The sequence below is a fragment of the Ptychodera flava genome, chromosome 11, assembly GCF_041260155.1.
Source record: "Ptychodera flava strain L36383 chromosome 11, AS_Pfla_20210202, whole genome shotgun sequence".
In the NCBI taxonomy this organism is placed as follows: Eukaryota; Metazoa; Hemichordata; class Enteropneusta; family Ptychoderidae; genus Ptychodera; species Ptychodera flava.
In genome coordinates, this window is record NC_091938.1 from 34,424,329 (window position 1) to 34,496,417 (window position 72,089).

Sequence of the window (72,089 nt, forward strand, 5' to 3'; positions counted from 1 at the left end):
ACTGGGCAAAGTTTGTTTTAAGAGAAGCAAATCACCTACCATTTAGCAATATGTGAAATTCAGAAATTGGAGGACTGTGTTCATACAATCCACACCAGGGCAAGGAGTGCATGTATTGTTCATACTCATGGGGATTGGTGTATTTCATACGTAGAACGTCCAGCGGATTGCTAAACTTCCTCTTTGGCCTTGCTGGAATCAACTTCACATACTTCTCAAGCTCACCATTCCTCTTCAATGTTTGTAATTTCTGCTCTATATTTGCAATCTGTTGTTGTTTACTTTTAACACTCTTCTTGATTGTTCTCTGTGGCCTTCGTCTTCTTTGCAGCTCTGTGACAGAATCAAAGAAAAATTAAGGCATATTATTCACATGGATGATAAGAAATTTTAGGAAGTTGCAATATGGCTAAAAGTTGGTTTCAATAGGAACTGGATCAAGGTTAGGAAATTAAAGCAAAGCTACATTTGCATGTAAAAACAAAAATTGCCGATATGATGTTATTAATCAATTACAAAGTGCAATACAGGTTGTGACTGTAATAAGTTTATAAATGCTGTTGTGGAAAGTAAATAATGGAAAAAACTAAACTAACCTCTTTGTCTTTTCTGCCTTCGGGCTTCTATCATTTCAACAGGAGATGATTTTTTCACAGTCGAGTTAGGTGTGCTTTGCTCATTCAAAGTTGCTGCAATAAGATAAAGGAAAATGTGTTACAATTACAAAGTAAAGGGCCTATGATTTTTCAACATTTGAGGAGATTATCAATCGGAAACTTATCAGAATTTTGGTAACTCCAGTGAGAGTGAAATTATATTGTATGGTATTGCCTGCTTCAATATTTTTATACCACTCTTTGAAGTTAAGTACCATCATCTCAGTTTGAGTCTTGTTTGGGCTCAAAAATCAATAAACATAGTTTTGTCTTTGTGATTACCTTCTAAGTTTTGTTTGTTTATGAAATGGCAGCTATTTTAAGTACCTTTAATAGCCATTTTTATCAGCCACCTGCTGAGGTTTTCATCTAACATAGTGATATACAGTATGACAATGAATACTTGGCAATTTAGCTAACATAGTGATATACAGTATGACAATGAATACTTCTTGGCAATTTGAGCTACATGTGCTATGATTGCTGCTTTTGACAGATTTAAATGTAGATAAATATTTCCTCCCACTTACCAAATCAGTCATATTCATTGTTGATAAGTCTGATATTACTGGTATGCTCTAATCTGAAATTAAAGGCTTAGATAAACATGAAAGTAAACGAAAATTAAAATCACATTTATTATGCAATTATACCAACAACAGAATGTCAGACATGTATGTTTTAATGTTTATTCTATTCTAATAAAGCATGAAATATCATTAAATAACCATTGATATCACAGCAATTCTTTGACACGATTTTCAATGAATATCGGAAGTTTACTGTGTTTTCGTGTTATCCAGTGTATATAATACTGATTGTAGACCGCAGTGTATTATCTGTGATATTACTTCGTCTTTCAAGACGTCATGAATGAAGTGTAATATTTATATAGTCCATATAGCACTGATTGTCAGATCACAGTGCATTGTCTGGGATATTGACTTTGTCTTTCAAGACGTCGTGAATGAAGAGTAATATTCTATATAGTCTAGCACTGATTGTCAGATCACAGTGTATTGTCTGTGATACTCACTTTGTCTTTCAAGACGTTGTGAATGAAGTGTAATATTCTATATAGTCTATGTAGCACTGATTGTCAGACCACAGTGTATTATCTGTGATATTGACTTCGTCTTTCAAGACGTTGTGAATGAAGCGTAATATTCTATATAGCACTGATTGTCAGACCACAGTGTGTATCTGTGATATTGACTTCGTCTTTCAAGACGTCGTGAATGAAGCGTGATATTCTAAATTTGGAGTAGAAACACATTGAAAATAGTAAAACTTGCCCCTGAAGAATTCAAATTGCATTCTTGGTTTTCTTGTGTTCGTGAATTCTTTGTTGGACTCTGATGGCGTATATCCCAGTCTTGATAGATTGTAACAGATATATAGACCTGGTGTGTTTCAGGGTGTCAATAGTATAGTCAACAACAAATATCTGAACCATAGCGTTGTGCAATGGGAAATAAACAACAATTCTTTGTTTGTAATTGTTATTCTCTAGTTGTTTGGTTGATTTGAGCAATTAAAATAAAAATATGGGAGGTAGTGTACATTGGTTGTTAATATTCTTTCCTCTGTACATTGGAATATAGATGCGTATAAACTGTGGTCAAGGGTTAACCAGTTCAAAACAAAGAACAAAGCTCAGCCTGGTATACTGTATACCAGTGCAGTACTTAATTTGCCATGTGAACAACTTGCAGACTCTAATGACAGGTAAAGTGTACATATAAAAAAGTATAAATTCTGAATATTTAAAAATATAGCAAATAAAGACTGTTAGAACAGTCCACATTGCAATAGGAGATTACTGGGTCCTTAAAAGGACCCAGTTATCCTATTGCAAAGTGGACTGCTCTAACAACGATGGAACAGCATTTTAACAGCTACAAATTGACAGCCCCTGTGACAAGAAAAATTCAAATTTGTGTTTATTTGATTTAAGTGACTTGTATGTCAGTTTAATGATTTTTCCAGCTACCTGTTATCCCTTCGCTAAACTGCACTTTCCTGACTGCTACCGGCACCAAACACATGCTGACATACCCATTATTTAGCTTGTAAAGAGTTGCTGAAATAGCCACTCTTTACTACAAACTTTTTACTTCACTCTTTACTAACTCTTAACTCTCAACTCTTTAATAACTTGTCAATGATAAGTTTATGTCATAAATGAACCATTACTGTAGATAAAAGCTCAAAACTGGCAACCATCAGATCATGAAAAAGAAAGATTGGAGATATGCTTACTTCAAAAACATGATTGATGGCTGAAAGGGAGTCTAATGCTGATTGTACCTTGTATCAAAAGTTTGTTTTACCTCAGAGGAGTATGTTACTTCACAACATACTAAACTTTTGATATGATAGACTTTTACGTAACAAATATACTACTGTGCAACAGCCTCAATCACCTTGATATTTGTCATATATCCTTCAGGTAAAGACTCTGCCACTACTGCAATACATGTGCTACAGATGGTGTTTCTTGGGAATACAGGCTTCCGTTTTCCATTCGCCCATTGGCCAACCAAAGAAATTGATCCGGCTTCCTTGTATGTGCACTTTTGGGATGCTGTGAAATGGCTACATAAAGGTGGTTTCCACGTGTCCTTTAGCTGTACTGATGGAGGGCAAGCCAATCGCTCATTTGTTCTGGTGCATTTTAAAGGGAAGGATCCATTCTTGCATTCTTGGACATCGTCGTACACCACGCCCTCTTCGGCGAGTCTTGATTTTTGCGTAGGTCAGCGGAGCGGAAATTATTGCTCTGGCCTGCGAGAATGTTCTTGGAAAACTTCACGACAACAAACATCTTCACCCATGAACCCATGGTGTTTTACATGGATCCTTGAGTAAGTCATATTACCTTGCCAGTTAGTATGTACTTAGGTGGCCTTTCATGTTTAAGGCAATGTATAGCAGTGCACTTGCTTGGTGAGTGGCAATTTATAAACATGGCACTACCATGCATCTTGATCATGTTAGTTTACTTATGAATCTTTGTTATGGTTATTGACAAGCAACATCTCAACACAGTCAACAATTTACCTGGGTAATTAGTTTATTGCCTATCTAGATTTCGCTAGTTTTGGCAATAATCATATTAAATTTTGTACTTTCTTGACAATCATCACCTTTATATGCTTTCAGTGGTTTACCTTACTTTCAAAAAGAAAGTTTCCATCACTAAGGTCACAATTAAGTGATGTAAGTGACAAAATCTGTACTTTTCTTTGAGCACAACTTCAAGAAAATTCGTAATGGCCCGGAGAAAAGTTCAGAAGCTCCAAAAGCAACATGGATGCTACAAAATGGAGAGGGAAGGATTTTGTGGAAATATTGGAAACTGCATACCAGTTTGATCAGGAAAGTCATACCCTCCCTCTCCATCACAGATTGAAATATGGGCACTTTGACCTGACTCAGCATCTCGAATGCGCAATCATTTGGCAGAATTTGTTCTAAATAAAGACATGTTGTATATCATGAAGGTAACTAATGTTATTTGTTTGATCGCAAGCTTGCTATCATTCATGTGAAAGTATCTTCTCTGTACTACCATAGCAACAAAACAAGTAAATTTTTTTTTTTACAAATAAGGATTATTGTTTACTGCTATCTCTCCCCTGATTATCATTTTTATGTATTTATTTGTTTTTATTTGTTTTTGCAGGAATTCCAGAAACAAAGACAGAGTCAGGGAGCATCAGACAGTGAGCGTCTAGACATCAGTGCAGCAGTGCAATTGATTGAAAATACCAGTACGCTTATAACAAAATTTCACCGACATGCGGCCACACTCCCATCTTGAAGACCAACGTTTGGAGGAGAATGACAGGGTATTAGAGTTTTTTAAGACCTGGGAAGAAAGAGACAAGAAGAGCCTTTTTACAACAGTAAGCGAATGAAAGCAAAATATACACTCTTTCTCTTTTTTATTGCTGAATCAGTAGAAGGAAGTTTCGTTTTGTCATCTCTTCAGAAGACACAACGTATGAATCGTACCAAAATAACGTAAAGTACAATTTACAAGGACGTAAAGGCCTGTATTTTGTGAATTACCTAATTATTGTATTCCTTTTTCGTCCAAATTTACCTGGAAAAGTCACGAGCAAACTGTGAACGCGTTCTGAACGTCTGCAAAGCGTACAGAACGAAATTCTAACCAGCGCAGTGTATACGCGCTAGAAATTGTTCAGGAGCTTAATTTCACTCAAATTCACAGGTTTCGGTCTGACCATTATTCATTGAGTGAAGTACTGAATGGTTAGATGCATAGGTATTTTGATAAATGTAACATCTTCTCTTGTTTTTTCCCTTTGTTGACGTAAAGATGTTTTGAGGTCAAATGCCAAATATTGTCGTTATTGTACTCCATCTCCTTTGATACCGAAACTACACACATTTAAAGTTCATTCTTCTGTTAAATGTGTGTTTGTGTTTTCTATTTTAACGATTTGCTTGAGTTGTTTTCTTCCAGTGTAAGTTTTGCAAAATGGAAAAATGGTTGTTTGGGTTATGTGCAATTTGTTTTACTAATTTATGTCCACTTGTTATGTATGAATGATATTTTATTTTTACTGACCCTTGAACAGATGTACAGATGTACCAATGTTGTCAAAATCGCAACATACTACCCTGGTGCAATATCGAACTAAAAAATTTGTGGAGTTCATCTTACCGATAGGTACACATGCTGGAAATTCACTCCACTCTCCGTTTTCCTGACATCGTATGACACATTACTCTCACAGTGAAACCCCTCATTACATTTGTAGGCTACAACGTCGTCGTCGTAAAGGTATGAATTACCATGCTTTTCACTGTTCTCTACGTCATCGGGTTCATTACAGTCGATAACTTGTCAACAGGAAGACAAGATTTAATTAATAATTAAATAATGAAGGCAAATCTGTTGAGACGTTTCAAAGACATTCCATTAATTTTATATCGATTTATTCTGATCATCACATGCAATTTCAGTGTATATTAAATAGAAATATGATTGCAAAACATACGTAGGCAAACGGGTATATCATCATTCCATGTTCCGTCTGACTGGCATGTTATGATTTCTGACCCGTTCAGATAATAGCCCTCATTACAATGGTATATTACGTTACTTCCATAGGTGTAGCTATTGCCAATTTCTTCACCATTTTCTAGTGGTCCTGGACTTCCACACGACACATTTGCGTTCGCATCGTCCGCTCGCACAGGTGCGTTACTTCCGAATCGACTACAGCCTCCACTGATGTCGGGAAGCATCAAGCTGACTGGACAAGGTACCTTGACAACCGAAGATTATGCGTTCGCGCTTTGCTTCTTAGTAAATGTAGAACAGGAGAGTCTAGTGTCTGCACAACTTGTAAGTTGGATAAACAGTTTTAATATAACTCTATTCTGGCGAAATTCTCCATGTACATTCAATGGAAATCCTAAAAACTATTTAAAAAACTTAAAACAAGTTTTAGACCGAAAGTCTTCAACACATATACACGACTTTTAGCCAACAAATTGAAAATTTGGCGCTACTAATTTTTCCCGTGCTTACATTAATTTACTAGAGAATTTGCTATCATTGACTACGAAGGATCTTTGGGATGGGTCTCCATTCGAACATTGTTTCTCAGGGAACGGGTCATAAAATACTTTACGAATCCAGTCGTTTATCCTACAATTTGAAATGACTCTTGCAGACAATTAACCGGACTGATACGCACCAGAGAAGAAGAAGTCAGGGTGATACTATTCTCGCCGATGAACGGCGAGTTTGGTTGATTCTATAACCGGTGTATAATGAGTGTGATACATTCTCACTGTGAAAATTACAATTCTCACTGTGCTTGATGAGAATTATCAGTGTTAGTGGTGAGAATCTGTTATCATACTTGATTCTCACCAAGGAGTGCATTTCTCACTGCTTACCGATGAGAATTAATAAATTCTCACTGTCTGCGGAACAGATTCTCAAAAATTCAAAAAAGTGTTACTTTCTCGCTCAAGTCTGGCATTTTTGTGTTTATTTTTAGTGAAATCAAAATGAAATCTTTGTACACAGACGAGATTTCAAAGATTATTTATTATCCGATGAACTTTCAGTCTGCTGAGATCATAGTTTGTAAAGTGTGTTTGTCAATGGATCGTACAAAATATCATTCAAGTGCGCAGAGAGAGAGAGAGAGAGAGAGAGAGAGAGAGAGAGAGAGAGAGAGACTGCCTTGCTAGGTATAGAGAAATTGGCTAGTACAAACATTTTTTGTCATTGATAACACTATTTTTCCCATATGTACAGTAACGAAGTATCAATCATTCAAGATCAAATTTTCCAATTCACCTTCTTTCATCAGCTTTAGCTCCAGGCGTAACTGTTCTCTGAGAGATTCTTGCCAGTAGAATTCCTTCTAGGGACACTGATGATGTCACTGTATGATCATGCTCAACATTTTCTATATGGCTACAAATTTTGTCCGTGACGTGGCATGATTCCGGGAATTCAACAGTCGTTAATTTGCTTTTTCTTTCTGAGGAAAAGTGATTTCTGAATCTCGATCAGTTTATAATTTTTAGAGAATTCTGTATGCAATTGCCAATGTTAATCCCCTTGCACGCTTGTATAATCGATTTTTGATCTCAGGGTTAAAAGTCACGCCCCTTCGAAAATTCAAATTACAGAATGTCGTAGCAAAGGAAATAATGGTTTAAAGTTGGTGCAATGCGTTGTTAGTGGGCCATCCAGACGAAAAAATGCACAAGGAACTGTTGGCCGTCGACATGTAATTCAAAGTTTCGAAATTTCATGTTCGTTGCAAAGGTCGATTTTGATGTTTTAAAAAAATCTAGGGGGCGCTACCACAAGCTCTCGAACATAATAAATGTTCGGTGTCATATTGCTACCCAACAGAGCCATACCGAGTGTTGAACTACAGCACATATGAGTAGAGAGAAATTGTATTCAAAGTGTGGTTTAACGTGAAACAACATTACAGGTAAAGCAAAGAAAAGTAGGGTCTTATAAACATTATGAACCACAATATTGCAGTTAACAGCCTACCTTAAGGTACTTCTATATACCTTTAAGTAAATCCGCCAACGAGTGTCCCTCTTTGTGACCGCGTAGAGCGAGGTGATTCGTAGATACATAGAGAACAGAACGAACAAACGCGTGTTCAATTAACAACAGAGAAAAATCAACTCAGCTTCATTTCCGCCAAAGTCTCCAAAAACATGTGCCCGTTAAAGAGGGCGTGGTACAATACAAATATGGAAAGCCTAGGTGATTGACAGCAAGACAATGCGCAAATAGGCAAACGAGCGCATGCAACTGTTCTCAACACTTTCACTGTGTTATTAACAAGTTGAAGTGCAATAATAGATACTTTGTATTCTGCTTTACTGGATGCTCTGACAGCGTGTATCGTGTACGGTATGAGTTTTGTTCAGTGTCTGAAAACTCCATCGCGTTAGTCCTTGGAGTGTCGTTTTGGTGTATATTCTTGGAAAATGACCATTAATAGAGACAAGCGCCGAGATATTGACATTCTATCCTCATGGTTGTGGTACTAGAATGGAAGATTGTCAGTGAATTTATCGCCCTATGCAAAGAATACATCAGTACCGGTACATACAGGCGTACGTGCGGCGTGGAGGGGGAGGGGTGACGAGACGGTATGTTAGATTAGCTTTCACTGCCGTGTAGGTCAGAGAGGATACGGAATTATTAGTCATGGCAAGATTGAAAAAGTCAATAAATTTGTGATTATGATTACTGTTGATAAAAAGTTTAACATATTATTGAAAACGTACCATACTCCACTCAAATCCTGAATGATGATCAGTATTTTTACCAAATTCACGAGTTGTAGACTTAGCGCAAACCTTCAGAAATATGGCCAATGTAGCTACGGCTATCATTGCACAGCAAATTGATGCGCTGTCACTGCATTGTCAGTCTCTCTAAGCAACCTATCTGTCTAGAGAAACTGCAGTACTTTGAACGTGCATCACGTCACTGTGCAATGTTACAGCTATAACTATATTGACCATATTTCTGAGGGTCTACTTTACAACTGCACTAATTATCGCCAAGCGCATTGTCCTCTTAATCCTTGCTCGAAATAAAGAACATGAAACTTCGAAATCAGTCTCATTGGCAACGAACAGTAGTTTTCGAAATAACACTTTGTAACCAGCTAAGACAACTGTGGATCCTAACAGCCTCATTTCGGATACGTATTGTCATCTTTCCCACCAACGAAAATGAGTGGAAAATACATAAATGGTTCTTCTCTTTGCACCCTCGCGTCTTAAAGCCCCAGTACACGTGCTTACTGAAGGACATGCATGCAAGTACCTCTGCTCGCTGATGTGGACCATGACTTGGCGTTTAAAGATCCATTAGCTGTAACTTTGGTCATTTTTTAAATTTTGTTTGTTCTGTGTATCATCTGCAGTTTCTGGTTTGAATCCCTAAACCATGGAGAAATTCCTAATATTTAGCTCATAAATATACCCTATATAAGTGTAATCTGCATTGTTGTTGTTTAAATTTTGTATTCAGGTCCGGACTAGAATACATTTATCAACAATAACAATGGTCATTTCACATACACAGGCTGTGTTGGCAAGCAGGACAACGGGCATTGGTCATGATGATCGGGTTATAGTAAAATTCTGTAGTTGATACATTGAAACAGAGTGGTGAAAAATTAGTCAAAAGTTACAGCTAATGTCCCTTTAAACAGGTCAAGTAAGAAACGGGTGCCGCACTCATAAAATGGCGCCCCTACATAAAAGAACAAAAAATGCAGTATTTCCTGCACATACACATCGTGATCATACCAGAAACAAGCATGATGCCATTTACTTGAATGCAAAGCACACGATGGCCAACATTTCGTTGTTGTAATGTTTATTTGCTCTGTCATATGATTAGTTTTTGAAAATGGCGGGAAATCTAAAATGACGTTAAAATTAGCATGCCACTTTTGACACTTAGGTCAGTATACACTTTTTTAGTCTTTAATGGGTCCTACTCAAATGATACTCATGAAAAACAGGATATTTTAAGATCGGTTGATTACACATTCGCAGCTATTGGGGCTGTAACTTGGAATTCAAGCAGCCTAATGGATCTTATCAATCTATCTGCAAATCCTCGCCACTGAACTGCAAATGCTCGAAACCTGATTTCGGAAAGCCAACACTCAATAAACATAGGGCCAAAGTCCCTGAAGCTACTATAGACATGGATACAAAATTAAGTATTTCCTGACTGTATGAAATTATCTCACTAAGGTCATCCTACGGACAAGTAAACTAAATATTAAAGCTGTCTGACCAGCATTTTTGAAAGAACAAGCAACTCAACAGTTGACAGAGCTCTGTTGAGTTATGTAGAGAATAACCTTTTGTGACACATGTATTGATGAAGAAGGTGGATATCTTTGATTAACATTGTGAGTTCTGTTTAATAAGTTGAGACTGTACATACTCAGAGAAAGCACACTGAAGAGACAAAGGTTTGAAACTTAAGAAGTTCAAGTCATCAAAAGCATTATAAGGAATCATGTTCACTTTCATTGCACTGTTTACACAGATTGCATAATTGCTATAAATAGCACATGAGGAATCTTTATACAGCCCAGCTTTACCATAAAAACCCTATCACTTTGACCACTCTTTTAATTGACCACTCTATTTTTTTCCTCAAAAAGTAATTTTATTTTATCCTTACCAAGTCAACCATAAATGGAAATTAGAACTTTCTCTATCTCTATCTCTATCTCTATTGACTATTTTGAGCAATTTCTTTTAGATAACATACAGGGCACAATAAATGACGGTTCAGAATATGTCAAAGTTGGGATTCAGGAAAGTTGCCTTTACATGTTTTAATCCTCCAAGATGGTAAGCATTTCACTATGAACTGTCAAAAAAAGTTGAACTTTCTGATAATTCTACACTAAAATTATTTTGGCTTTGATGATTTCCTAATTAATTCAATTATTTAAAATCATGTTAATTATTTTTTTCTGGGTGAATTGATAGGGTTTATACAGTACAAGAATTACATACAATGTAAGTCAAATTTTGACCAAAAATGACAAAAAAATTCCTTAAAAATACACATTTGCATATTTCATCACAATTTGAACAATCTAAGTTGGGTTACCCCTAGGGACCTGTATACCAAATAACAAAGCTGTCTGACCAGCGGTTATGAAGAAGAAGATTTTTTACCAAAAACACCTTTTTTGGCATTAATTTGCCTATTTTCAACAATATCAAAAAATTCAAAAAAATAGTTTCTCAAAATCATATTTTTCATCTACACAACAAATATCAAATCAGTAAGTACTGCGGTTCTCAAGATATTTGAGTGGACGGACGCCTCACAAACGGACATACATACATACATACATACATACATACAGACTGACGACGGACGCCGGACGGATACCCATCCCAATAGCTTCTATAGACTATAGTCTATAATAGCTAAAAATCAAATGAAACTTCAAATAAGCTTATAGTTGTGTTCTTTTTCAAAAGAAATGCAAAATTTCAGTATATTCCAGGGTTTTCTCTCGACTGCGCGATTGCACAAATTGCACGTTTCGAGCCATTGTCTGCCCTGAAAAGGTTACTTACAAATAGCGCACAAATCACAGCAAGCAAAGACGTCCACATATACTGATGTATGAGGGTGACCCACACGCACGCGCATAGTGTAGTGAAATGTGTGTATCAATGATTGAATGTGGGAAAATTCCAGCTTTAGCATTGTGTAGGCACGCGCATCGCAATGCAACACAATCGTTTGATCGACGCACGGGGATCGGTGCATATTTCCATGAATTTAAACCCCAAATTCGGTGAAAATTTGCGGGTGGCAAATAGCCAGAAGATGGAGAGCAACCGAGCGCATCACAAGCTGACATACATCATGACGTCGATTATGGATGCTGCATGCGACAGAGACGACGCAACTGGACTGGGTGACGATCGTACCGATATCGTGGAAGCTCTTCCTATGAAGGCAAAATCAACATCAACAGTGACTGCCCCCTAAAATATCAAGTTGGCCCCTAATTTTGATGAATGAGGGCAGAAATTGCCCCTTTCGATAAACATGTAGAGAAAACACTGCTGTTCATTTCTTGAAACTATCTATAGATTAGTTGGTGCAAACACAGTTACCATGGTGTAAATTACATGCAAACAGTATATTTGACCGTATACTGTTTGTTATGTAAAATGAAATCTTAGAAATATGATTAAGCTCCATAAACAGGGTTAATTTTATTATTTCCTTGCCTAGACTATTCTGTCATTTTTCTTAAGCAGTGGGTTTTGAAAGTATGAAGCAGTAAGATGTCGTCACTTAAACTTTATTGTAAAGCGTCAGTGAGACGAAGCTGACAAATAGATTCCTCATAAAAATCGACGTTCCAACAACTACCAGTACTCCCCCGGTTCTTTCCTTCGCTGTTGCCTCACCTCTTCATAAGATGTTACCCTCCCCATCGACACATCCTGGACATGAAATCTAAAATAACACACTGCAAGGAGAAACTTCAGCTTTGTTCAGTATTGTCGTTCTGGTACTTACATGATTTCAGTGAAGAATGGAAATATTTTGTAGGTGCATTGATTTCATCAAATAATTACGAAGTTCTTTCCGTTAAAATGTCGTTTTAATCCCGCAATAGTATGGATAGAGCATCATTGCACAGAAGCGTCTGACGCTATGTTGAATGTAGACCGATTAAGTTTCAGGAGGGGAATTAAAATAGAGAGATATATTTCTATCTTTGAATGAACGTATGACGTCACCCCTTGTAGCCCATCCCAAGGACGTTCAGAAACACCATATATAAAACAAACTATCACACCCTGTCTTCAAAAATAAGACAATCTATTCCCTTAACTAACCATTTCAAGTGGTCTCATTAAACTATTTCAAGATGACCACAGATAATGGTAGACTGGAAGATCCGTCGCTCGAGGGCGCTCTCCACGCCCCCCTCCCTTACGGGAGCGTCTTCGTGCGACGGATCTTTCTGTCTAAGATAACGGTGACTCTATCAATAACGAACTGAACGGCAAGAGACGATGACACGGTGTCACATCAACCGCAAAAAAATCGATAAAAATGATAGAGCAAGCAAAACTCCTTTACAAGAGACGTCCAAGTTACAAGTCGTGCGCCGTTACTCCTGACGATCTAGAAACTAGCGAAAAGTCTATATGGATCACATAAACAGCTTATCACATCATTAAGCTTACCTTGACAGGAGCTGCTGGCGCGTTCCCTCGCTCTAAACGAACCTAAAAAAAGTCCTGTACGTACACATTATGGATGTACGGTTAGATAATGGAAACCATTGTCATTTTATATAAGGACAAAATCAGAATTAAAGTCTCCGTTCTTGATCTTTTACAAAACAACTTTTGAAAGTCGACGATTTTTTCGCGAACATCAATGTAACAAGTCATTCATTTAAGTTCAAACAATGAATCAATTTTTCCCATTCTAACGAAGAAAAGACAAAATTAAAACTTCGACTTAATTTCAAAGAAAATTTGTGTGAATACAAGGAACATTTTATAAAGTATTTATTTGCTATTATACACCCAAAATTACAAGAAACTAAAGTTTAAGTTGATGAAATATAAAAATCCTCTACTCAGCTTTGTTTATCTTGCATCGTTAGGTCTTGTCTTGTACTTCAGAGAAACATACTATTGTTAGGTTACAGTGTTCAATGTTTCACCATTGGTTTTGCTGTGCAATTCCACTCGATTTCGAGTATAACAATAGGGGCGCCATGGATATTAGCAAGGGATCAACAACACGGCGTTTCTCGTTCACACACTTAGTTAACATCATAGACAGTAGGCTGTTAAAATTCTCCTTGAAACTTAATAAATCTGAGTGTTACCTCCATGATTTTATTTGATTTCGACCACTTCTCATTTTGAACTGTTAAATATTGTTTTAAATTATTTGTGGCGAAGGTAAGAAACATTAGAATTGTACCAAACCTTGCAGGGAGAAGTGTAAAGTGATTAAGTTCATGATCGTGCTATTGTAACCTGGCGGTTTCCGTATCAACAAAACTATGTATCATATAAATAACTTAATAGTTTCACTATTTGAGATCACCCTTACTTTCACCTCTATTGTTGTCGATTCCTCACTCCATTTCTAGTAATGATATGCACGCCATGACCGCATTTTCGCTATATACAAGGTGATCCAAGTGCCGTCCCTCAAACTCCCTTACCTCTTCCAATCTCTCCTTCTTATTCATTTGTAGAGAAATGTGACAATTTGACAAAAAGTAGCAACTTTGAAGGAGTTAACAAAGTTCATACTCTATCTTGCTTGTCGTTTGAGGCGCTCTTCCACATCGTCCGTCGCTGTACCAGATTTGTATTAGCTCTCACTGGTGGGTTCAGACAAACTAATATTACCAAACATTCACCTAATACATCATTTGCAAATGACAATGTAAGGTTAGAACTAGACAGAAACATACGTGGAATCAATTTAAATAATTTGACAGGTGATCTACGGCTCTGCAAACTGCAGACGACATCTTCACAGCATTACCAAATATTATATGCGCGTCGTAAAACTGTAGAGTCGAACATCTGCACCTACTATAACCGATTAATAAACGTTTGTATTTTGTCTGGTTCATCGTTTAACCGTGCATGTTTGCCTCCTTGTACGGCTCAAACTTTAAAAAGAACTACTTCACAAAAAGAGGCATAAACTATCATGACACTATGGCAAATAACTTTGTCTAACTAGTCTCCAACTATCTGGTGTAATTTTTATTTTTGCTAATGACGTAACCTTTCTTTTTTCTGTAAGATGCTGTTCCCACGTATTCGTGAACCTTCAGTAACGAACAAACTTTTCAAAGGCATTTATTCATAATAGTGAATTCGTCCTCAGTATTTTGTTTTATGTAATACATTAGAACATGAAAAGTCCAAGATTTTATTACATGAAGCTTTCACAAAATCATGGAGGATAAACTTTGAAGAAGAACACACAGTACATATACATATGCACCTGGGTATCATGTGTCTCAAGAACATCCTTTTTTGTAGTCAAACCCTTGACAACACGCGTTCATTAAAGCGAAATTTTCCCTTGCGTGTTACCCTGACCCAACACGGACAATACATGTAACTTCTTCGAAAAGGACCCGAGCATGTCCAAGAGAGGCAGGGCTAGTCGGGTAACGGGGAATCTTTTGCTTGGCCCTAAATATATTTTATGAATGATACTGAAAGAGCAAAACGATGACTGTGAGTAAATTTCCCGGTGGTGATAAACAATATAAGAATTTCAAGGGAATTGCAGAGACAGCGGAACAATTAAGGTCACTGTGTACATGCAATGTAAGTATGTGACAAAGTGAAAATAAAACTACTGGAAGGTAGAATCCAAAGCTTATGTGTTTCATTTTTGCAATCGGGAGCCCAAGTAAGAATTAGAAGCAGCAAGTTGAACCACTTGAATAAGAAACTACAAAAGCCTTGTCTAGCGTTTATCAAAACTCATGGGACAGAATTTTCGAAGGCCTACTCAAGGGAAGCCTACCAGCCGATTTAGTGAAACATGTGATTTCTTACATTTAAACATTACAGTTTTATTTATTTTGAGATGTGAAACACTTGCTGTTCGCCACTGTCCTCCGTCTATTAATCCCACCCACCTACAGACAAACAACATCGACAGCTTGATATTGATCAGCTGAGTTAACCTAAAATTCCGATTATGAAATATTTGTTTTTTGATGTGGAGGCGATATTTGTGCACATGTTAATGATCTCATTCTCCAAGTAAAAGATTTTGATGGCAAGGAAATAATGTATCCTCATTTGCCAGCAGCTTTAGGCCCTATAAGATACACTATTAGATGAATGACCAGGAACTGATTCTGACGATGGTTACGTCTGTTGTCAATATCATGACAACGGTTTATCTGCACTACGAGATGTCAGCAAGTATATTAAGGTAGTACACACCTCGATAGTGAAAGACTTGAACTTTTGCTCAAACATTCCACAGTGAAACCTTCAACCATCCTCTAACTAAATCAAAAATAACAATCAGGAGTCACCGTGCAAAGTTTGGAACTAAGGAAACAACTTATTATCCAACATTTTGCGATATTTGAAATTCAAAATGGCCGCCATCCCTGTATTAACTTTGGAAAAAAATGAATTTGGGATTTTGAAAAACTTAGACGGTGAATAATTTTATTTCTCCAAGCGATTTAAAATGAGCCCCGAAAAGTGTAGATTAGAAAAGAATTGTAAAAATCTGAGATTCCGAGTATCTGTCCCCGAGGCACGTTAAGCGTGTTAGCGTTGTGGAAATTTAGTCCGCATAGTCATCATTAAGCCGCCATTTACGGTGGACTAAAACGACAATCGCCGCGCTGTGTTAAAAAAAGGACCGCGCTGTGTTAAAAAAATGTCCGCGCTGTGTTAAAATCGCCGCGCTGTGTTAAAAAAATGACCGCGCTGTGTTAAAAAAATGTCCGCGCTGTGTTAAAATCGCCGCGCTGTGTTAAAAAAATGTCCGCGCTGTGTAAAAATCGCCGCGCTGTGTTAGAAAAATGTCCGCGCTGTGTAAAAATCGCCGCGCTGTGTTAGAATAAGCTCTATAAATATATGTATTGTACTTCAGGAAGAGGTAAAAGGGGAGGGACTTTTTCCATTTTCCATTTAAAACTTCTACTAAAAGGGGCAGTCTTAAATCCTTGGTTGTAAAGAGTAAATTTGACTTAATATGCAAATGCTATTATGCAAATGCTATTACTTCAAAGAACCTATCTCTTTTTTGAGACCACTTAAGACATAGAAACACTAACAGACATGCATGTATCATAATTTTAGTCCCATATACAACTACTGAAAGTCCCATGACAAAAAAAGGGAAAGTAGCACTTATGATCCCACCTTCAGCAAGTTTTGTAAACACACTTTGGATGTTGCTTCGTTGGTTGCACTGAATATCATTTTCTTTTAAAAACTTTTCCAGTTCGTTTTTTTCAATCTTTACCAAGACGAAGGATGCCAAAAACCGTCAGAGAAGACAGACATTCGGGCTGACTACATCTTCTTTTGATTTCCTCAGCTGTAATGGTGTTCCTGGTACTAATTTTGGACCGAGTTGTGTTGACGTCCAACAAGGAAGGTACTTGGACTAAGTTCTGCTGAAGGTTGAACAGGTGTGTTTGCTTCTCTCCCTGGGAGCGGCATTTTCATTCTTTCTCTTTTCATTTGTTTTAGGTATGCACACATTTTCACTACCACTTTTATTTTCTCTTTCTTCATCATCCTTTGATGTTTTGTCTGATGTAAGAGTATATAATGCGAGATTATTTGGCCTATTACCTATAACGGTGAAGTACTGTCAAAGATCCTATGGAAAAGAATGTAACTTTTACGAATACCAAATAAAATAACTAATTCTTTTATCTCCCAAACTAAATTAAACTTTTCCTATCTCTACACACAGAAAACTCATCAGTCTGATAATAAGGAAGGGATTTTGTTACCTACACTTTTAATGCTTTTGTTCCTTACACAGCAGTAGGAATAAAAGTTGTACATGCATATTATGACACAAGGAAACTGTATACATGTGTGAAAATAATCTAGGTGTATACTTACTGTCATTAACAGCAGTGACTGTACAAATCTGACATTGTCCTTCAGCTAAACTGTGGCACTTGCTGTGAAATTTACGTTCACAATGCTGACAGGACATCTGTAGCACGTAACATAAAAAATAACGGTTAGTGTCAGACAATACTTTAGTATGTTTCATAAAGTGTCTCACCACAACTCAATGACATTTACAAATGCTCTTACCTTTGGTAAACCATTTCCACACTTGCTGCATTGTTCCTTGCAGATATCTATAGTAAAACAGAAATATGATTAGTATATGTGATATAGTGGCATAACCTTTACCATGCATATACAGGCATGTATTCACTTTGTTGTATGCACTTTTATATCAAACTAATTAAAGGGACAACGTCTCTCTTTTTTATCTTCTTTTCATGAATTTTGTTTGATATCAGAGCTGTTCCTATTGTTTGACCATTTGAAACATACTGAGATACCAGTGAACTGTACATGGTTTCTACTCTGCTAAGAGACAAACAAGATCTAAACATTGACTGTTGAATAAAAGGTCTCTACCACTTATTCAGTTGTGAATGAATTTTTCATCAATGTGGTACACTGGTATCCAGTGTTAAATAATGTTTAGACTACATGGGGCTTGTTATGAGATTTCAGAGTGTGGATTTCTTTCATGTAAATAAGATAATAGCTGTAATGTACACTGCCCTGGCAATTTTATTTGTCAAAGGAAACAGATTTTGGATGGAGAAGTTCATTTTATCAAGATGTCGCACTCAAAATCACCACACTTTATACAGCAGCCTAGATGAAACACTGGTATGTATGTATGTATGTATGTATGTATGTATGTATGTATGTATGTATGTACCCATATATGGTTGTGTGTATGCATGTATGTATGTATGTCAACTTCAAAAACTTGAAAATTACTGCTGTACATTTCAGCTTGATATTTGGTGGTGTTAAAGGTGCATTCTGTACCGTAGATGGAATTTCGTTCAAATGACATTGTTATTGCCAAAAATGTTAAAAATCTTATCCGTTAGAGAACTCACTGTAATATAAACACATCAATCTAAAAATGTCTATTTCGGACAACTAGCATTTTTCCAGTTTCAATTACAGCAGTGTAGGGAGCGAAAATATATAATTATTTCATCATTTTAAAGAATACTCAACCAAGTCAAACTAAACTGTCCTTTTCGTCGGATGAAAAACCTTTTTGTGTTAAAACCTCCCCACAGTACTGTAGATTTCCCATAATTCATTGCGATTTGTATCCTCGGAGATACCTGAGTGAAGTCTACTATGTCTCCCATGTGTAGACAAATTCACAGACTATTTATCAAAATTTTGAAAACGTACTTTTGTGCACGGCATTCTTTTCAATTGTCATTTTAAATAATTTGGAAAATTATGCATAATTGAGAGAGGAGATAGCATTTTTGTGAAATTTGCCAGAGATTGTGTCCTCAGCCATACAGAATAATGTGATGGAAAGTAGGGAGACTAGTTGCACCTGTTTTATGAAACAAAAGGATATTGATTTTTTGCAATGGAAGTGACAAAAGAAATTTGCATGCTAAGTTTTCTCAGAGAATGACCCCTTCAGTTCGTCATAACTTGCTGCCTAAAAAGTATGGCATTTGTAGTACCTGCAGAATGTGACTTTTATGGTTTCTTAGTGGTTATTTTCAAACTTTCACTGAAATATCTAAACGTACTTTTACTAGATATTATTTAAAAATTATTCTCATGCTGCACATTAGTGCTTACATGCAGAACTGAAAAAGTTTTTAGAAAAGTAACCTTGAAGGATACAAATCAAAGAGTATTGTGGGTATTTTATTGTACTGTGTCCCCATCCAAACTTTAGAAATTAGGTTTTTATCTAATATCGATCATTTGACGTTGTCCCTTACTGTACATATAATGTTCCAGCTAAGGCCCAACATGTGGCAATTAGAAATCTAGACTAACTATAATAAAACACACAACACAGTGTTGCAGTAAAACACTGGTCATCTGGGGTGCAGGGAATAAGATTCCCAACTCCAGACGCCGGGTAGGGTGGGTGGGTTTTATTGATAACGCATAAACTTCTAAAGCTGAACAAGACTCACGCCGTACAGGCAAACAGATACAAATCACGTGACCAACTATAAAACGTCATCATGAATAATCAGGCTCATTATAATATTATAAGCAGGCTTATACTACTCATAATGTTCCAGCTAAGGCCCAACATGTGGCAATTAGAAATCTAGACTAACTACAATAAAACACACAACACAGTGTTGCAGTAAAACACTGGTCATCTGGGGTGCAGGGAATAAGATTCCCAACTCCAGACGCCAAGGAAAAAACCCCGGGGAAAAAAGGGGGAGAAAAGGGAAGGAAAAATCAAACAAACAACTAACAACAACACCAACTACTACAATCAAAATCTCGGTAAAAGGGTCGCAGGTGGCTAACAGTTTTTGGCTACACTTCTGCAAAATTACTCAAGCCATGAGACACCATTTTGGCGACTTGTGTACGTTGACTAAAAGGTCTAGCAAGGTAAACTAGTGCTGCCATTGAAGACCAGTCACCTTGTAACTGAATCATTTCAAGAGAGGCTCCACACTGGTGAGCAAAGGTAGCCCCTCCACGGCGAAGACTGTGACCTGAATACTGTGATGCATTGTGACCTGTGAGGTTGACCAATCTTTAAGGGTCTTGGCAAACATAGCATGGCTGATGGGCTGTGTCTTTTGGCCCACTGTAGTAAGAAAGGCTGGGGAATGCACATCAGTTTGGAATTGCCTAAAATGATGCTCTACGGCTGCAACTGCACACAGGGGTGAACCTGGTGTACGAACTACAGGTACAAGCAAAGTACGTTCGCCAATTGAATAGTCTTGGTCCATTGGCTTTAATAACCATGCCCCACTCGAAAATGAAGACATCCCCCGTAGAGCATCCCCTGGATAGGTGACAATCAACACTGAATTTAGCCCCTGAAGGTGGTACGAGATTTGACTTTCTGAAAAAGGTTTGAAAGCCAGTTAAAATGGCGGCCCAATAACCGGAGTTGACTGGCAATAGAACATTCACTTTAGAAAACACCTGCATAAGCATGCTAGGGGTAATCGCTAGTTTTCTTGATGGCTCGTCGCCTAAAAGACGGCGAATACCCTTCAGTGTACATTTGACAATATAAGAATCATGAAAATGTGGATCTGGGTAACCAAGTTCAAGGTGCAGCTTGCGAACTGCACTCAAGTAATTAACTATAGATGAGTACTTCTTGTCCCTCGCAAGGTACACTAAATACAAACAAATAAGTTCTGTTGAAGCTGGGAGCGGGTCCTGTTTTAGTTTCATACAAAACAGCAAGAAGGACTTCCACTGGGACTTACGAGTCGAGGTAGTTGCAGTAGCATCAGTGTTCTGCCTGAAGACACTCCACTCCTGGTATAGCTCTTGCCGAAAACTCTCTGAAAGAAAAGTCATTATTGTGGCATGGTGAGTGTCTGAAAACGTTGCCACTGATTTGGTTCACACAGCCGAGATAGTGCATCAGCAATATTGTTGTCGGCACCTTTGATATGACGGGCAGGTAATATGAAAATTGTTAGTAGCTGACAACCAGAACAATTCACGTAGCCAGTCCATAGCAATGACATTGTGACATGTTCCCTTATTGATAAAGGCGATTGTTTGCGTATTGTCTGAATAAATAACAACATGTTGATTTTCCCACTCGCGAGACCATTTCCTTGCCGCAAGCAAAATGGGGAACAGCTCTAAATAATTGATATTACTTGAAACTTCAGTCGGAACATGAACTCGGTTCCACCAAGGCAATTCTCTGATCTCACTTGGTTGAGGGACAGCATCAGGATGCCACGCCCCTGCTACCCAGTTACCCTGGAAATATACCCCATAACCTGAAAATGAGGCATCAGTCTGTAAAACACACTGTGGTAATGGTTCATTACGGATGATTTTTGCTTTGCCATTGAAGTTTGTAGCAAAGTCTAACCACCACTGTAAGTCTTTGCGAGACTCTTTACTAATTCTAATCTTGTGATGAGGACGTTTGAGTTTGTTCATCAAATCAATAATACGTCTCGTAAATGTACGGCCACCTTTGACAACGGTAGCGGCAAATGACAAAATACCGACAAGCGATTGCAAATGTCTTTTAGTTAGCTTGCGCTTTGAAGACACAATAGTTAACTCTGACTTCAGTCTGGCTAGCTTATCTTGAGGTAGCCTAACTTCCATTGCAATTGAGTCTAGTTCGATACCTAAAAATGTAATAATCTGTGCAGGTCCGCGCACCTTGGACCAACTGATATAGAAACCCAGATAACGTAAAAGACGAATCAGTGTACGTTGTGCTTGTAAGCAATCATCGTACGATTTGCTGATGAGAAGGAAATCGTCTAAATAGTTCACAATAGTAAAACCACGTTTTCCTCATCATACGTGCGGTGGAGTTCGAGACGCGAGTGAAAATACTAGGTGCACAGGAGAGACCAAAGCAAAGACAATTGTCAATGTAATATAGGTATTGCTTAGCATCATGAGGTCCGAACATCCATTTGAAGCCTTGCAAGGTGCGGTGCTTGGGATGTACAGGTATAGACCTATACGCCTTTGAAATGTCCACGATAGCAAAATAACAATTTTTGGACATACTGTCCATCACATTGTCGATCGAGCTGTAGCTGGTTTTTGGCGGGGACATGTGATCGTTGATTGATTTGCCTAATGGTCGAGAGCAGTCTGTTATAGGCCTATAATCATCAGAGTCTTTTTTGGGGACAGCCCCATAGGCGTGCACACAATGGGGTTTCTGTGACCCCTGACATGTAATTTTCCCTTGTTCAAGTTCGGACAAAAAGAGTTTATCCAGCTTAGGTTTGACTTCTGCATTGATGGCTGATTTGTAATTGTCACACTCGTAGCTTTCAATGTGATTGGTATCATCCACTATCTTAAAGCCATGCCGAATGCCGTCAAGTAAAAAATCTTTGTCTGGGTCGTCGGCTAGTTCATTTTCCCAAGCGTGGGTATTCAGCTGAGACCATGGTAATGTATAGCGTTGAGAATCATCGACTACGTTAGCGTTCACCGTTGGCGGAACCTTAGTGTCAAAGTGTTCACACAAAGTAGCATTTTTTGTAACTCCAGACGGGATGTACAACACAGCGGTGTTGTCAAGGTCATCAAGACAGTGCTTTTGAAAAGTCATTTCCGTTCTGACAAGCAGACTTGACTTGGCTTGAATTATCACAGAGTGTTCACTTATCAGTCTTTTTCTTGCTCTCCGCCGTTTTCTTGGTATATGTGGTACAATCATCTTTTCGGTGACCGTGTTCGCTACATAGCAGGCAAACATGGGCATAACGACATTGTGATGAGTTGCAAATCCCGGTGTTGAAGCGTATACAAGCGTTTGTTTTGTCGTCTTTCTTCCCCGTGGAGGATTCTTTCCCTTTACGAGTACGAAATCGTGCGAGAGTGTCACTTGGGCCAAAAGCGACGTTGTTAGCATCTGAATTTGAAGGCCCCCATTTGGCACCTGTACACTCGAGGTCGTCACGGTACGTGTTGTCATATAACATGCAGGCACTGGCTTTGTATTTATTTGCTTTACTGGCGATGAAAGCAAGGTGCTGAACGTAGCCCCGAATTTCGTCTGATTTCTGGTCGACCAGAATACTTAAAATCTTCATATTTCCTTCCCAGAATTGAGCCCAAGTGATTTCATCAAACCCTTTCGCTGGTTTGCCGTTTTCAAGGCGAATGAATTCATGAGGCCGTGGTACAGATCGACGTTTTGGGCGCGAAAGTTGTACTAGCATTGCAAATGTTATTGAATTTTGAAAACTCACCAGCGTCGCTTTCGATGACGTTGGAAGGCGACTCAGTAACTGTTCTATATTATCCAGTTCCTGTAGTGAGGGCACATCACTTTGTGGCTGATTCTGACCTTTCTCCCGTTCGCTGGGGTTCATGTTCTCAACGTCGACACGGTTGGCCGACGCGCCAAATTTGTCATCGATGGCTGAAGTTTTGGCGGGCTGAGCTGCGGTCGAACCGACTGATGGTGGATGACCCGTTTTCTCCATCTTCCTGGTTCTAGGTGTACTCGCCTCATCGGTAGTCTGTAAGGAAGTAACCGCCTCACGTACTAGACAGCGCTGCCCAGGCAAAATATCCAAGTCACGAAGATCTTGTTCTTGTATCGCTCTCAAAGTTCGGAAGGTAGTGAAGCCATTCCGAACAAGGCATGCGATGGTATCTTCAGACAGACCAAATTCATCCTTTGCAAGTTTCTCCATTCGTGTCAGTTCTGATTCAATCGGTTGAACTGCCTCTGATGACGATGGCTTCGTTACTCGTCGACAACTTCTGGCAATTTTTGTCTTCATTATAAGACATAAACTCGTAACACTGAACAAGACTCACGCCGTACAGAAAAATAGATACAGATCACGTGGGCAACTATGAATCATCGACATGAATAATCAGGCTCATTATAATATTATAAGCAGGCTTATACTACTCATAAATTACCTAAAGATACATTTTTGTTGAAGGTCATTTTTGACTTATGAGGTTCTCTATGAATTAATACTTATGCTTGGGCAACACGTGTAATTCAAATAAAGAATGCAGTACGGCCAATGATGGATGTTGTTGAATCAATGATGAAGACCAATGCAAAAAAAGAGGTAACAAGAGTTAATTTTCATATGTTTAAAGCTATTTAAAGGGACACAGTCAGGTACAAAATTATTTGTGTTTATGAGATACAATGGTTTGGTTTATGCCAGTTGCTGAATAATTTGTAATTATAGTCAATCCATTTCAATGTTGGGTGATTTCATGGAACATTCTTTCATACATCCACATAAAGTGTACAATACAGTTACCTGTAGGTGTATTTACTCTGTACACTTTTACGTGCATTTTATATATTGATATAGTTTTGTCAGCTGTATTATAGGCTTCTATGCGCTCAAACTTTGTAGTGTTGGTGTCTGTAAACATATTAAACATTGACGTTATATATACATATCATCTTATTATATATAAACTAAAAGGAATTGAAAACTTCTGAGACACAATATTTTTCCTAAAATACTACTGTTGATTGCTGTTTACAGATCACCAATGGGCACACCCCCTCTAAACTTATACTCTATTAAGAGAAAAAACTAAAAATTGCGTATTTTTGACCAAAACAAACATTCACGCTGATATATTGGAAAATAAACACATTTTCCATAGTTTTCAGATATAGAGCTTTCAGAAAACATATACTATATCAAAATCATCACCTTCACTGAGAAATAATGGATTCAAATACGAAAAAATGTATCGTTTAACATATATCTCATCCTTAAATTATCCAGTTTGCTAAATAAACAAGTCACTGTCAGTCTCTGGTTGTACATTTAATTGACTCCTTTTTAGGTTTTTACTTCGAAAGCTGACAGTTTGAATCAAACACAGGGTAATTGGACAACCAGAGACTGAGAGTAAGTTGGTTATTTCAAATTGTGAATTAAATTGTCCAGTTTGTTAAATAAACAAGTCACAGTCAATCTCTGGTTGTACACTGACACCTATTTAGGCTTTTACTTCAAACGCTAGCATTTTGAATCCAACTTTGGTACTCTTTAGTATTGTGTCAAAAAGATTTTCCCCAAATATGTAGTATTTTCAATACTGGTAGGGGATACATGTAGATAATTAGTATCAGAGTTCAATATATCTATATGTAGATTTTCTCCATAACGGTTTCTTTGCAAGTCAAACATATGTAACTAGAGTTTATTTCAAAGTTTTGCTGATTTCCTGAAGTTGCATCCAATTTACTGCATATATTTATAAGGTTATTTATGCATTAACATCTCTGTCTTTCTATGGGATGTTCAAGATGAAGACGTAGACATTTCACTTCAGGCTAAAAAACTGGAATCACCCAATATAGTAATTTTTCTGGAGGATCAGAAGAAGCTTAAAGGCGTTTTCGCAAGAGCGGACAATCGTACCATTGACTGCAAAGTGGAGAGCGTGGAGCATGGTATTATAGTGCTCTTAGCTCTATATTACGTACTAAATCTGAATTATCCACGAATATATTCGCAAGCATTAGGTTTCATGCAGAGTACCATTTTTGGAGAAATGTACACTTTGGAAAAAAGTCAAAAGTTCAAGGTCTTTCTGAAAAGGTATACAGATTGTCAAAAGATCTAGAAATAATATGACACCCTTTTCATGACTGATGATTGTGGTCGTAAAAGTCATGCTGTAGAATTCACATCTCCAGTGGCCTGTGAAAATAAACACTTTCTTTTGGCTTCTGCCATGTAGACATTTGGCTCTCCGGCGACAGTACTATTGCAAAATTTCTGTCAAAATCACACAACATAGTACACACTTAACGCTAGATATCAACATATGACTTGTCAATGTGATCGTTACTTCGGGGAAAAAATTCCCGTTCAATTGGCTGAATTATTTTGGGTTTATGAGTTGAAGTGCCCAATCGACTTAAACCGTAACGTCTTTAGGTCGAAACGTCCAACACCCTTCACATCTCCTGCTTGACACCTGTCCACTGAAACATTATTCTGTTGTTGGTTTATTACTCATCATAACATTGCAATCATGCTTTTCGATTCTTTTATATTACAGCCACAACCTCAGTGACACTTCCAATCTTTAACTTAACTGGTATGATCTAACTTAACTGGTATGATCCACCCTCTTAAACTCATGGAATGGCTGCACAGTGAAAAAGACTCAAGCACAAACAACGATGGCCTGTTTGCACGATTTCTAGTGTGTTTACCAAGACCAGTGTTTGACTTGGCGAATGACACACCTGAGCTGAAGAGAGACCTCCCGTCCCTCTCTAAGATTCTGATGGCTGTCAAGGTACTACATGAGATTCCAGTCATCTATAGGTCAACCGAACAAGCATTGGTTCTGATAAAGGAAGAGTACAACAACTACGTGACATTCTTAAAGAACTATCACCATCAAGATAATTATATGAGTGGTAAGTACTTACTACTGCTTTCAGTGAAGGTTTGAGAATGGAAGGGAGGTACAGGAGAAAGTACCATTATGCACTATGTTTAATGTGTTAAAGACTACCTATGGAAGGGAGGTACAGGAGAAAGTTACCATTATGCACTATAGGCGAGCGGCGAATCCACAAAAAGGGCCTTATTTTAGGAGTTTAATGTACCCACCTTACATACGGCCACATCATACGTCATTTGGAAGCTTATTATCTGTACTACAAGAAAATTGCCGATGTGGAGCTGATAAGTAGGGCCATAACCTCCTAATTTGCATAATTAGCAAGGGTACCCAATTTGCATAAATGCGATATATATTTGAAATTTATTGTTACTTCTCTAACGATACGTTTAAACTGTCGAGTGATATATCAAATGAAAGGTCTTTACATGTAGAATAAAAAATGGATATTCAAAGAGATATTGAAATTGATTATACTGAAATATTTTCATGTTTATATGGAAACAATATTTTCCCCTTTTGAATAACAATATTTTAAAAATTTTAACACATACAGCCACAACACACAGCCACATCATACATCATTTGAAAGCTTATTATCTCTACTTCAAGAAAATTGACAATTTGGAGCTACCAAATCGGGCCATTACTCCCTAATTTGCATAATAAACACGCATACCCAATTTCATAAATGCGATATAGTATTATAAATTTATAGTTAACTTTTCTAAACATACGTTTAAACTATCGAGTGATATATCAAATGAAAGGTAGTTGCATGTAGAATACAAAATGAATATTCAAAGAGATATTGAAATTGATTTCACTGAAATATTTTCATATTTATATGGAAAAAATATTTTCCCCTTTAGAATAACAATATTTTAAAAATTTTAACACATACAGTCCTATCATACAGCCACATCATACGTCATTTGAAAGCTTATTATATCTACTTGAAGAAAATTGACAATGTGGAGCTATCAAGGAAGGCCGTACCCCTTTATGTCAATAAATTACACTGGCAAGCAATTTGCAGAAATGAGATATGAAATTTGAAAATTCATTGTTTACTATTCTAAACACACTTTTACACTATTGAGTGATATATGGTCTGTGGTAATGGTATTTGCATGTAAAACACAAAATTGATATCAAAAGTGATATTTACATTAATTTACGGAAATATTTTCATATTTCTGTTGAAATAAATATTTCCTCTTTTGAATAATGGTATTTAAAAAAATAAATAAAGTATTAATGCAACAAAAAGATCCACATGAACGAAACTATAGTAGTTGTTGAAATGTAGCTCTGTAGCTGGAACAATGTGTCAGAGTAAGCTGCAGTCAAAGTAATGGCATGATTCATGATCCAAATCATTCATGTCATTTCCAGTAAATCTAGTAATTGTAGAAATTCATCATCCTCTTCTTCACCAGCATTGTCATGAGTAAAAGGGTTGCCACAGTTATCGCTGCCTTGGCAGGAACTAAGGTCTGTGCAGGGAAGATTAATTTGACAGCAGACACAATTGGTGATATGTAATAAGGGAAAGCAGCTCCACACTCGTTCATATCTTATTTGTTTGAATTTTGTGTATGATATTGTGTATATTGTAAGTGTATATTATGTTATGTTTGGCCGTTTTATGTATAGTGTTGATTTGCCATGGCGAGACGTAACCCTAATCTGCGTGTCCTGCCCTATGGGGTAGCAAGACTAATGTGTCACTGCGATCCTTTGAGGCTACGTTTCGAGAATAGAGTTGTCTTCATCAGTCCTTCAACTTTGTTTTTGGTGAAACATGTGCATTGATTGAATGATTGTAGGTGTAACCGATCGAATTGTTCCACTGAAGTTCAGTTTGTTCAAATGTCTACTGTTCGTTCAGGCTGTATTTGTGTACGCTCATTTGAATCGGAGATCGGACTGTTGTAGGTTTTGTGAAATTAGGCATCATCGTAACGCTTATATGTCCGTTTCTTATATATGTGATTAGGCTACGCTCACAAAGAACGGTGAGAGGCAGAGGAATTCGGGTTGGATTCGAAAATTTTGGGATATTGTAGAGGGGTACTTGGAGTTTTTGATCTGCATATAGGGGACCTGAAAATGTTTTGGTTCCCTTTTACTTTTCATGATTCCAGGTTTTGAAATTAATTTAATGAAAATTTAATAACATTTAAATATCATCCTATTGTCCAAAGTTAGTAATAATTAAACAAGATTTAGAATCGTTTGGTCGCAATTCATTACTTTTTTGTCTCGAAAATATCTTGTATTCTCTATTGCCTTGTTGTTGCATGATTGTTCTAATGTATCCTAATGTTTCGCGTTAACAAGGCCCTTGAATGTTGCCGTTTGGTTTCTTGAACCGCAATGTATCTGTTGGTTTTGTGTGTGTTTTGCAGTCGAGAATGTTCTCTTTGTTCCACCGATGACCTTTATAGATAATAAGTTCTAACGATATGATTTCTTGAGAAGAGCTTTCGAAAATTTGAAAGTATGATGCATTTGTTCATGTTTGATATGAATTCATTAAGCTCGTGTTGAGTTCCAATGAGAATCATACATCGTTTCTGAATCTCAGTCAGAGCGATATTTGTTCAGTGTGTTGCTGAATTATTCTCATTTCGTCTTGTGAAATGTAATGTCGGGAATTTCTGGTAAAACTGGAGATCTCGTACCGCACCCAAATACATGACGGTAAAATTCACTGTTGACTTGAAAGTGTTGTTTTTCAAGATCATTTTCAGCATAGCTATCATGTATTTTGTTGTTGGTTGTTTGATTATATATTCATTTGATGATCTTTCCTGATTTAATGCTCTGTCGACTGATTCCATTGCTTCATTGTGCGTTGTATTAGTGTACATTGAAACAATGTCTAGTGTTACCAATGTCGCATTGGCCGGAACTTTTATTGTCTCAATTTTCCGTGTAAAATCTGTCGTATCTTTGATGTATGTTGTTTATTTCTTCACGATTTATTTGAGAAAATAGTCAATGAATTTGATCTGTGAAAGGTTGGACTGCATCATCCACTTATAATTGGGCGGCCCACGAACTTTCCTCGTGGGCGTCATTTTGTTCACTTGTATTTTTAGCATGAGGTACCAACTTGTAAGTGGTGCTAGTATTTTACTGTTAACTGGAATAATCGCCATGGCTAATTAACACTTTATATAAAACAGCCAAACATAATATACACTGACAATATACACAATATCATACACAAAATGCAAACAACGAAGATATGAACGGTGTGTTGAGTTGCTTTTCCTTCATTATATAACAATAAATACGATAAATGAAATATGGTGCCTTCCGTCTACATATTCCACATAACTGAACTGAAAATACAGATGTAACACAGATGTAGTAACCAATGATGTCTCCATCAAACAAGATTTCTAGAGAAATTGAAACAAAAATGACATCAATAATACAAAAGGGCCATTCAACACACAGCTATTTATAACAAGATTGGAACTAATTTGGGATAATTGGATGGTGAAGTAATGTCGGTTTAATTTGCAAATTTAAGCTCATCTGCTTTTCTTTTATTTGTTTTAAGAGTAACTTGTTATACTTCAACACTCAACTATAGAGCACAAAACACGTTTTAGAAAATTTGCAAAATATCAAGACCCAATTATCGCGAGTTAGTTCCAATCGGTTTTATGTATTCTTGTTGTTCAGCTATATGGGAATTAGACGGGAAAAGGTTCCAGTTTTGTGTATCCTTAATAAACAAAAATCAATTGCAAAACAAATTCAAATATTTATCCCCATAACGTAGCATTATTAGTATTTCGTACACAATATTTTGAATATTAAAAACTAGTCAAGATGTTTACGATTTAATTGAAAATATTCAATAAGAATATTTTGAATACACGTTTGGAGTTCATGATTCTATTGTACATGCAAATACCTATCATTTGATATATCACTTGATAGTTGAAAAGTAAGTTTAGAGTACTTAACAATGGATTTTGTAATTTTATATTGTAATTCATGCAAATTAGGTACCCGTGTGCATTATGCAAATTAAATCATTACAGCCCTATTAGTCAGCTGCATATCGTCATTTGTCATGAGGCAGAGATAATAGGCTTTCAAATAACGTTTGAGGTGGTTGTGTGATGCGGTTCTATGTGTAAAAATTATTAAATATCGTTATTCAAAAGGGGAAAGTATATTGTTCTACATTAGTACGAAAAAACTTTAGTAAAATCATTTTTAATATCTCTTTGGATATCCATTTTGTATTCCCCATACAAATATCTTTCATTTGATATATCACTCAATAGTTTAAAGTATGTATATAGTAGTTAATAAATTTCTAACTGTATATCGCATTTATGCAAATAGGGTACCTATGTAAATTATGCAAATTAAGGGCAACGTCCGTACTTGACGGCTCCACATTGTCAATTTTCTTGAAGAAGAGACAGTAAGCTTCCAAATAACGTATGATGATGCTGTACGATTTGGCTTTTTGTATTATTTTTTTTTAAATATTGTTTTTGAAAAGGGGAAAATATTTTTTTCAATATAAATATGACAATATTTCAGTAAAATGAATTTAAATATCTTTTTGGATGTCTTTTTAGTATTCTACATGCAAATACCTTTCATTTGATATATCACTCGATAGTTTAAAAGTATGTTTCGAGTAGTGACTAATAATATCTAATATTAATCGCATTTATGCAAATTGGGTACCAATGGGACTTATGCAAATTAGGGGCTACGGCCGTACTTGACAGCTAAATGTTGTCTATTTTCTTCAAGTTGAGACAGTAGGCTTTCAAATGATGTATAATGTGGCTGTACGATGTGGCTGTATGTGTTCAAATTTTTAAAATATTGTTATTCAAAAGGGTAAAATATTTTTTTCAGTATTAATATGAAAATATTTCAGTAAAACCATTGTAAATATCTTTTGGATATCAATGTTGTATTCTACATGCAAATACCTTATATTTGATATATCACTCGATAGTTTAAAAGTATGTTTAGAGTAGTTAACAATGAATTTCCTAATTTTATATGACATTTATGCAAATTGGGTACCCATGTGAATTATGCAAATTAGGGGTAATGGCCCTACTTGGCAGCTTCACATCGTCCATTTTCTTGAAGTAGAGATAATAAGCTTTCAAATGATGTATGATGTGGCTGTATGTGAGGTGGGTACATTAAGTGTGAAAAATAGGTGAGCCTGCTGCTCGCCTACTATGTTTAATGTGTTAAGACTACCTGAGTCTGAACACATTCTCGTCCACGAACGTACAGCGTTACTTTCCATTTATACAAGATCGTTTACTGCGAGTAAATGAATGTGTTCTAAACCCTGTTGTGACACATAAATCGCTGTATGAATTACCATTTTTCCTGTAATCTGTGACCATCTTCTCATTGGTATCGCATCGTCTACTCACTCACGTTCACGCCAGGCTGTGCGAATTCGCATAAGATATTAAAACGATAATTATGCTAATACACACAACCTGGTGTGTATTTGCATAACTATTGTTGCATCTGTTTAGATGTTTATTAAATATACCCTATCCGTTCACAGGTATCATTGGTAAAGCGAAAGGACAGTTAATGAGACTGAGTATGGTTATTCAGGCACTTGACGATGCGAATCAACTACTGCAAGAGTCAGACGAAGATAATAATGGCATTATCGCCGAAACAGTGGTGACTAAACTATGAAAATCGCGACGGGAGCAGAGTGAAACAGAGGAGGTAATTTCTCACAAAGGAACTGTCGAGCAGCACGCGGGTAAGGGCATTAGCGAGGACAATGCTGTGCGAGCCATCAATCTTATCAATCACTTCATTAAACAAAAGAAACTCCTTTCGCACTACAACATCACCGAAGAGGTAACACCAAGCTAAGATACTCCACCCGTCGTCAAAGAGTCGAACGATATCGCAAAGAAGATACTGCTCTTTAACGATTCTTGCGTATATCAAGCTTCCTTTAGTCAGAAATTCCGAAAATTGCCCACAGATGTCGTTCGCAGTACATTCAACATCCTTCAGAAAGAGGGTCTCGGTAGACATAACATTTCAAGAGTCGACGGTAGAAAGGTTGGCCGAATGCAGCATACATTCGTTAAGCGAAACACGAACGATATGTCGGGCGAGCAGTTAATTGAATTTACGGCAAAGTTGAGAAGATACGATGTTGGCATTACCGAATACGAATCGTCGCTGACAACTAACATCATAAGCTCCCGGCTCACAAAGGAAAAAAAACGAAAAATACCGCTCCATACTGAAAATTGCGCGACAACTGACGACGTGAGTCACCAATTTATTATTATTTTTTTTTTATTATTATTTATTTATTAAACTTTGCAACCAAAATACCATAACAAGTACAGACAGGTTGAATTGATACAATGATATAAAATAAATCATAAAATAAAAAAAAATACACTTTAAAACTGGAGTAAGAAAGTTAAAATATGTGAGCATTATAAAAATTGTAATACTAGAGAACCATAAGCATAAAAAATCACTTGTTGGTCAATCACTAGAGAAGCCATCTTTCACCACCAGAAAAAGACGAGAACGTGGCCGTAGAGGAAAGAACACGGGAAGACAAACCAAACAAAAGGCCCTGCTTCTCAGAGCGTGAAAAATGATCTAGGACAGTTGAGGCCAGTTTCGTAATGCTGCATTTGCAATTTCAGTTTTGAAGAGTCATTTTTATATTTGTCATTTCCTTACTAATTCTACCATTTTGTGCAAGTTTAGCATACAAATAAATAATACTAACATAAAACGTTTAATTGCCTGTAGTTTTATTTTAAATATACCTTTTGGCATCATATATTTCGTCCAGGCCTATCTAGACCTGGCGCCGACCTTAGAATGTATTTCGTGCAGACCTTTCGTGTAAAAAATGTATTAAATGTATTATACTTTTAGGTTCTCTATGAATTAATACTTATGCTTGGGCAACAACGTGTAATTCAAATAAAGAATGCAGTAGGGCCACTGATGGATGTTGTTGAATCAATGATGAAGACCAATGCAAAGAAAGAGGTTACAAGAGTTAATTTTCATAATGTTTAAAGCTATTTAAAGGGACACAGTCAGGTACCAAATTATTTCTGTTAATGAGATACAATGGTTTGGTTTATGCCAGTTGCTGAATAATTTTGTAATTACAGCTCAATCCATTTCAATGTTGGGTGATTTCATGGAACATTCTTTCATACATCCACATAAAGTGTACAATACAGTTACCTGTAGGTGTATTTACTCTGTACACTTTTACGTGCATTTTATATATTGATATAGTTTTGTCAGCTGTATTATAGGCTTCTATGCGCTCAAACTTTGTAGTGTTGGTGTCTGTAAACATATTAAACATTGACGTTATATATACATATCATCTTACTATATATAAACTAAAAGGAATTGAAAAATTCTGAGACAAAATATTTTTCCTAAAATACTACTGTTGATTGCTGTTCACAGATCATCAATTGGCACACCCCGTCTAAACTTATACTCTATTAAGAGAAAAAACTAAAATAGCGTATTTTTACCAAAACAAACATTCACGATGATATATTGGAACATAAACACATTTTCCATAGTTTTCAGATATAGAGCTTTCAGAAAACATATACTATATCAAAATCACCACCTTCACCGAGAAATAATGGATTCCAAATACGAAAATATGTATCGTTTAACATATATCTCATCCTTAAATTATCCAGTTTGCTAAATAAACAAGTCACTGTCAGTCTCTGGTTGTACATTTAATTGACTCCTTTTTAGGTTTTTACTTCGAAAGCTGACAGTTTGAATCCAACACAGGGTCATTGGACAACCAGAGACCGAGAGTGAGTTGATTATTTCAAATTGTAAATTAAATTATCCAGTTTGTTAAATAAACAAGTCACAGTCAATCTCTGGTTTTACATTGACTCCTTTTTAGGCTTTTACTTCAAACGCTAGCATTTTGAATCCAACTTTGGTACTCTTTAGTATTGTGTCAAAAAGATTTTCCCCAAATATGTAGTATTTTCAATACTGTTAGGGGATACATGTAGATAATTAGTATCAGAGTTCAATATATCTATGTAGATTTTCTCCATAACGGTTTCTTTGCAAGTCAAACATATGTAACTAGAGTTTATTTCAAAGTTTTGCTGATTTCCTGAAGTTGCATCCAATTTACTGCATATATTTATAAGGTTATTTATGCATTAACATCTCTGTCTTTCAATGGGATGTTCAAGATGAAGACGTAGACATTTCACTTCAGGCTAAAAAACTGGAATCACCCAATATAGTAATTTTTCTGGAGGATCAGAAGAAGCTTAAAGGCGTTTTCGCAAGAGCGGACAATCGTACCATTGACTGCAAAGTGGAGAGCGTGGAGCATGGTATTATAGTGCTCTTAGCTCTATATTACGTACTTAATCTGAATTATCCACGAATTTATTCGCAAGCATTAGGTTTCATGCAGAGTACCATTTTTGGAGAAATGTACACTTTGGAAAAAAGTCAAAAGTTCAAGGTCTTTCTGAAAAGGTATACAGATTGTCAAAAGATCTAGAAATAATATGACACCCTTTTCATGACTGATGCTTGTGGTCTTAAAAGTCATGCTGTAGAATTCACATCTCCAGTGGCCTGTGAAAATAAACACTTTCTTTTGGCTTCTGCCATGTAGACATTCGGCTCTCCGGCGACAGTACTATTGCAAAATTTCTGTCAAAATCACACAACATAGTACACACTTAACGCTAGATATCAACATATGACTTGTCAATGTGATCGTTACTTCGGGGAAAAATTCCCGTTCAATTGGCTGAGTTATTTTGGGTTTATAAGTTGAACCGCCCAATCGACTTAAACCGTAACGTCTTTAGGTCGAAACGTCCAACACCCTTCACATCTCCTGCTTGACACCTGTCCACTGAAACATTATTCTTTTGTTGGTTTATTACTCATCATAACATTGCAATCATGCTTTTCGGTTCTTTCATATTACAGCCACAACCTCAGTGACACTTCCAATCTTTAACTTAACTGGTATGATCCACCCTCTTAAACTCATGGAATGGCTGCACAGTGAAAAAGACTCAAGCACAAACAACGATGGCCTGTTTGCACGATTTCTAGTGTGTTTACCAAGACCAGTGTTTGACTTGGCGAATGACACACCTGAGCTGAAGAGAGACCTCCCTTCCCTCTCTAAGATGCTGATGGCTGTCAAGGTACTACATGAGATTCCAGTCATCTATAGGTCAACCGAACAAGCATTGGTTCTGATAAAGGAAGAGTACAACAACTACGTGACATTCTTAAAGAACTATCACCATCAAGATAATTATATGAGTGGTAAGTACTTACTACTGCTTTCATTGAAGGTTTGAGAATGGAAGGGAGGTACAGGAGAAAGTTACCATTATGCACTATGTTTAATGTGTTAAAGACTACCTGAGTCTGAACGCATTCTCGTCCACGAACGTACAGCGTTACTTTCCATTTATACAAGATCGTTTACTGCGAGTAAATGAATGTGTTCTAAACCCTGTTGTGACACATAAATCGCTGTATGAATTACCATTTTTCCTGTAATCTGTGACCATCTTCTCATTGGTATCGCATCGTCTACTCACTCACATTCACGCCAGGCTGTGCGAATTCGCATAAGATATTAAAACGATAATTATGCTAATACACACAACCTGGTGTGTATTTGCATAACTATTGTTGCATCTGTTTAGATGTTTATTAAATATACCCTATCCGTTCACAGGTATCCAGGGTTTTCTCTCAACTGCGCAATTGCGAAGATTGCGCATTTCGAGTCATTGTGTACCCTAGAAAAGTCACTGACTGCGCGGAATCGCGCACACAACACAGCAAGCAAAGACGTCCACATATACTGACATATGAGGGTGACCAAAGGGCATAGTACAACGAACAGTGTGTATCAATGATGGAAGTTGGAAAATTCGAGCTTTAGCATTGTATAGGCACGTGTATAACAATGCAACACCATCATTTGATCGGCGCATGGGGATCGGTGCATATTTTCACTGATTTAAGCCCCCAAATTCGGACCGAATCGTGCCCGAGGGAACATATTGTCGAATCCTGAGTCGGGAGAACTGTGACAATTAGACAGAAGATAGAGAGCGACCGAGCACATCAAAAGCTGACAAACGTCATTATGTCGATGTTTATGCATATGTGCTGAATACGACAAAGACGACACAACTGAACTGGGTGACGATCGTAATGATATCGAGGAAGCGCTTCATAGGAAGGCAAAATCAGCATCAAAAGTGACTGCCCCCTAAAATGTCAAGTCTACCCCCTAATTTTATTGAATGGGGCAGAAAGTGCCCCTTTCAATGAACATGCAGAGAAAACACTGGGTATCATTGGTAAAGCGAAAGGACAGTTAATGAGACTGGGTATGGTTATTCAGGCACTTGACGATGTGAATCACTACTGCAACAGTCAGACGAAGATAATCATGGCATTATCACCGAAACAGTGGTGACTAAACTATGAAAATCGCGACGGGAGCAGAGTGAAACAGAGGAGGTAATTTCTCACAAAGGAACTGTCGAGCAGCACGCGGGTAAGGGCATTAGCGAGGACAATGCTGTGCGAGCAATCAATCTTACCAATCACTTCATTAAACAAAAGAAACTTTCGTACTACAACATCACCAAAGAGGTAACACCAAGTAAGATACTCTACCCGTCGTCAAAGAGTCGAACGATATCGCAAAGAAGATACTGCTCTTTAACGATTCTTGCGTATATCAAGCTTCCTTTAGTCAGAAATTCCGAAAATTGCCTACAGATGTCGTTCGCAGTACATTCAACATCCTTCAGAAAGAGGGTCTCGGTAGACATAACATTTCAAGAGTCGACGGTAGAAAGGTTGGCCGAATGCAGCATACATTCGTTAAGCGAACCACGAACGATATGTCGGGCGAGCAGTTAATTGAATTTACGGCAAAGTTGAGAAGATACGATGTTGGCATTACCGAATACGAATCGTCGCTGACAACTAACATCATAAGCACCCCGGCTCACAAAGGAAAACAAACCATGACAACTTTTCCCCGCACAGACTTAGACGGGGTGGCTGTGACCAATCTGACTTGAAATTGGTCATAGCCACCCCGTCTTAAAAATTCATGAGTTTACTTTTCTTGTTTTACGTACATACTTATATCAGATGGAAATCTGAGGATTTGCGATTACATCAGGTTGACAACCCCCCACACAAGAGCAATGAATGTAAAAAGTCTGAAAGAGGCTCCCACCTAACTATCCAAAATGTTTTTGTGTCGAGTTTGTGTTTGATTCGTTTCAAAAATGTGTTCCTACATTCTTATCCGATTGTTTGTGTTAACAAAAATGTCTGTTTCGCCTCGAAGTAGTTTCAATAGAGCCGTGTTGATCTTGACAAAATCTTGTGAATATTGTTGAGGGTAGCACACTGTAGATCAACTTTTTTAGTATGACATTAGCTTTCGGAGACAACAGTCTCCTTCATCAGGTGAACTTGCAGAATGGACAATCCGATCGTGACCATCCCCTCCATTGTCCATTCTGCAAGTACATCTGATGAAGGAGACTGTTGTCTCCGAAAGCAAATGTCATACTAAAAAAGTTGATCTACAGTGTGCTACCCTCAACAATGTTTCGCCTCGGATATTTGTAGGGAAGTTTGGATCAGTGTGTACGGTAATGTTTTGTTTGTGTGGGGAAAGCTTATGGCGAGACGCAGCCGGACCTATTGTGTTACAGAGTTGATAGAGTGGCCCTTTGACGCTTGCGTTTCGAAACCCGAGTGTGGTTTCTCAACAGTCGCAGTGTAGATGCTTTCCTTAGTTTGTGTTTGTGAAAAATTATTTTAATGCATTTTAGTGGTCTTGCTCTTCGAGTAGCGAGGCAAGTATATTAATGTTTGGGTCTCGTTGTGAGTCCGTTTGGTGGTTCAGTTTGTTTGCTCTATGTTTCTTTACTTCAGTAAATTTTGTTTTGAATAGTGTCTTTTAGAATTTTGCCGAGGTTTGTGAATTTTTAGGCAATAAGTACCACTGCGGGGTACGGATTTCATGTTTTCTGGATCAAGATACTTACAAGTATCATGATCGTTGTGTTTGTTCTCGTACATTTTGTTTAATAGTTTGTGTACTTTGTTAACTGTTTGTTCTGTGTCGTCACTGGCTAGTGTGTATAATACTTAGTGTTGCGTAATTGCCTTTCGCATTCGTGTACGTAATCTTTTGTGTTGACAAAGACAAAACCCGACCCTTGTCGAAGGGTGTTTATGGTAATTTGTCTACTGTTTGCCAGCTGGTTTATCGCGATTCTTTGGGCACGCGACATGTTTTGTTTCTTGTTTGAAAGGGTATCTCTAGAAGTGCGAGTTAGCTTTCAGGTTTTTGCCTAAAAATTCACAAACCTCGGCAAAATTCTAAAAGACACACTATTCAAAACAAAATTTACAGAGGTAAAGAAACATAGAACAAACAAACTGAACCACCAAACGGACTCACAACGAGACCCAAACATTAATATACTTGCCTCGCTACACAGATAGCTTTCAGGTTTTTGTATTTTTTGCTGTTCGTGGAGTCCAATTTGACTTTTCTTTGAATTGGTGTTGCTGCGATTGTTCGTGTCTCATGATGTCTCCGGTGTTTTGGCTTAATTGCTAATGAAACTTTTAATGTTAATTGTTTTTCAAGTCAACTATCCAAGCATTTTAAGAGGGGTGATCAAAAAGGCCAGAACAGCCAATTTTGACCAACCGGGTTCAAGAATCCGGGAAAGGTGTTTAAAGTGTGCGATAGATGTGTTTACGACATAAACATTACGAACAGTAGGATTAAGATAGGTATGAATAATCCAAACTGCCCAGTTTCTGTGTGGGGAAAAGTTGGAATGCGAAAAATACCGCTCCATACTGAAAATTCCACGACAACTGACGACGTGAGTCACCAATCTCAAGAGAAGCCATCTTCACCACCTGAAAAGACGCGAATGTGGCCGTAGAGTAAAGAAAGGGAAGACACACCGAACAAAAGGCCCTGCTTGTCAGAACGTGAAAAATGATCTCGGACAGTTGACGCCGGTTTGCGTAATACTGCATTTGCAATTTCAGTTTGAAGAGTCATTTTTATAGTTGTCATTTCCTTACTAATTCTGCCATTTTGTGCAAGTTTAGCATACAAATAAATAATACTAACATAAAACGTTTAATTGCCTGTAGTTTTATTTTAGAATATACGTTTGTCATCATGTATTCGTCCAGGCCTATCTAGACCTGGCCTCGACCTTAGAATGTATTTCGTGCAGACCTTTCGTGTAAAAAATGTAAAAAATGTATTAAATATATTATACTTTCAGGTTCTCTATGAATTAATACTTATGCTTGGGCAACAACGTGTAATTCAAATAAAGAATGCTGTAGGGCCACTGATGGATGTTGTTGAATCAATGATGAAGACCAATGCAAAGAAAGAGGTAACAAGAGTTAATTTTCATAATGTTTAAAGCTATTTAAAGGGATACAGTCATGAACCAAATTATTTCTGTTTATGAGATACAATGGTTTGGTTTATGCCAGTTGCTGAATAATTTTGTAATTACAGCTCAATCCATTTCAATGTTGGGTGATTTCATGGATTATTCTTTCATACATCCACGTTAAGTGTACAATACAGTTACCTGTAGGTGTATTTACTCTGTACACTTTTACGTGCATTTTATATATTGATATAGTTTTGTCAGCTGTATTATAGGCTTCTATGCGCTCAAACTTTGTAGTGTTGGTGTCTGTAAACATATTAAACATTGACGTTATATATACATATCATCTTATTATATATAAACTAAAAGGAATTGAAAACTTCTGAGACACAATATTTTTCCTAAAATACTACTGTTGATTGCTGTTACAGATCACCAATGGGCACACCCCCTCTAAACTTATACTTTATTAAGAGAAAAAACTAAAAATTGCGTATTTTTTACCAAAACAAACATTCACGCTGATATATTGGAAAATAAACACATTTTCCATAGTTTTCAGATATAGAGCTTTCAGAAAACATATACTATATCAAAATCATCACCTTCACTGAGAAATAATGGATTCAAAATACAAAAAAATGTATCGTTTAACATATATCTCATCCTTAAATTATCCAGTTTGAAAATAAACAAGTCACTGTCAGTCTCTGGTTGTACATTTAATTGACTCCTTTTTAGGTTTTTACTTCGAAAGCTGACAGTTTGAATCAAACACAGGGTAATTGGACAACCAGAGACTGAGAGTAAGTTGGTTATTTCAAATTGTGAATTAAATTGTTCAGTTTGTGAAATAAACTAGTCACAGTCAATCTCTGGTTTTACATTGACTCCTTTTTAGGCTTTTACTTCAAACGCTAGCATTTTGAATCCAACTTTGGTACTCTTTAGTATTGTGTCAAAAAGATTTTCCCCAAATATGTAGTATTTTCATTACTGTTAGGGGACACATGTAGATAATTAGTATCAGAGGTCAATATATCTCTGTAGATTTTCTCCATAACGGTTTAATTCTTTGCAAGTTGAACATATGTAACTAGAGTTTATTTCATAGTTTCGCTGATTTCCTGAAGTTGCATTCAAGTTACTGCATATATTTATAACGTTATTTATGCATTAACATCTCTGTCTTTCCATGGGATGTTCAAGCTGAAGACGTAGACATTTCACTTCAGGCTAAAAACCTGGAATCACCCAATGTAGTAATTTTTCTGGAGGATCAGAAGAAGCTGAAAGGCGTTTTCGTAAGAGCGGACAATCGTACCACTGACTGCAAAGTGGAAAGCGTGCAGCATGGCATTATAGTGCTCTTAGCTCTATAGTACGTACTAAATCTGAATTATCCACGAATATATTCGCAAGCATTAGGTTTCATGCAGAGTACCATTTTTGGAGAAATGTACACTTTGGAAAAAAGTCAAAAGTTCAAGGTCTTTCTGAAAAGGTATACAGATTGTCAAAGATCTAGAAATAATATGACACCCTTTTCATGACTGATGATTGTGGTCGTAAAAGTCATGCTGTAGAATTCACATCTCCAGTGGCCTGTGAAAATAAACACTTTCTTTTGGCTTCTGCCATGTAGACATTTTTAGCTCACATTTGATATAGCAATGTGAGATGTGTGTAGATGCATTCTGGTCTCTAGAATTAATGGACTTTGCTTTCCAAGGCACTAGCTGCCACAGGTTGAATTGTACGTACATGTCATATAATTCTTGCTGCTCCCTAGGGGTGTCATCCAGCTGATATTGATTAGTATAAGACTTTTATAACTGAAAGAATGTATCATCTTGAATGTACAAATTCATATCAAATGTGAGCACAGTGTCTCTGACACTATTTGCAATCAAATTCTTTTGTGATTTTCATCATTTTTTAGTCCCCACGGACGACATCCGGCGCAGACTTACATATTGGGTCCTGTCCATCCATCTGTCCGTCCACCCATGCATGCATCCGTCAGCGGCCATTTCTCAGACACCCCAGAACCAATATTTTTCAAACCTAGCACAGGGATAGAGTCATGCAGATGCACGTCGATTATTTTTGCGATACGATCCAATATGGCCGCAAGGCGGCCATTTTGTTGCGATTTTTTCAAGTTTTTGAACCATAATTCAACTGTCCCTGGACAGATTTCATTCAAACCTGGCACACAGACATTGTATTGTAGTGTCATGTGCATGTTAATTTTATTTTGCGATATGATCCAAAATGGCCGCTAGATGGCCATTTTGTTGCGATTTTTTTCATGTTTTGGGCTGTAACTCTACTATCCCTGAACTGATTTTCTTTAGTGTTGGTACACATCTAAAGTAGTATGGTATGCATATGCATGTCTGACTCAATTTTTTGAGATACGATTCAATGTGGCCGGGGCAGGCGGTCATATTGTTGCTAATTTTTTCATGTTTTTGAACCATAACTATCTGTCCTTTAACAGATTTCACTCAAACTTGACACACAGACATTGTATTGTAGTGTCTGTTAGCATGTCAGTTTATTTTGCGATATGATCCAAGATGGCTGCCAGACGGCCATTTTGTTGTGAAATTTTGTTGTCTTTGAGCCGTGAATGAATTTGATCCAAGTTGGTTCATGGACATGTGTACATGTATTACAGTGTTTTTGTGAGTGACAGTTTATGGTCTAATATGATCCAATATGGCTGATGTGGTGTGATCCAATACGTGATCAGACGGCCATTTAGTTGCTTTGGCTACATAATACATGTCTGTTTTGCTACCTGTAGAACTATGAAAGAAAATGCGTGATCCACCAGGCCAGAAGGCATCTGTAATGGACAAATGTGCCATGCATTTGATATATTATCTATGCATCCATCTAGATGAATAAAGTATGGCTGCCTAGCAGCCATTTTATTTTGTAATTTTCGTATATTAGCCCTTACTCAGACATGCCTACGCCAATTTGCTTCAAACTTGGCACAGAGCTAATGATCATGACATACATGTTCTCATGAATTTTTGTTGTGATACAGTAGAAAATGACTGCCAGGTTGAAAGCCCTCAATCTGTGTCAAAAATAATAATATCACAGTACCAAAGATTTTAACAACAATGAATTGGTGGGGACTGTGTCATAGACTAATGACTTGCTAAAAAATCTTTCCTGAAACTGCTCGCCCAATAGCTTTCAAATTTCGTTGAATTTATGCAAGGCCCATGGGTTATCGTTCTAATTTGTTGAAATTATAACAACGTTAGCAATATTACCTTTTTGGGGTTATTGTTGCCGGTTTTGGTCAAAAATTTGTACCATTTTTGAAGAAGTGTACACTTAAGAGAAAAGTCCATATGTGTCCACGGACAAGAGTCATAACCTTGAAGAAATCAGTTATTTGTTATCTGTCCAACATAACATCCATAAAATCTAGAACGACAAAATAAGTTGCAATGTTATTGTTGACATTTAAATGTTGGTGTGGATTATAGCCTTAATAAGGCTATCTGCATGTTTGTTTTTATGAAGGTAATTGTTAGTGTGATAAACACTTTTGATAAACATGTTTAGTTCATAAACACTTATATGTGTTCAAAAAGTGTAACAACCCAATAAACATATAAGTCTGTTTAGTTGTTAAGCACGTTGACACGTGTATAAATAAAAACGCCAGTGTTTAAATTCTAAATATGTGTGTTTATTAATTAAACATTTCAAGTGTTTACTATATCTTGAACACCTTTACGTGTTGACTAAGTGTAACAGATAAGTGTTTAGTTATATGTTTAGAAGTTAAACACGTGGATTTACAGTGTACACGTTATGTTTTGCAGAATATCGCGCTGTTGTTTGGAGTGTACCAGGCCAGTGTGGCACGGGCGCTACACCAGCATTCTTTTGACATAGGCCTACATGTGGTTCGGTGCACGTGTAAAATAACGTAACAGTCATGTGTCCATTCTATTAGTTGCGTCATTGTCGAGTTGGCGTTGAACAAAGATTGATTTCAGAAGGGGTATGCTGGTAGCGTAAGCGTGATTTCATAGCAACATAATTACCGATTGTAGGTATACTGATATCACTCTGCACACAGACTTGTCAATCACAACAGTAGCATCCTATGAGTAGACCAAAGAGGGATTTAGCAGCCATTACAAATATTGTGACGTGAACTCTCGTGAGAATCCAGTCATAGCAGCTGATTTAAAGTCTAATGAGGATTGCAAATATTTTCAGCTCTTTTTCGCGCCGAGAAACGCATGGATAATCGTTCCTGCGTTCCGAGAGGCCTTCCCGGCAACTGCCGTCTTGCGATGTTCATCAACCCGTTTTTGATATTGATTCAAAACTTTTAGGCGCTTGCAGTGCTGACTATGTGCTGACGTCATCGTCGGAGTAGCACTTAATCCCTGTGAAAATCTAATTAGTACAGTTTCCGATTTTATCGCCATTACCTTTCAGATTGAACAGCAACGAAAGAAACTGATATACGATGTTCTAGGTGTAATTTTCAATCTTGTCATCGTGCAGTACAGATCTATAAGTTGGCAGTGCTCTACAACCGACTCTCCAAATGCAGTTTTCGATGCCTTTACAAAATGTACTACAGTCAAATTTATTTTGATTTTTGCCGAAATTTTGATGAAAAACTGTAGCCTATGGAACTGTGATGTCTATTTGGTCAAAAATTATCAAAAATAAAAAAATTCATAAAAACTGGTAAAATAATCGATTTTATCGGATATTATCCGATAAAACTGCATGTCGGGCATCTGCCACTTCCCCATCCTTCTAATATTAGACTCTAATTTAGATGCTAGACGATATTATCGATGTTGTCGGATATTATCCGAAAAAACAGCATGTGGGGCATCTGCTACTTCCCCCCTCGTCTAACATTGGACGCTAACTTAGATGTTCGACGATATTATCGATTTTATAGGATATTATCCAATAAAACAGCATGTCGGGCCTCTGCCACTTCCCCCTCGTCTAACATTAGACTCTAACTTAGCTGTTAGACGATATTATCGATTTTATTGGATAATATCCGATAAAACAGCATGTCGGGCATCAGCCACTTCCCCACTCGTCTAATATTAGACTCTAACTTATATGTTAGACCATATTATCGATTTTATCGGATATTATCCGATAAAACAGCATGTCAGCATCTGCCTCTTCCCCATCCTTCTAATATTAGACTCTAACTTAGATGTTAGACGATATTATCGATTTTATCGGATATTATCCGATAAAACAGCATGTCGGGCATCTGCTACTTCCCTTCTCGTCTAACATTAGACTCTAACTTAGATGTTAGACGATATTATCGATTTTATTGGATAATATCCGATAAAACAGCATGTCGGGCATCAGCCACTTCCCCACTCGTCTAATATTAGACTCTAACTTATATGTTAGACGATATTATCGATTTTATCGGATATTATCCGATAAAACAGCATGTCAGCATCTGCCTCTTCCCCATCCTTCTAATGTTAGACTCTTACTTAGATAACTTAGATAATATCATCCAATAATGCCTATAGTGCCAATGTCGCGGTATCCTCCAACAATAGTTTGGTAGAGAACAGTCGTAGCATCGGCCGGGTAAAATTAGCCTATACCCTATTCGTCGATTAAGGCCGTAAATGACAAATAGGGTCTACCGGTAGGCTAGATTAAGTACACACGTCTACGCTCAGTAGTAGTGCAAATTATCTTACTCTTTCGGCTCTCCGGCGACAGTACTATTGCAAAATTTCTTTCAAAATCACACAACATAGTACACACGTAACGCTAGATATCAATATATGACTTGTCAATGTGATCGTTACTTCGAGGAAAAAATTCCAGTTCAAATTGGCTGAATTATTTTGGGTTTATGAGTTAAACCATCCAAACGACTTAAACTGTAACGTCTTCAGGTCGAAACGTCCAACACCCTTCACATCTCCAGCTTGACACCTGTCCACTGAAACATTATTCCGTTGTTGGTTTATCACTCATCATAACATTACAATATAATCATGCTTTTCGGTTCTTTCATATTACAGCCACAAACAGTGACACTTCCAATCTTTAACTTAACTAGTATGGTCCACCCATGAAAAAGACTCAAGCACAAACAACGATGGCCTGTTGCACGATTTCTAGTGTGTTTACCCAGACCAGTGTTTGACTTGGCGGATGACATACCTGAGCTGAAGAAAGAACTCCCGTCCCTCTCTAAGATGCTGATGGCTGTCAAGGTACTATATGAGATTCCAGTCATCTATAGACCAACCGAACAAGCATTGGTTCTGATAAAAAAAGAAAAACTACAATACAACAACTACGTGACATTCTTAAAGAACTATCAACATCAAGATGATTATATGAGTGGTAAGTACTTACTACTGCTTTCATTGAAGGTTTGAGAATGGAAGGGAGGTACAAGAGAATGTTACAATTATGCACTATGTTTAATGTGTTAAAGACCACGAACGTATAGCGTTACTTTCCATTTAACAAGATCGTTCCCTGCGAGTAAATGAATGTGTTCTAAAGACGGTTGTAACACCTAAATCGCTGTATGAAGTATCATTTTTCCGTAAATTCCTGTAATCTGTGACCATCTTCTCATTGGTATGGCATCGTCTACTCACTCACGTTCACACCAGGCTGTGCGAATTTGCATAAGATATTAAAACTATAGTTATGCTAATACACACAACCTGGTGTGTATTTGCATAACTATTGTTGCATCTGTTCAGATGCTTATTAAATATACCCTATCCGTTCACAGGTATCATTGGTAAAGCGAAAGGACAGTTAATGAGACTGGGTATGGTTATTCAGGCACTTGACGATGCGAATCAACTACTGCAACAGTCAGACGAAGATAATCATGGTATTATCACCGATACAGTGGTTACTCAACTATGAAAATCGCGACGGGAGCCGAGTGAAACAGAGGAGGTAATTTGTCACAAAGGAACTGTCGAGAAGCACGCGGGTAAGGGCATTAGCGAGGACAATGTTGTGCGAGCCATCAATCTTATCAATCACTTCATTAAACAAAAGAAACTCCTTTCGCACTACACATCACCGACAAGGTAGCACCAAGCTAAGGTACTCCACCCGACGTCAATTAGAGTCGAACGATATCGCAAAGAAGATACTGCTCTTAACGGTTCTTGCGTATATTAAGCTTCCTTTAGTCAGAAATTCCGAAAATTGCCTACAGATGTCGTTCGCAGTACATTCAACATCCTTCAGAAAGAGGTCTCAGTAGACATAACATTTCAGGAGTCGACGGTAGAAAGGTTGGCCGAATGCAGCATACATTCGTTAAACGAAATATGAACGATATGTCGGGCGAGCAGTTAATTGAATTTACGGCAAAGTTGAGAAGATCGATGTTGCCATTACCGAATACGAGTCATCGCTGACAACTAACATCATAAGCAACCCGGCTCACAACGGAAAAAAAACAAAAAATACCGCTCCATACTGAAGATTGCGCGACAACTGACGACGTGAGTCACCAATCACAAGAGAAGCCATCTTCACCACCTGAAAAAGACGCGAACGTGGCGAGCACGGGAAGACACACCGAACAAAAAGCCCTGCTTGTCAGAGCGTGAACAATTATCTAGGACAATCAACGCCGGTTTTCATAATGCTGCATTTGCAATTTCAGTTTTGAAGAGTCATTTTTATAGTTGTCATTTCCTTACTATTTCTACCATTTTGTACAAGTTTAGCACACAAATAAATATACTATTATAAAACGTTTAATTGCCTGTAGTTTATTTTAAATATACGCGTGTCATCATGTATTCGTCCAGGTCCATCTAGACCTGGCCCCGACCTTAGAATGTATTTCGCGCGGAACTTACGTGTAAAAAATGTAAAAAATGTATTAAATGTATTAAATGTAAAGAATGTATATCGTGCAAGCCCAGCAAGACCAAGCACCGATCTTAGAATGTATTTCGTGCAGACCTTTCGTGTAAAAAATGTTAAATCGGCAACTATTGGCCATAGCTCGCGTGGCAGGGCTGTGTGTTACCGGCGTTATACGGCCTCAGTGGTGGAGGCCGTGTTACCGGCGTTATACGGCCTCAGTGGTGGAGGCCGTATAACGCCGGTAAACACAGCCCTGCCATGCAGAACTGGGGGCTGGAGAGCTGCTCAGCTCGGGATTGCACAGCGCCACCTGCGGTTGAAAGAGGAAGCGGCTGATTGTGTTCTAAAAGTACCTTTATACATATACCAGTACACTGACTGTGTGCACTGTGCAGTAAATATTATTCACGTTCAGGGATTTTACCAAGTATTGCTTGGCAGAAAAGAAGCTTAATGCTGATGCAATACGCTGATGCAATACGGAAACAGGTTTTAAAACTATTTATTTCTAATTTGCCTGTGTGGCATTAACAATATGGGTGCACAAGAGAGACTTTCAGAACACAATTGTCCCTTCCTCTTTCAATGACACTGTCGAGACTATTGAGATGTATCACAAAGAATTGAAATTGAAAAGTCATAGAAACTGGCCACAATCATAATAACTGCAAAATTCATGTATGTTTGGCAAAGGTGAGCCTGCTGATGGTAAGGTTAAAATTCGAGTACAAAACTGAACTTACTTCCCTGGTATCAAGAACAACAACACAATAACAAGTAATCTGATGGAGTCCAACCTGTCTTAGTGGTCACCCTTACAGCGGTCACCTCTATAGAACGGTGACCTTGTGGTGGTCCCATAACATTTCACATGTTAAAGACCCTCTAAAAAATAGCCAGTTCTTATTGCAGTCAGTGGCCGCATGCTTGTAATTGCTCTAATTTGGACCAAAACCTGTGTATACAGTAGGTTATGGTCAGCATATAGACTTTGAATGACCTTATTGTCAAATAGTGCTGATGATGAAAGCAAGAATGGAGTTGAGACTGACATAACTTATATCCTTCTACTTCACAATTTATTTTGGAAATTGAATCATGTTTTTTTTTATGATTTAATTACAGGGATTCATAATATTGATTTTTTTAGAGTTTTTATCATCAACTCCAGCAAAACTATGGAGGTCAAAGGTCACTGGGGCTTGGGTCCCTATTGTTTTCACTTGAGTTGAGATTTATTCTTCTGTAGCTTCTTCAGCTCGAACTCCAAACTGCTGCTTGCAACCTTTTCAAACTTGCAGGGCATATTGGGCCTACTGAGTTCTTGTGAACCTGACCTTTAAATTTGGTGGACAATGTGACCTGGCTTGCCATCTGGATTTAGATATTGTATTCAATCTAAATTGCATAAAACTTTAGCAACCCAAAATCTCTTCAGCAACTTTCAGGACCATACTACCCAGATGCTACATACCAATTTTCAAGGTCAATGACCATTTCTGTTTTTGAGAAGATCTTTATGTGATTAAATTGGTACTTTTGCATATCTAATTAATTATTCGAAATCGATGTATCTCATTAACTACGTCAGAGCCTCTTAGATAGTGGTAAGTGAGGGACCAAAATTATTTCCAAAGTATTTTGGATGACCTTCAATGACCTTTGACTTACTTAAGTGTATCTCAGCAACCATTGAAACACTTGCACCAAATTTCTTATAATTTGGCACATAGGAGAAACTAAATGAGAGTAAATTTTTTGATGAAATGACCACAACAATGGGTCAAATGACCTGCTGCAAATCTTGACTGGAACTTTATCTCATCTCTGCACAGAATCTGTAGACAATATGCCAGGTTCTACATGAAAATGTCAAGGTCACTGGCTATGCCAATTTTGAGTCCAAGATATTAAGTATTATTTTTCAGAATTTCTATGACCTTTGACCAGCTGTATGCCTCTGCAGCTAGGCTATGGCCATATTTTTTCTGGCCTATGTGATAGTGCTGGAGGGCTGGTGTCTACGTCTATTGGCCGATGACCAGTGGGAACAAAAATCTACACCTAAATTTTGACCTTCACATCATCCTGTACCTCATTAATTATGAACTTATCTAATTCTAGGCTAGCCAATAGAGCATGACGTCTGAATATTGCAATGTAATTTGCCAAAATGTCAAGTGACAAGGATGACCTTTGACCTTGATATTAAAAATATGCCTATAAATCAGTAAATGCAAGTGCTACACCCTTCATATTTGGTTGGGTGAAGCACCAAGTGATGACACATCTTGCACCTCATTAATTATGCACATATCTTTTTCAAGACTAGCCAATAGAGCTACAGGTCTGATTTTTGGTTGACGGGGATAAGTATGGGAGCAAAATTTTTTTGCCAAAAGTCACATGACCAGAATGATCTTTGACCTCCATTCAACAAAATGCCCGTGAATTGATGGAATTTTGCACATGCTCAAACTATCTTACTGTACATCTGTTCTGTAACAGTTACTGTTTCCAAGCACCCCATCCCCCTGCTGCTGCATTTGCACTATCTTGGACAAGCTTCTGGACAGCCTGTGCACTACATGTACAGAACGCAAGACATATCCTGGCACTCGTTCAAAGGGTCCCTTAAAAGTTGAATAGTGAACATGCATATACATTAACAGTGGGGTGGGGCACTTGGAAACTGTAACTGTTAGGCAATGGGCATTACATGTATGTATATATGGCTTTTTAAGCAAATACAACATTCTATTGTTCTCAAAGGTGAATGTGTTATAATGTAGAATGGTATATTCTCTGAATAGAAAGTTTAAATCTGTTGTCCAGCCATGTCTCTTTGATTTTGTCAACATGAAAATATGCCCTTTGATTGCTGTATTGGATCACATTAAGACACACAGTGAAGTTGTAATGATTGATATTGTGAATTGCACTCCAGCCAAGTTTGAATAAAGTCAGCACTGTGTATGCATGTATCACTACACTTTCTGACAAAATGGCCACCAAAATTGCCTTTGGTTCAATTTACAACATCCCAAACAAATTATGATCACAAGTAATGACTAATGTCAATCAAGTGTTGGTACAATCAAAAAGTACCAATACTAATAGCTTGGCTGTGAGGGATCTCCACACATATGTAGGTCAATGGATAGACAGTATACTTTGTCCTATCCCCTACATCTGTAGGTCAATGGAGCCAAAATAATAACAACAAAACTAGCATATGCATTTCAGTATTTTATTTCATTTGTGAACCTTAAGCCCTGCTCAGAGATAAAAACCTCTTTGGGTGAAAAACTCTGGTTGCTAGGACTTTTACAATCTAAGTAAACATCTTGCTACCTTGCTATCCTTTCCATTTTAGAATTTGTAGAATATAATTTGATCAGTACAGTTTATTGATAGAATTTGGAAATCAATTTGAACAAATGCCAAAATGTAAACCATGTTAATTAAACATATATACTTGAGAGCAAAATGAAGTTGACTTGATTGGAAACAATAATTTTGTAATATTTTTGATATTGAAAAATCTAAATCACAATGCATTTTCATTTTTACACTGATTTTCAATTTACCTGACTATCTAACAAAATTAACAATCTTCAGATATGCTACAGAAAGTAAGAAAGAATGCCATCTCCATATAGTATGAGGAGACTTGAAGCCAAAGTTTAACTTTATCCAATATACCGGTATTTATATGATTTTAATAAGTCGCATGAAAATCATTTGTAATTTTACCATTTTATAATTTCAATAAAGCCAAATTTCCAATCATTTATAATTTTACAATTTCATAATTTCAATAAAGCCAAATTAAAAATAATCAGTATGTTTGTCAATATTGCCCTTGACTTCAAGAAACCTATCTAAAAAAATTAACTCAAACATTAACAATAATGCTTTGTCTCTTGTACAACATTTTAACATTTCCCATGGTTGAATTTCAGTTTTGTATTGACAAACTGTGCCTCCATTGATCATAGAGATAGCCTAAAAACATCCTTTGACATATGACAGAAGAACATACCGGTAGACAACCACAAAATGGAATAGGTAAGAGATTTTTGGTATCAATACCAAAAAATGTCTTGACAAAAGGAAAGATCATAGTTATCAAAAACAAGCAGTCCACACCTCTCTGATGTGCCTATAGGAAGAGATACTTCCCTGGACTGTCAATCTGGAGTATCCATTTTCAAAACGCTGCTCAGAAAGTTGAAGCATCCATGTGCTAAATTTATGAATTATGACATCATCTGAAACAATAGAATGGTTATTGTACTGGCCATCCAGATAGAATACCGGTAGAAAGCAATAGTCAATGGGGACTAACAGTATCTATGAAACAATAACTTACTAAGATACTGTAGCCAACATAGACAACTTTAAGCTTTAACCATGAAAATGAAAGCTGTGATCCCACGCCTTTGAAGACTGAGAATTAAAATATCACCGGCCAGGCACTGGGAGTTCAGAGAAAGAAGGAGTGAAGTGTGTCAACCTCAATAACTAGCATCATCCTGGCCATAAAGCTTGGTTTGGTCAGCATGGTAAAATTTTTCTAACAAGCCATTGTGTGAATGCCTTCACTTTTGACTGCTGGATTTGGCCATCAGCTTCAAATCAAGCAAACCAAGTGTGGCACCAGCCAGTCTGTGACAGCCCACTGGAATCATACAATAGACCATGGAAGTAACACACTCCATAGATAGATCAACTACATATATCCTTTGCCCAAACATGGAGGTAGCACATATCAAACCTTCCCACAATAAATGTGTGTTGATAATTTGACATTTACTGGGGGATTCAACTGAAAGAAAATGGTAGATGACGGTGCATCTCTGCAGATCATGCTTTAGAGAACTGAACAGAGAATATGAAGATGTAAGACAGTAAGAAAGTATTAAATGTGTGTCAGGACACTAGACTGACACTTACACATTTACAAGTTGGTTCAGTCAGATGGCCATAGAGGTGGCTCTCCAATCAGTTTTCATGCCATAGCATATTTTCAAACCCAGGGTTTCGATAGAATGGTCTTCATGACTTAACATATGCAGTGTTCTGCTGAGGCCGCGGCCTTGCGCCATTGCCGCAAAAATAAAATTAAAGACCCCCAAAAAATCAATCATCGGGTCCGGCAGGCGCAGCACGCCATCAGTCCCACTAAACTTTCGGTAAAAAAAATACACTTATTTACGTACTATACGCGAAAGGCCAAACGCGGAAGTAGACATTCCACGCTGCTCATGCGTGCATGCTGCTCGTGAGAACATGAGACGTGTTGCTTCCATAGCAACCTTCAGTGATTTTTTATTTGCATAATCGTGAACCAGGTTTTCATCGGCTCGATTCAAGTCAGCCAGTCAGCGTCTCTGTTAAATTCAATGCCTCACAGTACTCTCTGGCAGTGGAAAGGAAAATTGCTTCCGTGAATAAATCAAAACACCGAGGCAGAACAATTCTTAGTTTTTTTGGACCAATTCCGCCCTAAAAAGGCAAATCCAACACCCGGACGAGTGAAGACAATACGATCGAACATGACATCGTGTCTCAGCTGTTTACATCCTCGGAAACTGAAAACCAATGCACGCCGCTGCCATCCACATCGGAAACGCATCAGTCAGAAACAGAGCAGTCTCAAAACATTGAGCAGCCATGCATCGGAAACTCAGCCTTCATTGAGGCAGGCCAGTGTTTCCGTTAACGCAAAATCCTGCGTATTTTACGCAAAATTGTTCTGAAATACGCAAAATAAATCATGACTGCGTAAACTAATACGCATTGAGAAATGCCGCCCCATGACACGACGTACTTGCCGCACTGCATGTATTGTATTGTATTGCCTGAATGTGGTTCAATGCAGGACAAAATTAGAACATATGCACCTGCTTGCAAGTGACATTTATCATGATATTGCAACATTTTAGATTTTAGCAGACCGCAGCACTTTATGCAACATTGTATTTCATCATCACAAAACGTCAAGTCAATCAGTTCTGTACAGACAATGGCACTACAGATGCAAAAAATTCGAGAATCGATCGAGTCTACGTTGTTGGTAACACAATACAGTTAATGGTCATTACGTCGCATGTTATTTGGAAAGTGTTTACGGATGACCATTTAGAATCTGTCGGGTTGCATTCTTGAGAGGTCCCGCTGGACTTTGAACAGTATCTGCTTTTTGTTGGCCCTTTGAAAACACTAATTTCACAGTCAGAAGGTCTTTTCTTTGAACAAGAACTCATTGGGCTGCTCAACGATCATATACGGGACTTGCACCACGGCATGGCAAGCGTTCAGCTACACCTTGAAGCCCCCCAGGTTGTTGTTTTTTATTAATAGAGCATGCGCATTACAGGAAACCCGCCAAGTTCTACAGAAAAGACTGCCCAACTCACATCAGATACTGATTCCTTAGCCGTACGCATTTTGAATACATTTTACGCAAATAAAAACTCAGTTGCGTAAAATCATACGCAAGTTTTGAAATTGTCACGCAGGCATGTTCGACGTCTTCATGAAAAATGGTTACGTGATTTCAGCTGGCTCCACTACGATGCCAAAAACAACCAAATGACTTGCAAAGTATGCATAAAGCATAATAATAAACGAAATACGATGACCCGAGACAACATGAATTTCCGAACGAGTACACTTACTCGCCTTGTAGACTGTAGGTAGGACCATAAAACCGCAGCACTCATGGAATCTGCGAGTTCGAACTTCGAAACAACAACACGGGTATGGCACGTAATAAAGTGTATAATTGTCTTGAGAATGACCCCCTTTTTTCAACAGCGACCCACCTTTTGAGCTTCCATGGGCCCTCAGACCCCACTGATGCAAAAGCTTGGCAGAACGCTGTATAGTGTGCAACCGTCTTAAATGACAGACAAAAGCTCTCTGCCAGCATCTGATTAACTCATATCAGTACTGAGTTGAGCCACAGTCCCTCTGGGACTGTGGTTGAGCTTAAGACTGGTTGGAGGGAGGGGGCAGGAGGGCAAATATTCGGGATACATGTTGCCTGTAAATTGCACATAAAACTGTGACAATCTCATTGGCAAGAATCAATGCCTTGTCTGAAATAATATGATGGTGATTATATTGACCATCAAAGTTGGAAGAAAAGCAAGAACATAAGGAATTCATTGGAAATAAATGAACTAAGCAACTGGATTATGGTCCAGTTGCATAGATCCTTCCAACTTTTATCCAACAAACAAAAGCCACTTAATGATATATGCATTTTCACCATCTAAGTCTAACCCATGTTACCACCCAGCTGTGGGAGTTAAGAAGAAGGAAAGAGGTTCATTAATTATTATCAAACACTTGACCAAGTGATGGAGGGACAGTGTATTGATCAGTGTATTGATCAATGCAATGAAGTGCCTTTGAGGTGCGGATTGACACCACTTTGCTCACAACATGGCCACAGATGTAGAATGACTTCAACACAGCACTTCTGCAGAAAAACCTTGAAGCTGAAGATCTTAGTTCATGGTCTCCAGGCATGAAGAGGTCTCCATTACCGTTGAGGGGGGATGACGCTATAAGTGGAGAGAAACCGAAAGATTTCCCAGAAATTACATGTATTGTGCAACAAAGTCAAATGGCAAAAGAAACCTTACCAGCATTAGATGGACAGTTGGAAAATACACATGTGCATACTGCGTACTGGCTGCCCATGTAGCTGTTATCTGAAACAACATGATGTCATTGTACTGACCAATGATCTTTATGGGAGAGAAGGCAAGAGACACACAAAGAGACAGACAGGGAGACAGAGGGAGCTGTACTTGAAGGTGCAAGACACCAAAGTATAGGTGATACTCACGTACATACCGATACTTCCAAACCCGAGGTCAAAGGTCAGTTTATACTGTACTGTGCAACAAATTCAAGAGGAAATTTGAGAGGAAATCTCTCTACCAGCACCTGAACAGACTTGGACAGACCTGAACTGTAGAAATTTAGATTCACAGGTTGCACACAAGTACAGTGTGTACATGCATAATGCCTATGAATTCCCCATGTAGTTAAGACATATTTGCTAGGTTCATTATGTTGTCTGAAACAACAGGATAGCTATTGTATTGAACAACAGTCTTTTAAAGGAAAGAGAGCAAGATAATAATATCTTGCCTGTCCAGCACCTGAACTAACTCAGACTGAGTTGATGCTGAGAATGGTCTTGGGGAAATGCACACAAGCATTTGCATACTTATGGTAAAATACAAAACTGCATCATATGAGAGGGAACATACATGTCATTTTACTTTTGCAAGGAATTATATGTTTAAAATGGACAAACAGCCAATTGGCCAGGAGGACCTGTGATGTCACACAACTGCTCCTAGAGCAGTGGGGGCTGAGAAACAAAATTCATCAGCTCTTTGACAAAGGGAAGATCCGCTTTGTGTATTGTAAAGTACAATGGGAAGATAGGCTGTCCATATGACCAATGGAGGTCAAAATAATAAGATTTCATTATATATCGCCAAAAAACAAAAATGTCTAATAGTAAGATAAGCTTCAAAATACATGAACAATTCCATGGCTCAATGTTAGAGGGATATACTTCACTTTTTGTATTAATATTTTTTTTACATATTTTTCATTCATTTGCAAAAAATGTGTTTTGTAATAATGAGAAACACTATGCATAGCAACACATGACGCAATATAAAATTGTCAATCACTTGAATGACAGTAGGCTTTTTCAGTATCTTTTTGCTGCAGGCTCAAAACTTGACAATCTTCTGTACATGTACCTCTTGCCTGAGACAATAGATTTGTTCAATCAGCCCTACGAAAAAAAGTGAAGTATTTGATGTCTTGGATGAACAGTTTTAGAACAGTTAGAAATACCAATTTGTTAAACTTCCAATCTAAACGTAAAAAATATTAAAATTTAATTAATTTTGTCAAACTGCCAAACTCAATGCTAAATTATTCCAATATGTCATCCTTGACTACAAGGAGTCCACTTTGTTCACATGATGATGACATTCTTTTTACACAGATGAATTTACACCTAGATCTTGGATCTAGCATCCCTGGCACTTGTACTTTCCACCTGGAAATTTGGTGAAAAAGGCCAAAACTCCCTGGCTCAACAAGCATTGCGTGAAAAAACAGTACTTTGAATTCACCTTTTGTGAAAAAAAACAAACTTTGTGACAAATATGTGAAAGCCAAAAGATCTTCCTTTACAAAACAATGTACCTTAGCATCACTGCCGCATATCCTGGGTGTTAAAGCTCCACCACGTGATGATTTCCAAGAACTGAACATCCACATGGCAACAATGTGATTACTTCCCTCCTTGAACAGTTCTGTCACATCTTCAAAGCCAACTGGACCAAAGGACAAGATTCCCTTGTCTTCAGGGATGTCTCTAGCACCATGGGCATCCATTGGAGCTACTCTGGATAACAAGTCAATATATACAATAGCAAGACATCTTATTTTTGAAATAATATAGAATAAACAAGTCATCGTTGATGACACAGTCCCCACTTGTTAATGGGTAGTACTTTGATTACAGGTCCTCAGAGAGGATAGAGTCCTCTTCATTAGGTCTGTGATAAAAATACTTTTGAATAAATTTGCTTGATACATGTCTGAGCTGTAGTTCAGGACATGAAAAAATCGTAATAAAATGGCCACATGGCGGCCTTATTGGATCGTATCACAGAACAAATCTATGTGCATATGTATGACAGACATCCAGCTCTATGGGTTTGCTCAGAATTAGATATACGCATAATTAATGAGGTACAGTATGAAGCATCATAAGGTCTCCCATCATACCATATATGTAGGGTGTACCACTTGTGGTTACTGAGTTATGGACAAACATGTATATTTGAGGTCAAAGGTCATCGAGGTCAGGTGACATTTTGTCAAATAATTGTATTGCTAAGTTATCCCTATATACCAAAAATCAGACCTCTAGCTCTATTGACTCGCTCAAACACTGTATGAAATCGGGCGTTTACACTTCCGGTTTAGCAACGGTTTGTCAGCGGTTCGTCACCGGTTCAATGGCTGATCCGACTGGACCGGAAGAGAACCGTCGGTTGTTTACTTACCAATACGTTACTTAACCGTCAGCTTATCCGCTTTGTAGCCGACGTATACGACATGGCTTAAATGTCCTTTAACCGGCATGGTTAAGCCCAACTTATACATCGGTTAGGGCCACGTCGGTAACGTTGAATCAAATACTCGTAACCCGTTCACAACCTCAAAATTCTGCCGAAACTTTTGTAAAACCGCAGTACTTGCTAGCATAACGTCATTTACCACTGATACCAGTTGTGTAACATAAGCTAGGTATCCGTATCTGCGCGTGTGATTTTTACTGGGATTTACAGGACATGGTTCATGATTGCATTATCAATGGAGGTATGCTACCTCCATGCTACCTCCACGCTGCATTAATGTAGAGAGTGGCAGCGAGACCTGACTTCTACTGTAGCCTATATTCGCTAAAAGAGTGAGCTTATCTAGGCATGGATGTCTATTTTTTACATCCATGATGTAGGCCAGTTTGTGGAGGGACAGTGTGTAGGCCTACGTTTCGAGTATTCTTCAACCAACGGAACGGCTATATGCCGTGAAACACACACGTTTCATAAATTACAACATTTAATGTTTGTCAGTCAGGCAGTCTGTAAAAGAAATCTTACACTGCATACCAAACGTCGGTTTCGAAACTATCGGGAATCGAGCGCAGTCTTATATAGAGCGCTCAATCTGGGGAAAGCTTTATGACCACAAATGTAGTCGACTTATCACTTCAGACTAACAGGATTAATGTGAAAAAGCAAAAAAGCAAACAACGCTACCAGGCGGCAACCGGTAACCAGCTAATTTCATATGCATTTATGCAAGGAATGCCGTGACGCGGTTCAGCTTTGATGCAAAGGGGCAAATAAAAAGCTGTCACTCATGGATCATGTGAGTGATTATTTACTTCGATCATAGACGTGTTTTAGAGGGTCTATGCTTCGATGCGAAGACAAGTATCAGTGACAAGCGTAATATACAGTATGGCCACATGGTTCGTTGTCCACACGTGCAGCCTCATCAGCTTGATCTGTCGAAGGTGATTAAATATGTGTCTGATTAGCCTTAGCTATCAAGTGTTGGCACGCACAAAACACAAAACTTTCAGATGATCACACCACAGATCCAATTTTAAATGCTGGGAAAATGCCAGGTACGCAACAAATGTGCATGAGTTAGGTATATAGACTGGTCCGCAGCACAAAATCTCATGAACCAAACTGCAGGGACTGACGCAAAATTTATCTCTTTACTAATTCTGTCAACAAAAAAACACATTGATTACACAACAACAAGGATGAGCGCAACAAATCTCTAAACCGAAGCAATCCGGTTGTTTCGTATCAAAGGCATTTTTCGTTCGGATGTAAAATTTTCGAAAAACTGACGCCAAATTTCTCTCCCTACTTGTGCTGTCAATATTAAAACACATTGATTGCACAGCAAACAAGATAAAAGCGACACACCTAACCGAAGCAACCCATTTAAATTCTCTAAATGCAACTTTATTTCGTAATTCACAACACTTTGTAAAATTGTGTTAAGTCTTTTGTAAACATGGAGTTTTTACAAATCCCTGTTTCAGATTTTCGACTATTCATCAAAGTTTGGGTTGACGTTATGACACAGGGGGCTGTCTACATGTCCGTCCCCAGGGGTGGGTAGGTTTTTCGTTATATCGCTAATAAAGATATATTCTACCAACCTTTGGTGTTTCGGTCTTAACTTAGCACTGCCCTTGACAATCTTGCGTATACGTTTTATCAACATGCTGCGTCTATTATCTGATGAGTTTGAGTGCCTCATTAGCCAAAGTAATCAAGGGTAAATTACTAATCTGTGGACGCTCTCACCAGATTATCACCGGATTAAATATGACAAAGTCAATAACGAACGCACCAGCAAGGTACAGTTATACCTTGCTGGTGCGTTCGTTATTGACTTTGTCAAATTTAATCCGGTGATAATCTGGTGAGAGCGTCCACAGATTAGTAATTTACCCTTGATTACTTGGCTAATTAGGCACTCAAACTCATCAGATAATAGACGCAGCATGTTGATAAAACGTATACGCAAGATTGTCAAGGGCTGCAGTGCTAAGTTAAGACCGAAACACCAAAGGTTGGTAGAATATATCTTTATTAGCGTTATAACGAAACACCTACCCACCCCTGGGGACGGACATGTAGACAGCCCCCTGTGGTTATGATTGGGAAATGAATCGGATAAGCATGAAGACATGCGTTTACGGTAGTTCTCTTTTTGGAGGAGGTGATTGCCCTGTATGGCCATTTACTCGGTTTCAGATAAACATAGGAGGTGGAGCATGCAGACATATTTGCAATCGGAACTGCCGATTCTTTATTTTGTTTTGATAGTCCTATAGAATATAGTTGCATTTTGCCAAGGTCGGTGCCATTAACTTTACCGAAAGCGACATAGCCATTCAGTCGCCCGAGATATAGTCTTAAACTGCAGAACTTGCAATTGTTTCTTTCGACTTGCTGATTCCTGCTTCTTCAAGGGCACGTGTGACACGTAATTGTGGGATGAGCTACTACTAGCCCTGCGTACGATGCTGTGTGTTCCGCTACAGCTAACCGCCCCGCTGTGGTGAGCGGGGCGGTTAGCTGTAGCGGAACACACAGCATCGTACGCAGGGCTAAGCTACTACAAGATCGTGTTGAAATTTTGCATCAATGGCGACGTCATGACTCAAATTATGAAAAAAACCCGCAAAATGCCTTTGCTCAAACCCTATGGCTTGCCTACGAACCTGACCTAGTCCGACAAAGCTGCACGAAAACAACGTTTTCAACGCCAGCTTTTTCATTTACCCGTGATAACCAAGCCTTGCTATTCCGGGAACGTTACTCGGTTGATCTTCGGCATTGTATCGGCAATGGTCGGTTACCCATAGCTACAGGGTATCATTCATACTCGGATAGACACGATTCAACCGTCGGGGGAAATCGGATGGGGATCGTGACATCGTCATCGTCGCTTGCATCAATGACGGCATCGGAAGATATTTCAATTCACAAAAGGTGAAACAGCCCAAACTGCGGTCAAATTTAATAAGTAGCCATAACTGTCAATTTTACTTGTGGTCAGCTAATCATAAGCTTGCCGCACCGGACGTTGTCAGTTCTTTTCGCGCTGGCTTTGCTCCGAGTCATCTATTTTGCATTGGTCGATCTCTCATTCACATTTTGGAAATGGCATTGTCACTGTGTCAATCGTTCAAGAAGAGCAAGCTTTGAAAATGCGAACACTGACTGCAAAATAAAATATGATCATTGAGGTAACTGCGCGATACGATATTAAATTGTTCAGTACAAAAGACACTGACGTGCGGATAAAGAAACAACGACGGACGTGAAAACTTGAGTAAGTGGAGATTTTTTGGCTATCGGATATGTTGTCGAGTTGATTAATCAGATATCGGCACATGAAAACGGTATCGGGCTCGATACGCTAACAAACCCCTTTGAGTGAACACTACATACGTACTGCCGGAATCAGTATAGGAGGGCTTCGTATCTTGGCTAACCTAAAACAGGCAAAACATTTACACTGTAAAGAAGTACCGGGTCGTTTGTTAAAACACGTATTACCACCCGACAAAATCGCTACATTTACGAATCTCTGAGTAGTTTCCCAGTCTACCCATCATGGAAAGAACTGGCGAGTGAACAAAAGAGAATAATCGATCTGGAACAAGCCTTTGTTTATCAGCTAATCCCAATTAACGAGGATCAGTTAGCACCTCCCGGCAACTGAAAGAAACCGTACTTGACAGTCCGACGTCATAGGCTAACCTGCCATCACACTAATTTATGTGAATACACAAACTGCCAGGTAGACGGTTCATTTTCTGGCGGAAACGTACTTTTTTCATGAAATTTGAAATAACTGTGACATTAGCCGTCTCCGCAATGCGATTTTCACATCGTAGAAATTTGGATAGGAATCCTAACTGATAAGGGCACAAAAGTAGTTTTAAGGGGTACACCCACCTTCCTTGAGTGATTTTGGTCATTTTTTGTTTTATGATAAATTTTGAATCCGTGTAATATATAGCCTTTGAGTGGACGATAAGTTTGAAATCATAACATACTCGGAAATGTGTTAGATTTTAACAAAAATGAACATTGTGAGCCAGTTCGCGTGCCATCGTTTATCTTATGTCTTAAGGTAGATAAATACTAAATTGGTCATTTTTCTGTCAAATTTTCGAAATTCTCAGAGAATACGCCTTGAAATCAAGGCCATCATTGAGCTGTGTCGCTCATTCATAATAAGTAATTGTTTCCGTGTAATACACGATTTTTAAAATTCAAAACATATGCACGTGGCTATCCCGGTCAAATCGGGGAGCTTTTGTAAACATTGTGGACACATTTGCATTCCTATTTGCATAATTCCCCTTGAATGACACAGCGTTGCGTAATTTACATAGTGACGTTGTTGGGCTTCTCCAAAACCCATGATCACTCCCACCTGTCAACAATAAACCGTAACAATAATGTTTGTTGAAGCACCGTCCCTCCACCCAGGAGGGACGGTGGTTGAAGCCTAGTCCAATAAGTCAGTTTTCGACATACGGAAGTGTCTCCGCTCAAAACGCATTGCGGCCAAAAACTACCTGTTTTACCGGTATGTTTCACGTCTAAGCTTATCCATACCCGATAAGAGACAACTGTTCTCCATCCAACTTAATATTACGACCTCAAAACCCCAAAATACGTCCAATTCTGTTAACATTTTACATGTGAGTCGACATGCAACAAAGTTCCACACTCAAAATTCTTCGATCCTGCTCTGAATGAAATTAGGGTCGAAAAAACTACCAAAAACCACGACTTTTTCTGGTATATTATGTCGGTCAATACAATGTCTGACATTCAAAAACTGTTCCCAGAATCCCAACCTATGATGCAGAACACCAAATTATTATGTCCGTTTCTGAATATATTTAGCATATCTGCTCAAGTCCGACATCCAAAATTGTACCTACTCCGGACTAATTGGAGCCGAAAAAAACGAACATCTTTTTCTGATGCAGTGATTGTGTTTTACACATCGGTCAACCATGGTCAAACTCCATTCCAACTTTTCCCCACACAGAAACTGGGCAGTTTGGATTATTCATACCTATCTTAATCCTACTGTTCGTAATGTTTATGTTGTAAACACATCTATCGCACACTTTAAACACCTTTCCCGGGTTCTTGAACCCGGTTGGTCAAAATTGGCTGTTCTGGCCTTTTTGATCACCCCTCTCAAAATGCTTGGATAGTTGACTTGGAAAACAATTAACATTAAAAGTTTCATTAGCAATTAAGCCAACACCGGAGACATCGTGAGACACGAACAATCGCAACAACACCAATTCAAAGAAAAGTCAAATTGGACTCCACGAACAGCAAAAAATACAAAACCTGAAAGCTATCTGAAGCTGCTAAACTCGCACTTCTAGAGATACCCTTTCAAACAAGGAAACAAAACATGTCGCGTGCCCAAAGAATCGCGATAAACCAGCTTGCAAACAGTAGACAAATTACCGTAAAAAACCTTTGACAAGGGTCGGGTTTTGTCTTTGTCAACACAAAAGATTACGTACACGAATGCGAAAGGCAATTACGCAACACTAAGTATTATACACAACTAGCCAGTGACGACACAGAACAAATAGTAAACAAAGTACACGAACTATTAAACAAAATGTACGGAAACAAACACATCGATCATGATACTTGTAAGTATCTTGATCAAGAAAACATAAAATCCGTACCCCGCAGTGGTAATTATTGCCTAAAATTCACAAACCTCGGCAACATTCTAAAAGACACACTATTCAAAACAAAATTTACTGAAGTAAAGAAACATAGAACAAACAAACTGAACCACCAAAACGGACTCACAACGAGACCCAAACATTAATATACTTGCCTCGCTACTCGAAGAGCAAGACCACTAAAATGCATTAAAATAATTTTTCACAAACACAAACTAAGGAAAGAATCTACACTGCGACTGATGAGAAACCACACTCGGGTTTCGAAACGCAAGCGTCAAAGGGCCACTCTATCAACTCTGTACACAATAGGTCCGGCTGCGTCTCGCCATAAGCTTTCCCCACACAAACAAAACATTACCGTACACACTGATCCAAACTTCCCTACAAATATCCGAGGCGAAACAAACATTTTTGTAAACACAAACAATCGGATAAGAATGTAGGAACACATTTTTGAAACGAATCAAACACAAACTCGACACAAAAACATTTTGGATAGTTAGGTGGGAGCGTCTTTCACACTTTTTACATTCATTGCTCTCGTGTGGGGGGTTGTCAACCTGATGTAATCGCAAATCCTCAGATTTCCATCTGATATAGGTATGTACGTAAACAAGAAAAGTAAACTCATGAATTTTAATAGACGGGGTGGCTGAGACCAATTTCAATAGAGATTGGTCTCAGCCACCCCGTCTAAGTCTGTGTGGGGAAAAGTTGTCATGCTCGGTAAACTTCGCGTTGTAAGCTTATGCACCTTCTCAATGCATCTGAACGTAATCACGGTGAATAAAGATTACGTTCACGTACCTCACCAAGGGTTTCAGTGTCGTTTTATTTTGGAAATGGTTGCACAAATTCATGTCAGTATAGCTTGAAAACGATATTGAATAAGGTAATTATACACTTATGCAATAAATTTAAAGAAACCAAAATAGAAAATAATAGAATTATTTCCATGAACTTGAAAAACTTAAACAACCACGAAAGTGCTTTTTTCGAATCACCAACTGCATTTTCCTGTTTATAAACTCAATCACGCGGACAAACAGCGTGCTGCTGGGTTGTCTATCATCGTTATTATAGTAGTTCAACGGCCAGTCGCCACCGAAGAACGACGAATGCTCGATTCAACATATCAGAAAACGCGATATTCAACTGTTTGACTGAAGTTCACGTATTTCTTTACTTGTACAAGACTCGAACCTCACGATTTTAGAATGACGCATTCAGTTATAAGCAGTGTGCGAAATTAACGTCGGTCCGACGGTCCGAGACCGACAGATTTCTCGTCGGGCCGAAGGTTTTTGGCAACATGTCGGTCCTTATGACCGACTGAAATTTGGAATAAATGATGAAAATTTCTCCTCCGTCAAGACCTGTATCAGATGCAGATGATGACTGACTCTGAATCATGCGATTCAGACTTGAATGTCATGCACCTATTAATGTTTTCCACCGTGGGAGTGCGGGCAACAGGGGATATTGATCGCACTTCGTGTCCTGGTAGTGGGGAATTTGATCTCTATGGTACACCAGACCGGGGTGGTGGGAGTTGACAATGTCGCAACATAGTAATTTTTTGTCTTGCGACTTTTTACATTTACAAAAGTCTAACCCCTCCGATCGACGCGCATAGCACGGTGCAACTGATTACATTCAGATCAGTATGAATTACGTCCGTGCATGCAGATTCTAGCAATGATGGAATGGATTGATTTTGGTGCAACAATGTGACACAATATTATAATAATACTCGTCTAGAGAGTGTAACCCTGGTAATGTTAGCATATCTGTGTCATATGATAACAACACCCAGTACTACTTCAATAGTTCCACACTTTAAGTGTTCGGAATTTACATGTACACAAATGTACATAATACAGCCCTTCGTTTTATCAAACTGACTCTATTTTCTTTGCTTTGATTTTTCATTGAAGCGTTAAAAACATAAACGGTTCACAGAAGAGTTTAAGACAAAAACCTACTACGAGAACAGTGCTGTTGACTAAACATATTTGGTTTTGAACATGGAGGTATTTGTTTACCTCAAGTTTTGAACAAGGACTAGATGTTACACGACAGCCCAATTGCACTACCTGCAGTCGACAGTCAAGTTCAAGTTTCGCTGCGTTTGTTTGTGGACCGCTAGAACATCTTGCTCGCTTGTTGGTTTTTAACCAAAGTTCACAAGGCCGACTCTTACCACGACATATCGTGATAACAAGTGTGCATTTTATAAAACAGAGCGACCTTATCATTAACAGTTTTGTCGAGTTGCACTGTCTGTCGTGTATACTCTCAGAGGCCGAGAGTAGGGCTTCAAATTGTTTCGATGTATACCGTTTTACGACAGGCAGGCAAAACTCAGCGTCATCATGGACTGTAGGCCTAAATGTCGCAAAAATTACGTCTTTTAAGATTTTACGGTATCATTAACTGATTGTGTCGATGGTTTTCAGCAGTATCGAGGTCTGTCAAACTTTTCAGAGTCATTTTAATAACTTTACGTCACTGTTCTTATTAATATGCAAAAATTAATATTTGTCCGCATTTTTAGAAATTGAAATTGCGCATGCAAAATCGACGAAAACAAATCTTAGTAGGCGACTGCTAGTGTAACAATGAATAATAAAAGGCATATTCAGGACTCAGAGTACAACCTGCAAAAACGGCCATGTGTGCAACATTGATAAAATTTGTCCGCATTTCAAGCTGTGTGTCCGATGTCGCGCGCGTACAGCTATATTTAGGAACAAACGTGTAACCGTGAACAGCGCTATTGTACACAGCAATGTAGAGAACACCATTCCCCATAGAAAGTTACGATAGAAAAAATTTCTCGCTATCATCAGCCACATGTAGCCATGCCAGTGCATGAGCCTGTATTCCCCGGCCCCTGGGTGTTTGACATCATTTTATAGTCCGAGAGTAGGGGATTTGACATGGCTAGGAAAAATGTCAAATTCTCCTGTTAGTCCCGTTGTCTCCCCCCCTCCCCCGGTGATGGAAAACATTGATAAATGTGTGCGCATGACCTTGAGGAAGATGAGGGCTGTGATCTTTTTCAGATTCCTGATCATGTAGATGAATATTTCATGATCATTCATTTACACTATTCTGCAATCTATGTGAAAAATAGTCCTTTGGAGTGAATACTTACTGACTCTATTGATAAAAGGATATGAAATTAAATATTACAACATTCAAAAGCATAGTATCGGTGGAGAAGTTGACTTTAATGGTCGTTAACAACTGCATTTATTGAGGACCGGCAGTTTTCTGTAAGGACCTGAAGCTTTGGCTTGGTGCAGGTCCTTATGACCTGAAGCTATTTTCTCTTATTTTTTACATGCCTTTCACAAAAGTAATATAATTATTTCTGTTCAAGGGCGACACGCTTCCTCCATCGATAGTAGTCGATCGCGACCTTTCACAGGTAGCTTGTAACTGCGACCTTGTTGATTTTTACATGATTCCCATATTCAATATGTTTTAATTTGTGATTTACGGCATAGAAATACCTGATGAAGAATTAGTCGATGTCGGGACCTCAAAATAATACTCTAATTAATGGGTGACCATCCTTTGAAGCAGTCTCTTCTACCGCCATGCACTTGATTGACCTTTCTATTTTATATCGGTGGCGTTATTTTCTTATTTACTTCGACGATTTTGAATTTCAATCGTATTTTGTGATACAATCATGTAGCGTTCAACAGTAATATTGGGTCAGTACAAACTGAGTACGCTGGGTTTTTAACGCCAATTTGGCAATAAAGGTGAATACGTTTGTCCATTGACGCACATGCATAAATTTCAGCCTTGAGACAGGAAAGTGAACATCCGCGTGGTCCGACAAACGAAACTAGCTATGAAATGGCCACGACGTCGATGGCTCCTGAAATCTTTATCACATGATAGATGTTCTAACAACTACTAAACCGCGATTTGTTATCATAAACAGTACAGTGGGCTCCCTCTACTGTCTATAGTTGAATTGCGTTAATTTGGGCATCTTTAGAGGGGACGGTGAGAGGGTAATAGAACCAAACTCATGATCTGTGACACAATTTTGTTTACTTTACTATTTTACCATGGGTTTGGTTTGTGTTGATCTGGTTGGTTAGCCGTCCCAGGGCCTGGGAACAGTAGCTGCAGGCTTGTCAAACACTAACTGGTGTCATCAACAGATTAGTCAATTAGGGGCTACTTATCTAACCGGTACACTGTGCCAAAAGTGAGAAATCCATTGAGGATTCTTCTGTATATTGTTCTGGATACTTCAAGAATCCACCAGAATACTAAAATATACATTATGTATGCCAGTGGATTCTGGTGGTCAATGGATTCTGTCGGATACGGAACAGAATCCATTGCTTAATCCATTGCAGGATTCTGCTGGATTCACGTGTTATCCATTATATATGTATTTCAGGATACTACTGGATTCTCTAATTTATAGAGAATCAAGGGACCAGTACTTTGGCTTGATTGATTACATAATAATGGAAGGGACAGTTGCCGCATATATCCATACTTATTATTCACCAATTTTTACATAATTATCCAACACTGGCTTCGGGGGACCTGGGGTGTGGGGGTGGGTCCTCAAATAACAGTAATGCTTTGTAGCTTTTGACTCATGTATTTCTACTCATACAGGCATCACATACACTATATATATATATATATATATATATATATATATATATATATATGTGTGTGTGTGTGTGTGTGTGTGTATACGCAATGAGTATTCTTTTTACAAGTGAAGACACCAATGTAATGATGCTTTCTACAGCAAAATAGAGTACAGATTGCATCTGAAAACTATACTGCAATTTAGATACACAAATCCAAGATCACTGTAAATGATTCTTCTTTATTCCAAACGAATGTGTAAATGTTAGTAAAATAAATAAAAAATACAGACAAAAAACATTCAGAACAATTTTCCTGAGACACATTCAAAGTTATCTTCAATACTGTAAAAAAGAATTTCCATAGCCTTGATAACTCTAATATCAATTAATGCAGTCACTTTTAAATATGCCTGAGCCTAACAGGGAGAAATATGGTTCATCAGAACAATTTGATATCTTACCATTATCATCCCTATTGACCTGTATACAAAATTTTGAAGCAATCTGTTGACCTGTTTCAGAGAAATTATTTTAAACAAAAACAGGAAAATAACCCAAAATACAACAAGCAACAATAAAAAACAGCTCAATTAAACCCATATGACAATTTTAAATTATAATAGAATTCATTGTTTCACGGCCTGATCTGTGAAAATAAAACACAGTGAATCATGTGTCCCAAACAGCAAAATAGTGAAATTAAATCCTGGTGAAAATTAATGCTCTTTACAGTATGCTGTAAATTTTGGCATACGTTAAAAGATATACATGTGTAGTATTCCTAAGTTTTGTACAGTAAGTTTGTGTCAATTGAGATGTGTCAGCTATGACTGTGTAATTCACCAAATTACAAGATCAACTATGTGTACCTTTAAATATAGGAATAAAAAATCATTTCAAGAGTTTCTTGATTGAATATGAAGCACTCAGCTATCTACACAGCAAGAAAAGGCAGACACATGCCTGTAACAGAGGATAATCATTACCTGTAACAGGCCCAGAGAAATAACCTTTTTGCAAGACCAGTAAAAACCTGTCAAATTTTAGGGTTGTGTAAATTCTGATTCATGGTGGTACAGGATTGTATACAATGCTGTAAATTCTGACTGTATCAAGACCTATAATTGCAGCACTGAACCACCGGTGTGCGTACAGTGGTGTGTCAGCTACAGGGCCTGAAATTTGGATGGATTTCAGGGTGTAAATTTGTTGTAAAAATTGGCAAATTTTGATGATTGAAGCAGAAAGAAATGTTATTGTTTGAACACTGAAAAATTTCAGACCCTGTTAGAGATCAGTGTTCACAGCACTGTGTACAGGTGCTGTAATTGGTAGAAATACAGCCATGTGTTTACAGTACTTGATACAGACATGTGCATCAGCCCCTGATAGAACTCCTTCTGTATTTGCTGACACAGACCTGTAACACAGTTTGTATCAGGGCCTGTGCAGGGAATGTCACAGGGTGAATTTTTTTGTAGTGCATGTTTAATTAACTCTTACTTATCACATACATGTATGTGCACTGTTAAATTGTAGCTTTTGTTCAGTTCATCAAAATCTAAAAAAGTAGGAAAAATTGCTCTGAAAAACACAATATTGCATATCTCAGGACAAACTGATTACTGCTTCAATTATATTATCCTAAGAGACCTGCATTTAAAATTTCAAAGCAATCTGACAAGCAATTTCAGAGAAATTTTTGGACAAGAAATAGAAAAATACCATCAGTAACACGGTGTGGCTCACATTTGTTTCAGCATGTTTAAACACTGTAACTGCACCTTGATAAATTCTTGAGGCACAAATCCAGATACGTCAAAGTGACAATTTCAGCAGTACTTCAAAGATGTACTTGTGAAGTATTTGTAAGTTATGCCTTGGTTATACTAAACTTTCTTGGTGTAACTGACCTGTGCCAGCTAATGACTTTATATTTCACTGAACTTACAACACCAGCTCTGTGTACTACTTTTCAAGTAAAGCAATTAAAATTGAGAACAAATCAGTTGTTGACCAACAGAGGGATGATGGATAATTACTCAGAAAAGCTATGCATCACTGTTCTGTCTCACACAATTGTCACTGAACTGTTTTTATCAGGTGGTCTCTCACTGGCTCTGCCATACTTCCTCTGCAGTATGTAGTGTCTTGAATTAGAGTCATTAAGCATTCGCTGATTGAGTGTGTCTATCCTATCAAAACGTTTAGTTTGTCAGATCGCCAAGAAGGCCTGGAGGCAATTATCCTTCCATCTGGTGGGACCTCCTCATCAGACATCAGGTCTGCAGTTACATCATTCCAGAAACCCTTCTCATCTGCATTGATCACTGCACTTCTCCTCTTTAAAATCTGTAGGTAGAAATGATAAATGATGGTTATTTAAAATAATGCAAAGAGTGAGATAAATGATGGCATAATACTTACAGTCACTGCCATAACTAACAATATGGTACATTTGATATTTTAAGATCAACTCTGGTATCATGACTTATTACTGATTTGAACATATTATGTTGCCTTCCATCCACCTATGCTTAGGAACATACGGAAATTCATGTATCATTTTAACATTGTCATCCTTGTCCAAAGACCTTTGAGCACATCAGAATGGAACTGTCAATTTACATAACCCTCAACTAAAGTAAGTCTTGCTTTGTTAAATTTTATTTGAACCCATTAGTACATTTGTACAATTATTGTGACAAAATTGTTGACTCTGTATATCTAATAGTGCTAACTATGCAAAGACCCCAACCCATACTACAAATATCCCATGATTCATTCTGATTTGTATCAACAGAGATTCCCTAGTCAAGCCAGGCATAGCTCACATGTGTAGAGAAAACTGTAGACTACTAAAAATAAAAATTTTGAAAAAATGCTTTGAAGGAGACTCATTGTCAATAACCATTTCAAATGATTTTTCAATATCATGCATTATTTAGAGTACATATAACACAATGGGAACTAATTTGGGATAATTGGATGAAGTAATGTCGATTTCATCTACAAATGTAACCTCATCTACTTTTCTTTTTATGTTATGCACTTGTTTTTATGAGTATTTGGTAATATTGCAACATTCAACTATAGGGCACCTAACATATTTGAGAAATTTGAAAAATATGAAAATCCAATTATCCCAAATTAGTTCCAATCGTGTTATATACATTTTATATAATTTTCAAGAAATTATATAGACAGCCATACAGAAAAGTTTGAAGTATAATAGAGATACTTGAAGCATGGACTGGCTGTTGTTGAATACTGTTCAATAACTGTCAGTTCAGCCACTAAGTAAATACTAGTTCAAAACTATATCCTTGTTCCCAGCGGGTGCAACACTGAAGCTGTTTTGACTATGCAAAATGTTTTTATGAAAAAATGTATATTAAGTTACATTTTGTGAAATAAGGCAAGAGTTTTCTTGCACACAGTTGGTTGTTCCAAAAACAGTTTCGTATAATGTTAATAAAAGATAAAACTATGGTTTTTTAGCACATCGTGTAATCTGGAACATGTTATCAGAGCATAAGCTTGTTTCATCTTTCAATATTAAATTTGCAACAAACTCTTGGACATGAGTGTGTCTTGTGATATTGTTTCAAAGTTGTGTTCCCTG

At 37.8% G+C, this 72,089-nt stretch overlaps 1 protein-coding gene and 1 long non-coding RNA gene across 4 annotated transcripts in view; one reads left to right on the forward strand and one right to left on the reverse strand.

Moving 5' to 3' along the window:
• Positions 1-26,016: 26,016 nt before the first annotated feature.
• On the forward strand, positions 26,017-33,186 carry LOC139143129 (uncharacterized). The gene is made up of 2 exons (XM_070713278.1): positions 26,017-26,436; positions 32,017-33,186. Exons 1-2 carry the CDS (start codon positions 26,130-26,132, stop codon positions 32,154-32,156), a joined length of 447 nt encoding a protein of 148 aa, XP_070569379.1. The 5' UTR covers positions 26,017-26,129; the 3' UTR covers positions 32,157-33,186.
• Positions 33,187-70,298: 37,112 nt separating this feature from the next.
• Positions 70,299-72,089, reverse strand: part of LOC139144144 (uncharacterized) — an 8,927-nt gene continuing 7,136 nt past the window's right edge. For all 3 annotated transcript variants that reach the window (XR_011554759.1, XR_011554758.1, XR_011554760.1), the window contains one exon: positions 70,299-70,816. This is a non-coding gene — a long non-coding RNA (uncharacterized lncRNA). The remainder of the gene's footprint in view (positions 70,817-72,089) is intronic.

Excerpts from the sequence above, each read along its gene's own strand:
- LOC139143129 (XM_070713278.1), top strand. The coding sequence starts at position 26,130 with ATGATCCACCCTCTTAAACTCATGGAATGGCTGCACAGTGAAAAAGAC. Across the intron at positions 26,437-32,016 it reads TCAAGATAATTATATGAGTG|GTATCATTGGTAAAGCGAAA; the intron begins GTAAGTACTTAC and ends ATCCGTTCACAG.